Here is a 72,089-nt window from a genome sequence, read left to right on the forward strand (position 1 = left end):
GTTTCAGAGAGAAAATTCTCAAATCACAGAAAAGAGGCATCCCTTTCCACGTGATAGGAGCCTGGTAGAGTGAGAGGAAGCTTCCTAGAACACTGGTGTGGCCTTAGCAGTAAAAACAGACAAAGCAGCAAGCTCCATAGTGACACCCAGTAGAAGGGGAGAGAAAGTGGTTAGAGAAAGTAGAGAAGAAAACAGCTGAAGATGTACACTGAGGGAGGCTTTTGGTAAGGAGAGGGTTCCAACAGAGGGAGAGGAGCAAGTGTCTTAGTAAGTAGAATTGCCACATGGTGGGGCCACGAAGGGCATAGCAGGGAGATGCCCACATGGTGGGTGCCACAAAGGGTGTAGCAGGCTCCAAGAGCCAGAGAGGGGACATTTGCTGAGTAGGCAAGCAGAGATAGGTGGTTAGATAAGGTGGAGAGAAGAAGTGGTTGAAGAGGTGGATTCTAAAATTAAATTTGGTGGGTGGCAAAAGCCAGCAGAAACAAATGATCCATACATTCCTTAGAAAAGTCAAATCATCATGGTTCAGACACATTTATGCCACTTCCATAGTTTTTGCACCAGATGAATCTTAAGAAGAAATAAAAAAGAAAGAATAGGACCAGATTGAACTATGCCATGTTGTTTCCTTTTTATTTATTGTTTTTTACCTAGTGCTGGTCTTTGAGTCCCTTCAAAGACTATTCATAAACTGTGGCTCATCCATAAACTAGCTGCAGGAAACGTTAGTGTGCATGATAATGATGAGCATTCAGATACCCACTCTAACTTTCCTTTAAAAATGACAAATTCACCATACCATCAGTGTCACAAAAAAGTAGCAAAATGAGGGACTTCTTCCAGGGTCTCTGAGAAGAAATATAGAGTATCCACTACCTTTGTCTTCACTGTGAGCCCTGATAAGCCTGGCTTTTTAAGAGACAATGTTAAGATAACTCATATATTTGCACAAATAACTGCTAATCAAGGAGCTGTATTACACACCCTGTAAATTTGATCCTTGGCCTTAAATACCCAAAGTAATGGGTTTAAAGCAATTAAAGCTGTCATTTGTATAATATTATCAGTTAGAAACTGACTTTGCAGGTGTGTTAAGTCTTCTCATTTTGAGAAATGATTCAGTTAAATAATTGAGTTAATTACTCCATTTCCTTCAAAAGAGAAAACTAAGGCTCAGAAGTAATATATTTATTGTTCAAGACTATATATTCATTAAATGGTCAGACTAGGATACAAATATATGTTCTTGAACGCCTCAGAACCTTCTAGCAGTTTTTATGAAGCACATTTGCTCATAGAACTGTATAGAAAGAATAGCATTGCAGAGTCACAAATAATTCCACAAGACAACTCAAGCACAATTCTGTTCCAAGATAGTAAGACACAGGTAGGGGTATGGCCTTTCTGTGGGTGCTAGCCTGCTGCTGTCTCAGCCACAGAACATGGGGAGTCAGAGCACAGTTGCCTTAGCAACAGAATGTGAGGAAGTCTGCCTGGACAACTTCCAACCAGGCCCTGCAATCTATTGACAAGACAAAGAGGATGTGAGTGGGTGTACACATCTCAAAGCTAGTCTCCCCTGAGAGAGCTTATTGTTAAAGGAAGAAGGGAAGCATGGAACAACAATGTTCCTAGTCCCCTTGAATACCTATATCCCATAAGCACAGTCAGACGGAGTCATCATCACTGCATTTGGAAAAAGACTAAGTTAACCCAGCATCTATAAGTGGTCCTTTGGTTCAATGAGGCCCTTAGATCTCATTCAAATATGTGATACCTTCATTCAAAAGCCACTGAAAATTGCAGAACAAATTAAATGTTATGTCCTGGAATGTGAGGGTGGAGTAGACTGGAAACCACATGACTGAATGACTGACCTTCCCAGTATACTTGGAAAGTCAAAATGGCCACCATCAATCCCCATTCCAGATGTGCATCCTGTACAAAGGTCATAGGAAGAGAACTTGTAAAATGTTTCACACTAATATAGAAGAAATATTAATGCTGTTTTCTTCAGACTTGATTAGCAAATCTTCATGAAATGGTAAAAATTTTATTTGAAAATGAAATGATTTCCAAAATAAATTTTCACCAGGTATGAGAGAGAAACAGATTCTTTATCACAGAAAAGCAAAATCTTGATGAGAAAGGGATATCTTATCAAAATGAATGAGTCTTTTCAGGGAGGCATGAAGGGGCAGAGAAGAAACATTCTTACTCTTTTCTCTAGAGGCTTTCTTTTTTCCATAGTACTAAACCTATAATTTTTTTTTAAGTCTGGTTTTTATTTTCATCTTCTCCTGAGCTGGTCCTGTTTCCATTTTTCCAACTTGTAATTGTAAGCGAATGTAACAAATGGAACTCTCTTCAGGAGGGACAGCCTTTAGCAGCAGACCTCTTTGCTGCCTGTGAGGCCCTAACCTTAACCTGACTTGTAGGAATTGCTCTATAGCAAGCAGCTAAAACTGTTGAGCACTACTGAACACCTGCTCATTGTTATAGGTATTAATTCAAAGTTATTAAACACTCATCATAGGTTTTTTGACTTTTTTTTTTAAACAAGAGCAGCTTGACTGCACTGATAAATCTTACCTGCCTGTAATGAAGATGACCCATTTTGTTCCATTTAAGAACAACATCAAAGCTGAAATGCTTGCCATGAGAGAAAGTTCCCTAGTGCCCCTCACTTCTTCTCCCATCATTTGTTTCCCTATTTAAAAAAAATCACCATCTCATCGAGTTTTCTCACTTTGACAAAGGAAGGGAGAAGTGTTGGCTTTAGGTCCTGACTCTGACATCTAACAGCCTTGGCCTTGGGCAGATTACTTGCCATTTCACTTCTCTTTTCCTTTTATTTAAAAATAAATGCAAATAATGGTGCCTGTCTCATAGGGTTTTGTTGAATACTGAATGAGTTAGTACATAAAGTCTTTGTAACAGGGCTTGAAATAAACACAAAAATTTAATTAGATCTATTACATAGTGTGAATGTGTGTTTTCATCCCCTCTGAGTGTCTAACTATTGAGACAGGAGAGTAGGGAAGAGACTGGGATCTAGAGGGCCTTGTGTAAAGCCTTGAACAATTACCATGTGGAAAAGAACAAGTTGGCAAAGAGGACTAAAGTCTGGACTAAAACACACATACACACACACACACACACACACACACACACACACACATACACACACACACACCACCATCACCACCACCACCAACAACTAAAACTGGTAGTGGACGAGCACAGGGCCATTCCAGACTGTCCCAGAATAACCTGTCTCACTCTAATACTAAAATTCATCCCTTTAGGTAGCAGTTACGGGGACTAATGAATCACATGACAAATGTATGTAGATGTATATGCAAATGAATAAAAAAGCCACTGTTACTTTAATGAGTCAAAAGCCCCAACTCCTTTACACAGTAGGACTGCTGAGCTGTTGTGTTTTTTTTCTTTGTTGTGATGTTTCCCTCTCCCACACTTACAAATGTACTCTTTGTTAATTTTTTGTAGGTGATTCCAGTGTGTGTGTGTGTGTGTGTGTGTGTGTGTGTGTGTGTGTGTGTGTACATCTATGGAAAACTGTGCCTGTGCCCATGTGTACCCATATGTGTGGAGGCCCAAAGTTGACATCAGATGTCCTCCCTAATTGCTGTCCTCTTTATTGAGGTGAAATTTCCCTGACTGAGGAGCTCACAGGTTCTACCTCTCTTATTTCCAAAATTCTGGGGTCAAAGGTATCTTTCAGGCTTACCTGCTTTTACCTGGGTTCCAAGAATCCAAGCTGCAGTCCTCATGCTTGGACGGTAAGTACTTACTTTGTCCATGGAGCCATCTCCCTAGAGAGAAATGTACTTTCAACTTGTGTTCCTACTAGCACAAATTGGATTCAATAAGGTTTTATTTAAAAAGAAGAGACAAAGTTGGGTGGGGTGGGAGATTAAGGATTAGGGAGGCAGGGTGGATTTGCAAGGCATTTAGAACAGTAGGGGATGAATATAATTAAAACACATTATATGAAACTCTCAACAAATTAATAAAAATATTCATTTTTGAAAAGACTGTGCCTGCTTCTGCAGCACTCCATGTCTTTGCTATATTCCTGGCATTGGAACACAAAAACCTGGAATTCCTCTAAAGGTTTCTTTCCCTAATGTCTGACAGAAAGGAGTTGACAATCCAGATGGAAGACATTCACAGAACTTCAAGCATTAGAATCACGTAAGATTTATTGCAGACTTATCAAGGCCCATGGCCTCTGCTCCAACTCACATGTTTGTTTTTTGCTTGTCCATTACATTCCCGATGCAATTGTTTTAGACATCTGTGGCGTTGTCTGATCCTTCAGTGCTGGACAAATAAGGACAAGCTGAGCACATGCGCAGTACTCCCACAGTGCCAACAAAGAGGAGATAAACCCTAAAAATCTGCACTGTGATATAGTTTACTTTCATTATATTATAATTGTTTAACATACCAAGATAAATTATATTTTACTTTGAGGGCTTTTCCCAAAATTCAGCGTGAGGTATGAAAGGAGTGCACTTTTTCAGCACTTACTTCCTTGAAAGTCTGTAATCCTTCTACCCTCAGCAGGTGATTGTCCACCTAGATGTAGAGAGAAACAAGGGGTAGTGATGTTTTTCACAGATTTATCTCTGGGAACTCTCATCTCCAAAGGGAATCTGTGTTCATACACCTGCTTCCGTTCTCCTGCCAGGTTCAGAATACCAGCTGCCTTTTCCCTTTCCTGGCTTTTGTCTAATGCTATCTTTGAGATTATTTCTCTTCCCTCTTATTCGTCCTTATCAACCACTTCCTGCCTTATAAAATCAGCTTTTTCCTGTCTCTAACAGCATGTCATATGTGACCTGATGTGCCCCCGTGTTTCCAAGCTGTTTTGCTGGCTTATTTAGCTCACCTTCCTTTTCTCATCAGGCACCAAAACCTGGCTGTTGACTTCAACATTCTACAAAGCTATCATTTCTTCATGTCAGCAATAATCACTTGGGCCATTTCCCTAGAGCTATGTAGACTCTCACTAACCCACATATGGCAGGTAGTATGCTCCATACTTGCTTTATGCCTTGAAATTCTATTGCCCTTTTGTAGCTAGAGTTTTCCTGCCTTGCCCACAGTCAGGACAAATCTCTGTCACCCGCCAGTCCCACAGCCGCTCAGACCTAACCAAGCAAACACAGAGACTTATATTGCTTACAAACTGAATGGCCGTGGCAGGCCTCCTGTTAACTGTTCCTATATCTTAAAGTAACACATTTCTACAAATCTATACCTTGCCACGCGGCTCGTGGCTTACCAGCATCTTCACATGCTGCTTGTCCTGGCAGTGGCTGGCAGCGTCTCCTTCTGCCTTCCTGTTCTTTTATTTCTCCTCTGTTAGTCCCGCCTATACTTCCTGCCTAGCCACGACCAATCAGATTTTATTTATTGACCAATCAGAGCAACTTGACATACAGACCATCCCCCAGTACAGCCAAGTGCAGACCATCTCAGACACCTGCACTCAGGCCCATGGTCCTAATCATCCTCTATGCAAACCTGCTGGGTAACGCCACAAGGAACCCAAGAAGGGCTCCCACAGGACATACATTAACATCCCACAGCACTTCCCCTTTTCTTTTTTTTTAAAAAGGAAGGTTTTAACTTTTACACATCTCCAAAGCCAGCTTGGTATATTTGGGAATTTGGGCGTAGCTTCTCTTACTACTTCCTGCTGGAGGGGGGCACTGTATCTTATGGGGACACAAAGAATATTTAAGGATCATGGAGTAGTCCGTGAGGCTGTATCGTCTGAGCCAGTTGCTTTGAAACAATTCTGGATGTTGAATCATCTGGGCCATGGTGTCATCAGAGACCATTCAGGTGGTCTTGGCTGGTCAAACCTGATGTATCCTAATCTGGAACAAATCCATAGACTCTGACTTTCTGTAGAAACAAAAGCAGAGTCTCCTTTCCAAAGCAAAACATCCTTAGACATAAATTTCAAAATTGAAATACCTTTAAAATATACACATTGATTCAACTGAGCAGTCTTTACAATCAAATGTCTTTCTGCAGTTAAAAATCCCAAAGACAATATAATCCAGACTCTCTGTGTGATATCCATCTTTACATGGCTTATTTTTTATATTACTTTTACTTTCTCTTTAAAGACTTTACTATTTTAAAACTTTCTATTTCTTTATATAACTGTCTATGTTCCTTTTCCTCTCTCTTCCAAGCCTATGTACATTTTTACACACATTGTAAAGCATTTAAAGTCTTGTTCCATCTGAATCTGTCTTATTGTGAATCCATTGCTTTAAACTGCAGCATTTGTAAGACTGAAACAGCGCTATGGCTGCTGGCTCCGCCCACCTCAGCTTCCCAACATGGCGGTGGTACGTTTACCGCCAGCTCTGGGAGCTATCATGAGTTTATGCTTTTATCCAAGCAGCGTGTAGCCCAGAAAGCTTTTTTGTTTTGTAACTAGCAAAGGCTAAATCCACCACGCAGCTTAATGTGCCACTTGCAGAGGCCTCATTTCCGCCTTACTGCAGGTTAAGCGCACACGCCAGGAACGCACAAGTAGCTCAAACCGGCAGCTGCCGCTCATTTGAGAGACACAATTAGGAAGCTGTTTTTAGCTCCATTTTAGAATCTTTTCTCAGGTTTTAGGTAGAAACTCTTGCCCCTCTTGGGCACCATTTGTAGCTAGAGTTTTCCTGCCTTGCCCACAGTCAGGACAAATCTCTGTCACCCGCCAGTCCCACAGCCGCTCAGACCCAACCAAGCAAACACAGAGACTTATATTGCTTACAAACTGTATGGCCGTGGCAGGCCTCCTGTTAACTGTTCCTATATCTTAAAGTAACACATTTCTACAAATCTATACCTTGCCACGCGGCTCGTGGCTTACCAGCATCTTCACATGCTGCTTGTCCTGGCAGTGGCTGGCAGCATCTCCTTCTGCCTTCCTGTTCTTTTATTTCTCCTCTGTTAGTCCCGCCTATACTTCCTGCCTAGCCACGACCAATCAGGTTTTATTTATTGACCAATCAGAGCAACTTGACATACAGACCATCCCCCAGTACAGCCAAGTGCAGACCATCTCAGACACCTGCACTCAGGCCCATGGTCCTAATCATCCTCTATGCAAACCTGCTGGGTAACGCCACAAGGAACCCAAGAAGGGCTCCCACAGGACATACATTAACATCCCACAGCACCCTTTCCTTTTTACAGGAGCACCTATACATATTTTAAGGCTTTTTGTTGTTTTGCTTTTCTTGTAATTTTTTTTTAACCTTCTTTTGCTCTCTAAATTTTCTGAGTCTTTTTTCTTTTCATTTCCCCCTTGGTAGTATTATCTATTCTGCTTATGATCCCTGTTTTTGTCTCCAGCCTGATTCTGTCTCTGAGTTGCAAACCCAAACTCCTGATGTCTGACAAAACCTTCTAGGAAGCTGCAAAGAATCTACCCATCATCACTAGGAATCCACTATCATTTTTATAGTCTCCTTTTCTGCTAATAATAACATTTGTTCCCTCTTTTATTTGAATTTGTCCTCCTTCAGTTCTCTTCCTGTTGGTTAATCTACACTATCAATATTTTGTTCTGAGACTGAAAGTAAAACTAACATTAAGGATGCATTAAGGACAATTTCCTAGACTGATAAAGTCTACACTTTAAAAGTACAAATAATTAAACTGTCAAGGAATGTTGTTTGTGCATTTGTGAAATTTACTAAATCATAAATTCTCACTATGAATTCTGGCATGCACATAAGTGTGTGTAGTCTTAGTTGAGGCAGCTTAAATAAAATGTATGTCATTCATAGTTCTGGAGCCTGGGAACTCTATGACCAAGGTTCCAGCAGGGTTAGGTTCAGGTAGGGACCACATCTTCCCCTTACATCTTCGCTGGCTTTCTCTCGTTTCTTGAGAAGTCCATCATTGTGGCTGTGCACTGACGACTTAATCACTTTCTAGAGACCCTAAATTCTAATGTTATATCTCTGCAGGTTAAAGTTTCAACATACAGATTTTAGGGAAATGTCATATAGTCTATAGTATATACACATATTCATAAACACTTCTGCCCTATAAAGGCTTCAATATCTTTTACAGAGACAAATGTAATCTCTCAGTTCAGTGTATGTGTGTGTGTGACAACCACTAGCAACAAGTTCCCTGAAACTTCTTACTGAGGCATGGGCTTAGTTCTATCAAGTCAAAAATATTTAAAACTATGTCTTGATAATTTATGTTTTTACAGGTTCCAAAATCATTAAAAACAAGTTATAAGCTTTGAAACTACCATTTTTACTGATGATGTTGCTATTCCCTCTTCTTCTCACTTACTCTCTTATCTCCAAAGTTCTAGGGTCACAGGTATCTTCCAGGCTTACCTGCCTTTGCCTGAGTTCCAAGAATCTAAGCTGCAGTCCTCATGCTTGGACGGTAAGTACTTACTTTGTCACAAAAACACAATCCTGTCCCCAAACCATTTAAAGTCCTTAATTACCATCCATCCTTTAAGAAATTAAGTTCAAGCTTTTAATGAAGATATAAAAGGCTCTTCATAATCTAGAACTTGTCTGATCTTAGCATACATGCTCAAGTTGAATACTAATGCTCATGTAATAAAGAAGAAATAAAAATATATAATTACTTTTGGTTTTTGGTCTTTTGAGACAGGGTTTTTTTCTATGTAGCTTTGCGCCTTTCCTGGAACTCACTTGGTAGCCCAGGCTGGCCTTGAACTCACAGAGATCCGCCTGGCTCTGCCTCCCAAGTGCTGGGATTAAAGGCATGCACCACCACCGCCCAACTTACAATTACTTTTATAAATGGGTTAGTAACAGAACATAGAGGTATGTGTGGGAAGATGAGAAAAATATTTTATTTGGTGTTGATTTTTGAACCAAAAAAAATGTTTTACAACTCAAGAAAAAATATAAAGAGATGCTCCTTGAGACACAAACTGCCAGCTCTAATTGGACCAAGAGGTGGGTCTTTGTTTTCCTAGCTGATCACCCCAGTCTCTAGGCTTTAGCCCAGGGGCGCAATCCACATCCTCCCTTATTCCCAACTTTTAGAGTCCGAGTTGCAGTACAGCAGGCAGGATTCTTGCAAGCAGGCCTGACTACCACCATCCCCGACCAGACCCTCTAACCTAGAAGCCCAACATCACCCCCCAAATGCATCCATCCTCCAAGATCACAACTGAACCCTGAGACACAAACTCCACCATCTCCAATCAGACCAAAAGCTCCCATTGGACCAAGAGCACCAATTGGACAAAGAGTGCCAATTAGACCAAAAAAGGCACCCGCAGATACAGACATCATTTGCACCCATTGGAGGAAGAGACTTCAGTATAAAAATACATTAAACAACATAAAGAGCAATATAACACCACCAGAACCTAGTGGTTCTACATCAGCAAGACCCGAACACCCCCAATGCAGAAGAAGCAGAAAAAATAGTCCTTAAAAATGACTTTAAGAAGATGATAGATGACTTTAAAGAGGAAATGAATAGTTCCCGTAAAGAAATTGAGAAACACACACACACACACACACACACACACACACACACACACACACACACACAAATGGAAGAAATTAATATATCCCTTAAAGAAAACCAAGAAAAAGCAATCAAACAGGTGAAGGAAACACTTCAAGACTTGAAAACTGAAATACTGGCAATAAGGAAGACACAAACTGAAGGAATGCTGGAAATGAAAAAAAAAAAGAGTAAATGAACAGGAACTACAGATGCAAGCATAACCCACAGAATGTAAGAAATAGAAGAGAGAATCTCTGGCATTGAAGATATGATAGAGGAAATAGTTTCTTCAGTAAAAGAAAACATTAAAGCCAACAAAGTCATAACACAAAATGTCCAGGAAATCTGTGATACCATGAAAAGAACAAACAATAATAGGAATAGAAGAAGAAGAATACCATCTCAAAGGCACAGAGAATATATTCAACAAAATCATAGAAGAAAAGTTTCCCAACCTAAAGAAGGAAATGCCTATGAAGATATAAGAAGCTTACAGAACATCAAATAGACTGGACATCCCCCCCCAAAAAAAAGTCCCCTTGCCACATAATAATCAAACCACTAAACATACAGAATAAAGAAAAAATATTAAGAACTGCAAAGGGAAAAGGCCAAGTAGCATATAAAAGCCGACACCTCAGAATAACACCTGACTTCTCAATGGAGACTCTGAAAGCCAGAAGGTCCTAGACAGATGTTATTCAGACAATAAGAGATGTAAAAATACTCAATAAAATATTTGCAAACCACAAGAACACATAAAAAAATTATACAAGCAGACTTCATCCCAGAGATGCAAGGATAGTTCAACATATGAAAATACGTTAATGTAAACACCATATAAACAAACTGAAAGAAAAAATCCCCATGATCATCTCATTAGATGCTGAAAAGTTTTTGACAAAATACAACATCCCTTCATGATAAAGGTCTTAGAGAGACCAGGAATACAAGGAACATACCTAAACAAAATAAAGGCAATTTACAGCAAGCCAACAGCCAACTTCAAACTAAATGGAGAGAAACTCAAAACAATTCCACTAAAATCAGGAGCAAGACAAGGCTGTCCACTCTCCCTATACTTATTCAATATAGTACTTGAAGTTGTAGCTAGAGCAATAAGGCCCAAAAGCACATCATAGAAATACAAATTAGGAACGAAGAAGTTAAACTTTTGTTTTTTGCAGACTATATGATAATATACATAAGTGCCCCTAAAAATCCTACCATGGAACTCCTATAACTGATAAACACCTTCATTAATGTGGCAGGATACAAGATTAACTCAAAAAATCAGTAGCCCTCATATATACAAATGATAAGAGAAAGAAATCAGAGAAACATCATCCTCTACAATAGCCACAAATAATATAAAATACCTTTGGGTAACTCTAACTAAGCAAATGAAGGACCTGTATGACAAGAACTTTAAGTTTCTGAAGAAATAACTTGAAGAAGATGTCAGCAAATGCAAAGATCTCCCATGCTCATGGATAGGTAGGATTAACATAGTAAAAATGGCAATCTTACCAAAAGCAATCTACAGACTCAATGCAATCCCCATCAAAATCCCAACACAATTCTTTACAGACCTGGAAAAAACAATACTCAGCTCCATATGGAAAAGCAAAAAAACCCAGGATAGCTAAAGCAATCCAGTAGAACAAAGCAACCTCTGGAGGTATCACCATTCCTGACTTCAAGCTCTACTGTAGAGTTCTAGTAATAAAAACAGCTTGGTGCTGGCATAAAAACAGACACATGGATCAATGTAATCAAATTGAAGACCCTGACATTAATCCACACACATATGAACACCTGATTTTTTACAAAGAAGCCAAAACCATACAATGGAAAAAAGAAAGCATCTTCAACAAATGGTGGTGACATAACCAGATGACAACATGTAGAAGACTGCAAATAGATCCATATGTATTGACATGCACAAAACTCAAGTCCAAGTAGATCAAAGACCTCAACATAAACCCAGTTATACTGAACTTTATAGAAGAGAAATTAGGAAGTATTCTTGAAAGCACTGGCACAGAAGACCACTTCCTAAATATAACACCAGTAGCACATACACTGAGAGTAACATTTAATCAATGGGACCTCCTGAAACTGAGAAGCTTTTGTAAAGCAAAGGACATGGTCAATAAGAGAAAACAAAAGCCTACAGAATGGGAAAAGATCTTCATCAACCCCACATCTGACAGAGGCTGATATCCAGAGTATATAAAAAACTCAAGAAATTAGACATCAAAATACCCAACAGTCCCACTAAAAAATGGGCTATAGAGCTAAATAGAGAATTCTCAACAGAAGAATCTCAAATGGCTGAATCAGCATCCTTAGTCATCAGGGAAATGCAAATCAAAATTACTCTGAGATAACATTTTACACCTGTCAGAATGGCTAAGATCAAAATCATTGATGATAGCTTCTGTTGGAAAGGATGTGGAGCAAGGGGAACACTCCTCCACTGTTGGTGGAAGTGTAACTTTTACAGCCACTTTGGAAATCACTATGGTGGTTTCTCAGAAAATTGGGAATCAATGTACCTCAAGACCCAGCTATACCACTCTTGGGCATATACCCAAGAAATGCTCAATTATACCACAAGGACACATGCTCATCTATGTTTATAGCAGCATTATTCATAATAACCAGAATCTGGAAACAACCTAGATGCCTATCAACTGAAGAATGGATAAATAAAATATATTTTAGTTATATACTCCAAACAATGGAGTACTATTCATCAGTAAAAACCAATGACACCATAAAATTTACAGGCAAATGCATGGAACTAGAAAATATTCTGAGTGACGTAAGTCAGAAAGACAAATGTGATATGAACTCACTCATAATTGGATACTAGATGTAAAGCAAATGATAACCAAACTACAACCTACAGCTCCAGAGAAGCTAGTTAACCAGGAAAATCCTAAGAGGTGTGTATTGATCACTTTGGGAAGGAAAAGTAGATGAGATCCCCATGAGTATACTTGGGGTGAGGGAGAGCATTGGAGGTTAGGGGATGGGACATGAGAACATAAGGAAATAGGATGGTCAAGATGGAACAGGGATGGAGTGAGAGAGGAGGGGAAGAGATACTATGATAGAGAGAGACGTCATGGAGATAGGGAGAAAAAGGGTGCTAGGGAATTTCCCAGAAATCCACAATTATGACCCCACCTTAGATTACTAGCAATAGTGGAGAGGGTGCCTCAACTGGCCTACTCCAGTAATCAGATTGGTGAATACCCTAACTGTCATCAAAGAGCCTTCATCCAGTAACTGATGGAATCAGATGCAGAGATGCACAGCCAAGTATCAGACTGAGCTCCAGGAGTCCAGTTGAAGACAGAGAAGAGGGATTCTATGATTGAGGAGCATCAAGCTCATGGTGGGGAAATCTACAGAGACAACCAAACCAAACTAGTAGGGACTCATGAACTGTGGACCAATACAATAGCTTTGGAGCCTCAATGGGGCTGGACTAGACCCTCTGCATAGGTAAGACAGTTTTGTGGCTTGACCTGCTTGAGTAGCCCCCTGGCAATGAGATTAGGATCCTTTCCTAGTACATGAGCAGGCTTTTTTGAACTCAGTGCCTATGGTGGGAAACCTTATACAGCCTTGGTGCAGGGGGAGGGGCTTGGACCTGCCTCATCTGAATATATCAGGCTCTGCTGACTCCCCATGAGAGGTGGGAATGGGGGATGGGATGTGGGAGAAGGCTGAGGCATGAGAAGAGGGAGGAGAGTGGGATCTGTCAGTATGTAAAAGGCATAGAAAATTTCTTAATAATAAAAATAGAAAAAATATATATCCAACCAGCTACCATAAGGATAGAAATTAACTGAACCACCCTTTGCCCTCTCTGTACACTCATTAACACTCATGGTTTTTGTATGTGATTTCCTTCTCTGTAAGAAAAAAAATATTATAATACAAGTAATTTTTGGATACAGCACATAGATTTTACCCATTTGGATTAATTTTTAAGCAAGGAATTCTTGAACTATACTTCCTAGAGTTGCCATGGCTGGCAGTGGCATTCAGGCTGACATTTGAGACTCCTTGAATCTATGTAGGAAAACAACCCTCTGTGTAAATGTGATACTATTACTGAGAAGCAAAGTTTTCACTATAGGAGATTGATTTGACAACAGAATGAAGAAAGTGTTAAATAATGTGTGTTAGGTTTGAATTACATAAGAATGAATTCCTAAGTTGTTTCTTTTGAAGTTCAAATGTATTAAAATATATTTGTTTTTTGGGTACAAATCTCAGAGTTTCAAAGTATTCATACAAATTTTAACTACTACAATGAAGAAGCAATTCATTCACCTGCAAAATGCTGCCATCTGCTAATTAGTTCCTCCACAGTCCTCAACCCTCACTAATCACAGAAGACCCATCACTATTTTTTACAATATTAATTCTTTGCTCACTGAAATGCCTAGAATCTTCAATAACTCTCAACAATAAAAATACTTAGAGCCCAGAGCCCAGATTCTGTTCTATTATTTCCTACCAGAAAGAAAAGAAAGAATAAAGAAAAGAAGGAAAGAAGGAAGGGAGAAAGGAGGGAAGGAAGGAAGGAAGGAAGGAAGGAAGGAAGGAAGGAAGGAAGGAAGGAAGGAAGGGAAGGAACGAAGGAATGAAGGAACGAAGGAACGAATGAAGGAAGGGAGAAAGAAACCTATTGGGAAAGTGGCTGGTCTGGGTCAGAGTAAGGATGAGCTAAAACTTGACATTGTTATGTCAAAAATGCAAGGAAATTCCTAAAAGTTAATGAAGTTCTATCAAATATGAAGTAAGGTATGTGATAACACATTTTCTTTGAAAGATTTATTTTATATTTTTTTAAATTATGTGTATGTCTGGGAATGAGTTTGTGATGTAAGTGTAGATGATCAAGGATAAAGAAAGAGTATTGGATTTTCTGGGGCTGGAGTAAGCTATTCAGTATGGGTGCTGGCAGTGTACTTGGGTCCTCTGTAAGATCAATATACATTCTTAACTGCTGAGCCATCTCTTCTGTCTCAGAGCATCTTTTTGGATACAACAAAAATTGTTAAATGTAAAATAATTCGTGAATCCAAATGAACACAAATACATGTATACAGCACTTGGTAGAAATTATTGGAGAGTTGATTAATAATACAATTTGAAAATATTTATCAGGCAGATATTGAAGAGAAAAAATATCTAACCCTCATCATCCTCATCAGTAAGCCACTAATCAACATCACTAATAAGGAATCATTCTGACATCTTGTGTCCTTTAGACTGTAGTAAGTACTAGACATTACATGACATAAATACTTTCCCTGGGGATAGTGAAAAGGCTCTTAATTAGAGGTGGGTCTCATGTGCTTCTTATGCCTTCTGTACTAGAATGTTGACTGCATTCATCTTGTTTGGGTAACCACAGTTGCTATGAGTTCATGAGTGCAGAAGTTCTGTCATGTCCAAAAGATACTTTTTTGCTCCTGTCTTCCCCGATTTCTGGCTCTTTCTACCCTTCTTCCTCAATGGTCCCTGAGTATTGCAGGTGTGATTTTGCTTTCATGTTAGTGGCTGAGTACACCACTATTACTTATTCCCTGCACTTTGATCAGTTATAAGTTTTTGTTTTAACCACTGTAAATGGATGTTTCTTGTCCCTACTGCCTACTCCTAAATAACCAACACAGAGGCTTATATTAATTATAAATGTTCTGCCCAATAGTTGAGGCCTGTTACTAGCTAACTCTTATACTTAAATTAACATATATTTCCATTTATGGTTTGCCACATGGCTCATGGTTTGTTACCACATTTTTTACACATCCTGCTTGCTTGGCAGCTGGCTGGATTCCTCCTGACTCCACCCTCCTTCTTCCCATCATTTTCAGTTTGGCTCTCCCACCTAACTACCTGTCCAGCTACCAACCTGCCAGCTTTTTATTAACCAACGAGAATAATACATATTTATAGTATAGAAAAGAATTGTCCCATAGTATTTGGCCCCTTTTGTCCAATTAAAAAGGAATGTTTTAACAAAGTAAAACTATGAACAATAAACAGTTATGGAGTAAGAATTACAAAAACACTATCTAATCCATTTGCATTTGGTAAAATTAGAGAAAATGTTGTTTGAATTACTAAAGATCTTATAATAAAAAAACCCAGAGCCTGACATTGGGGTGAAAGCTGAAAGACCAAAGAAGCAGAGCAAGCCACAGCCACTACCTCTTACCTCACCAACTCCCCAGCCTGAAAGAGCTCCAGCTGAAAGGGCTTCTAGCTGAAAGAGACACTTCTGCCAAAAAATCTTTAGTTCCTGTCTCCTCATGCCTTATATACCTTTCTCTGCCTTGCCATAATCCTGGGATTAAAGAAATGTGTACTTCCCAAACAAAGGCATGAGATCTCAAGTGCTAAGATTAAAGTTGTATGCCACCACTGTCTGATTTCTGTTTAATCTAGCAGCTTGTTCTGTCCTCTAATCCTCAGGCAAAGTTTATTAGGGTACATAATATATCATCAAATTTCCCCTTTTTTTGTCTAAAATTATAAAAGAAGGTTATAACTAATATAAGAAAAACTATATACAATAAGTATACATAATATATACAGTCAAGAATTTCATTAACAATGTCCAGTCCATAAACATTTGACAAATTCAGAGAAAACACTCCATTATTTATCCTATTTTGGTGAATCCAGAATTGTACCTAATTCACTTTCTATCCTAACTTGTATTACCAACCAAATACTATCTTTTGATGTCTTTCAAAATTATCCACTTTGTACCTCTTTAGTTAGTTTCTTTTCTAAATTTGTTAACAAGGAAAACTATAATTATCTAGTCTTCAACTTCCTCAGAGACCCGAGAAGAAAATAATATTAACTAAATAAGCAGAAAGTGCAAACAAGTGGCTTCCAAAAAATTTGAGAATTGACAGAAACAGCTGGCTGTCTGGACAGTCACCCAAGGTTCCTCTACAAAATTGGGGCATCCATCTTCAGCCTACAGGCCTAGCATATCTGACAGATTTCTCTGTGAAGCAGGATTTTCTGAAGGGCTGCCCTACTATGTCTTGGCAAAGTTTGGCAGTCCTTTCTTTTGTGTCCTACTTGTCCATTTGGACAGCATACTGTCAGCAGTCAAAGCAAGGGCACTTTCTTGCCCAGTGGCTAACTTGCCACAAAGAAAGTAGACTCCTTATACAGTTTCTTTGATGCCTATCATCTTATCTGAAGTAGATTGGTGTTGCCAGGAGCAGACATGTCTCATTGTCAAAAAAAAAAAAAAAAAAAAAAAAGAATCTGTATTATTATGTTATTAAAATATCTTAAATGGCATATGCTGTAGATCTCTGAAGTGTTTGAAGATGACTTGTCTATCTAAAATAGAAGTTTGGGGCTGGAGAGATGGCTCAGAGGTTAAAAGCAGTAGCTGCTTTCCCAGAGGTCCTGAGTTCAATTCCCAGCAACCGCATGGTGGCTCCCAACCATCAGTAAGGAGATCTGGTGCCCTCTTCTGGCCTGCAGGCATATATGTAGGCAGAATACTGTATACATAATAAATAAGTAAATCTTAAAAAAGAAAAGAAGAATAAAATAGAAGTTTGACCTTGAAAACATACCTAACATGACTACAAGTTTGATTTTAATAGCTACTAACTTTCATTTTTTTATATCTTAATTAGTTGATAATAATAACTTTTAAGGAATAGCAATTTGCATTACATTGTTAATTGAACTGTATAGGTACAATACCTTGAACAAGATTAGAAGTATATGTACAGTATATTCTAACAAAATTAATCTCAACTTTGTATCAATATACAAAATTCCAATCCAATGTAAAATATTTAAAACTAGTAGGTGCATTTTAAAAGTAAATTCAAAAATCTACTTTTTATCTTATTATATCCATATTCACATTTTTTATTTTCAGAGTAGATTCAATAGTCTACACTTTTATCCTATTATTTCTATATCTCTATTTTTGAGTAGATTAAATAATCTACCTTTTATCTTATTGTATCTATATCCTCTTTTACTTTTTTTCAAAGTACATTCAATAATCTACCCTTTTATGTTATGATTTCTATTTTTTGAAATAGATTCAATAATCTACTTTTCTTTTTTTTTTTTTTTTTTTTTTTTTTGGTTTTTCGAGACAGGGTTTCTCTGTGTAGCTTTGCGCCTTTCCTGGAGCTCACTTGGTAGCCCAGGCTGGCCTCGAACTCACAGCGATCCTCCTGGCTCTGCCTCCCGAGTGCTGGGATTAAAGGCGTGCGCCACCACCGCCCGGCCTAATAATCTACTTTTCTAATCTAATAATTTCTATAAAATACATTTTTATATAATACATTTCTACACCACATCCCCCTTTCTTCTTTTAGGAAGAGATTGACTATGACCAATAACAATTTTTAACCAACCCCTAATCAAAGACAGATATCCATAATCCATTTTTTGGGAAAGTGGACATAGTTTTCAAGGCAACTTCCTACTGATTAGGGGTGCTGATAGTCTTACAGGGACACAAAGAAAATTTAGGATTATGGTTAAGTCCTGATAGGAGTTGTCTGTGAGGCTGTATCATCTCAGCTAGCCATCTTAATTGAAAGACCCCCAGGGGAGATCTTCCTTCAGGAGAGACCCCAAACCGAAGGAACACGCCAAAACCACAGATCAGATGCAAACAGCAAGAGGGTTTATTTTGATACACAGGTACCTGGGGCGAAGTCTCTCGGAGGACTTGCGCGCCTTCCTAGGGCAAGGGGGACTTTTTATAGGATCCCAGGGGCAGAGGCGCGGTTACAGAAGTGAGAAGCATAGTTACAGGGCTCCTATTGGTTGTTTCAAAGAAGGCCAGGTGAACTTGGGGTCGTATTCTTAATTCTCAGAAGTTTGATATGTGGCTGACATGACCTTGCCCAGAGTATAGTGGGTGTTTTCCCAGCCCAGCTGCTTATTCCTCAAGGCCAGGGGGCCAGCCATAAAATATCCTGATTTGACTCAACTGTTTTTCTCCCAAGGCTGCCGACCACAGTTATCTCTCTCCCAAGGCCGGATGGCCAGCCACAGTTATCTCTTTCTCTCAAGGCCAGATGGCTGGCCATAGTTATGTCTCTCTCAAGGCTGGATGACTGGCCACAGCTGTGAACTCCTGTTTTTCTGATTCCTTCAGAATGGTGTTTCTTAGGTTAAGTTATTGGGATGCGGGGAGGGGGGGGGCATTTCATCGGCCCAACGCCCCATATCCTCATAATGGAGTGGGGGTCTTTCATAATATAGTCCTGAGCAATTTGTAGTCCAAAGCAGATCTTTAGATGGTGTTTGTCATCTTAATGGCATTATTGTAGTCCATGTGGAGTAGTCATTGTGGGATTGCATCATCTCTTCAAAGACTTCAAAGGTTGCTATTAGGTGTGGTCATGGTTCACTGCAGAAAATATTTTTTTTTGTGGGACCTTTTTTTTTTGACTATGTATCCTTTTTCTTCAGATGTCTCATTTGTCCAGTGATCTTCAGATTCCTTTGCCTTCAGTTTCCTGAAAGACAAAAACAAAACCCATCCCCAACCCTAATTTGGGGGAGTTTCCATATCTAATCTTTATCAATTTTGATTCATAATTTCTCCCTAAATTTTTGTTTTATTTTCTAAAGCAGTTCTAACATCCAGAGCAGTATGGTTTCTTACAATAGGCATTAGGTTCTTTAATTGCTCTGAGAAGAAGTTTCTTCCACAGTGACAGGAAAGGATTGAATGGAATTTGACCTGGGGGTCTGTGAGAGGCCCCTCATGGAGTTTCCCAATGGCAAAAGTGAAGACTTACTTTGTCTGTCCCTTGTTGATCTACATTTGTTAGTACAATGTCTGCCTTTGCCACATCTTCTGCAAGGGAGGGGGCATTCTATTGGGATTATTCCTTGAGAAAACATTATTTATTAGATCTAGTTCTTGCTTAAGTCTCCATAGCACCAGAACCTCTTCTCACAAATACCAGAACCTCTTCTCAGATATCAGGTGAATGAGCTGCAGTTAGGCAATTAGGCAGTTAGACAAAAGTAGATAGATAACCCTCAGAGCAACGTTTCCTGCTGGCTGAACAGCCCATAATTAAGTCCCTTCCTGCTTGCAACCCCCATTAGTAAGTCCCTTTCTGCTCTCAACCCCCCTGCCTACCTATACATGCCTTGAGAAAAAAATAAAAATTTGGAGCTTGATCAGATGTCCTGTCTTGCTCTCATTCTTTGTGTTTCTTGTCCCTCTCATTCGCTGGCCCTCCCTTTAGGTCCCTGTTGAAGACCCTGCTGGCCAGGGCAATTCTCATATTTAATGACTCAACAGCCACTTAATATTTGCATATCTAATAAACACTCAACACTCAGAAAGCATTCAGTATGCATGTTCCACTCCAGACTGACATGACCCAGCTCAGTATTCTATATGGTAATATAATGTGTCCCCCAATGTACTGTGCACCCTAATAAAGCTTATTTGAGGATCAGAGGAAAAAGTCAGCCACTATGGTAAACATAGAAGTCAAGCAACGGTAGCACATGCCTTTTATCCTAGCATTTGGGAGGCAGAGACTCATCAGGATCTCTGTGAGTTCAAGGCCACACTGGGAACAGAGCCAGGCATGGTGGCACATGCCTTGAATTCCAACACTAGTTAACCATAAATGTCTGGAGGTCTGTACAGACAGACAGAAAGTGACAGAGCTGGGCAGGAAGGGGAAGAGATGTAGCTGGGTGGAGAGAGGAAGTAAGATTGCAGAGACAGAAAGGCATATAGGCATGGGTATACATGAAGTAGGTCTTATTGGAGACTGAGGTATCAGTGATATAAGGTTGGCTGTGTGATATGGGACAGAGAAAATCCAATATTTTTACTTAAAGTAGGTTGATTATGAATGCAATATTTTTCTAAAGAAGAAAAGGGGATATAGCTATAATAGGATGAAAAGGTAGATTATTGATCCTACTTTTAAAGAGCAACACATTCATAGCATACAGAAAGACATTCCCAGCAGCTATGGCTTGTCCTATTCCTCTGATCTCTCAGTTTTAACCCCAATATCTGGCTCTGGGTTTTTATTAATAAGACCATTTATTAATTCATCTTACAACTGGCAGCCCACTGTTTGTGGCAAGAATTTACTAAACAGCCACTTGTGGTCTTACAGGCCCCTGGCTCAGGCTGGAGTGCACATGGTTGGATCTCCTCCACATGTGGGCCAGAGTCTCTTTGGCTTTTTCTCTCCTGGTGGGTAGTGGGCTCTCTCTCTTTTAAGCTCAGATTGCTACCATGCTAGGTAGGTACTTTGACACTCCCTCAGACTTCTATTGCTCTATGTAGTCAGCAGACTTGGTGAGTCAATTAAGATATCTTAAATGGATGAGTTAGTTAAAATAGAATACTTTCCTACATTAAAAAATGGGAAACATTTTTAAAATGGAGGGAATTTGGTCTCTGTTTGATAACACATTAGGCAGTTAGAAAATGGAAGAATTAAATGAGAGGATAATTAATGTTGATGGGATTTACACACAATTATGAATATTATTTGTTTGGTCATTCTTATTTTAGCATTAAAAGGTTGGTCAATTTGAGTTCCAAAATAAAAGTATCTTTCAAAGATACCAACATCTCTACCTTTAAAATGGTTAACATTCAAGCCTGTATGAGTTCCTCAATGTCCTTTAACAACAGAGAAACTGGGGACCTTGGAAGAGCTGGTACAAGAGCAGTTAAATGCTGAGAACATTGAAGAATCAACCAGCCCTTGGAATTCTTCTGTATTTGTTATTAGAAAGAAATCTGGTAAGTGCAGAATGGTAACAGACCTAAGAGCAATTAACAAGGTCGTTCAGCCAATGGGCTCTCTACAATCTAGAATTCCTTTGCCTACTCTGTTACCTAAAAGATGGCCTCTTATAGTTATCAATTTAAAAGACTGTTTGTTTTCAAAACCCTTACAAGAAAAAGGCAGAGAAAGATTTGCCTTCACAGTGCCTACTTATAATAATTTTCAGCTGGTTAAGAGATATCAATGGAGGTTCTCCCACAGGGAATGTTAAATAGCCCAACCCTGTGCCGATATTTTGTATAGCAACTGTTGGAAGTAATTCATAAACAGTTTCCTGAATCTATAATTTATCATTACATGGATGATATTTTACTGGCTGATTGAAATGATAGAAAGAATGTTAGAAGAAGTAAAGAAAATTTGGCCTTTCTGGGGATTACAAATTGCTCTTGAAATTATACAAAAAGGAGATTCTATTAATTATTTAGGATATAAAATAACTCTACAAAAAATTACACCCCAAAAGTAGAAATTAGGAGAGAACAATTACGGACTCTTAATGACATTCAAAGATTATTTGGAGACATTTCCCATCAATGGATTATTGTTGGGGTAAAAAAAATGATAAACTGAGTAATTTGTTCAAAAACTTAGAGGGTGACAAGGACTTAAATAGTCCAAGAGAATTGTCAGCTGAAGCTGAGAGAGAATTGGCCGTTGTGGAAAAGAAAATACAGGATGCACATGTGGATCATGTGGATCCAAAGCTTGATTGCATTTTGGTTATTTTACCCTCTAAGCATTCTCCTACAGGAATTTTAGTGCAGAGCGAAGATACTGTATTTGAATGAATATTACTACCAAATAAACAGAGTAATAATTTTAAAATTGTCAAGTTCTGGGAGAGGTAGCTGTATCACTTGTTGTCTAGTCTGCATAATTTGAAAGTGCAGGGCTTATCTCAAGTCCTTGCTGGAGTAGTCTTTGAGGTTGGATTATCTCAGCTAGCCATCGCCAAATTGTCCAGAGCAGTTTGTTGTCCAATGACAATCTTTGGGTGGTGAGTGTCAACTTAGTGGTATTATCATTCTCCTTGTCATTGTGGGGCCCTATCACTTTTCAGAGACTTCAAATTTGCTGTTAGGCATGGTCATGATTCCCTGCAGAAAACAGATAGACTCAAAAACAAAAACATGTACAGGCAGCTAGATGATTTCTAGAATTAATTAGTACTCTATATGACCATTAATATCATGACAAAATTCTAATATATATATCTTATAAATTTTGTATAAAATTCATACCTTAACAAACGTCTTAAAGAGTCAAAATAGGACCGGCGGCGGCGGCGGCGGCGGCAGCTAACAGAGACATTCAGGCCCAGTGGCAGCCCACAGAAGTAGACAGGCCACGCAGCAGAGACAGGGGGACGCAGGTCGGCAACCTGCAGAGGTGGATGGGCCCGGTGGTAGCAGCCGACAGGGACATGCAGGCACAGCGGCAACCAGCAGAGACATACAGGACCCGTGGCAGCCTGCAGAGGTGGATGGGCCTGGCAGCAGTGACAAGCGGAGGTAGGTGGGCCTGCTGCGGCAACCGGCAGAGACATATAGGCCCGTTGGCGGCCCGCAGAGGCAGACAGACCCAGCGGCAGTTGACAGGGACATACAGGCCCGGCGGCGGCAGAGACAAGTGGACGCGGGTGGGCCTGTGGCGGCGGGCCACAGGGGTGGACAGGCCCGGGGACAGAGAGGGGTGGACACAGCTTGGAATGGGGACACCCCTAGCCCCAACACCTGGGGAAGAGGCTATCTCCGTGGGTCCGAACCAGGGCGAGTCTGGGCACTCTGTCTGGGGACAACCCAGGGCCCAACTGCTGATCCTGTGAAACCCAACAACTTGGAGGTGTTGGTGAGACTACCCTGCTCAGCTGAAACCCATCTGGGAGAGGATTCAGATGCCTACAGTTTGAAGTCTGAAGAAACAAGATCAGCTGAGGAGTTGACAAATGAACAAAACGTGACCTGGGAACACAGAAGAAGACGCTACCCAATCACCAAACCAGATCACCAGAATCATAAGTATATAATTCACCGACTGAAATCAGCTGTCCCTGAAGAAACAGCCCAATAGCACCAATTTAACTAAGAACCCCTACTAAACCAAGACTAAAAATTAGAACAAGAGAGGCACTCTCAGACACAGACACCACCTGCACCACACAGAGGAAAAGATGAGTAGACGCCAGTGCAAAAATACAGGCAACAACATAAAGACCTATATGGCAACATCAGAACCTAGTGATTCTACACCTGCAAGACCTAAACATACCATGACAGAAGAAACAGGAGAGATCAACCCTAAAAATGACTTTAAGAAGATGATAGAGGCCCTTAAAGAAGAAATAAAACATTCCCTCAATGAGGAAATAAAAACTTTCCTTAAAAAGGAAATGAAAAACTACCTTAAAGAGGAAATAAAAACTTCCCTTAAAGAGGAAATGAAAAACTCTCTTAAAGAGGAAATAAAAACTTCCCTTAAAGAGGAAATGAAAAACTCCATTAGAGAGGAAATTAAAAACTCCCTTAAAGAAATGGAAGAAAAGCCGGGCGGTGGTGGCGCACGCCTTTAATCCCAGCACTAGGGAGGCAGAGCCAGGCGGATCTCTGTGAGTTCGAGGCCAGCCTGGGCTACCAAGTGAGTTCCAGGAAAGGCACAAAGCTGTACAGAGAAACCCTGTCTCGAAAAACCAAAAAAAAAAAAAAAAAAAAAAAAAAAAAAGAAATGGAAGAGAAAACGAACAAAAAATGGGAAGAAATCAAATCAAGCCAAGAAAAAGCAATTAAACAGATGAAAGAAACATTTCAAGATCTGAAAAATGAATTTGAGACAATAAAGAAAACACATGCTGAGGGAATGCTGGAAATAGAAATCCTGACTAAACGAACAGGAACTACAGAAACGAGCATAACCAACCGATTGCAAGAAATGGAACAGAGAATCTCTAACACTGAAGACATGATAGAGAAAATAGATTCGTCAGTCAAAGAAAACACTAAAGACAAAAAAGTCATAACACAAAACGTCTAGAAAATTTGGGACACCATGAAAAGACCAAACCTAAGAATAATAGGGACAGAAGAAGGAGAAGAATACCAACTCAAAGGCACAGAAAATATATTCAACAAAATCATAGAAGAAAATTTTCCTAACCTAAAGAAAGAAATACCTATGAAGATACAAGAAGCTTACAGAACACCGAATAGGCTGGATCCAAAAAAAAAGTCCCCTTGCCACATAATAATCAAAACACTAAACACACAGAACAAAGAAAAAATATTAAGAGCCGCAAAGGAAAAAGACCAAGTAACATATAAAGGTAAACCCATCAGAATAACACCAGACTACTCAATAGAGACTATGAAAGCTAGAAGATCATGGACAAATCTCATGCAGACACTAAGAGACCACGGATGCCAACCCAGACTATTATACCCAGCAAAACTCTTAATCACCATAGGTGGAGTAAACAAAATATTCCAGGATAAAACCAGATTTAATCAATACCTGTCTACAAACCCAGCCCTACAGAAAGCACTAGAAGGGAAAATTCAACCCAAAGAAGCTAAACACATCCATGAAAAATCAAGCAATAGATAATCCCACACCAACATACACCACAGAAGAAACAAGCTGGTGTAGCTATCCTAATATCTAGAGAAAAAGGATGTTTCAAAAGAGAAGAAGTCTTGTGGCAATGCCTCAGTGGTCCAGGTAACTACCAGAACTCGGAAAAGTTGGTTGAACTTGGGATTGACTGGGAGGCCAAAGATTTAAAAAACAGAAGATTCTCTCAAGACACAAGTTGTGTGATAATAGTGTGTTTTGTGTGTGTGAATGAGAATTTGTAAATGTTGAATTCTAGGTTTCAACAATCATTGTCAGTGCAGATTAAGCTGCAAGTATTTATGCTTTAAAACTTAAATTATAAAGCTAGTTACGTCTTTCTAACAACTAGTTTTAATGTTTATGAGCATATTTTACCTACATTACCTTTTCAGGATGTTGAGAAAGATGCATCACAAGAAAAGGCTGGAGGCTGGGGGCTAGATGGTTTTGAGGAAGAGGTCTTGATGGACTCTTTCATAGAGCAAAGGGAAGCAATGCCTTCTGGGAAATGAGCTAAGTTTTAATCTAGTCTTTAGGATTAGAAGTCAAAAACAAAAATATTAAGGAAAGGAAAACCTAATTGATCTTTGAAGTATTGTTATATGGAATTGAGTGGGACTTTTGAGGCCTTTCTTCCAGAAAACAAGGACTTGGTTGTCAGGACTATATTAGGCCTAAACCTTGGTGCCATGTAGTTGTACTTAAATCATTTCAATGGAAAGTGTCTTAGTGATTGGAACTTCTAGTGCAGTTTGGAGTTCTTCCATTTGAAAAATGTGATATTTGCATGGGATTGTTTGAATCTTGTTTTCTAGTCCCTCCCCATCACCACCCTCATAGTCTGAAGGTAGATTTTTCTCTTGATAAAGGAACAAAAAAGGTGAACATCTTGTTTGTAAATAGGTATCTAGTAACTAGTGGTAAACTTGAAATGGTAGAATTCTTTAAAGCCTAATTCTAGGTAGCCTTAGGAAAATGTATCTTAATTATTTTTGAACCTGTATTCACCTTGTTTTTTTCAAATATCTTAAGTTATATTTTCTTTTTCAGAGCTGCTTCTTATTTGGGGCTACTTTTTTTTTTAATTGAGGCATAATTCATAAAAGGGTATATTGTTTTGATGAGACTTTTTACAACTGTGGCTGTATGTCTTTCTTTAGTCTTCCAAGAAGGGCCATTTTACTTTTTTAGAGTTACTTTTTAAAGTCATGAGGTCAACAACTTGGACTACTATGCATGTAAGTGCTAATGCAAATTAAAGCCCAAGTTGACCTCCAGCAGCAGTTCATTCTATGTTGACAGTGAGAGAACACTTTGCCTCTTAGGATACTGTTACTCGTGGACTGAAATGCTGAAGAAACCCCTCCCCCTATTTTGTTTTTTTGCAAAAATCAAGGTATATTCTAGGGTTTCCTGTTTGACCTCAACAGATAAACTGAGATGATAGTCTTAGTTCAGAAATGATCTGAATGTAGATTTACAGTCTACGTGTACAGCTGGCTAAGTGAGATCGCTTTCACAGTTCTGCATGTATCCCATCGGCTCCCCATTAGTTACTGAACTCTTAAAACTGGTATTGTAACATTATTACAATGTTTTGCGCCAATTTTATAAACTTTACAGTACAATATGTGTTCCTTTTCTGAGGCAAACCAAAGGTATGTTTCTCAAGGTTCTGCTGCTATCAGCAGCGTTGATGGAGGATTTTTTATACATTTGTAATAGATAGAAATAAACCAGAAAAAAAAGTGGTGGAGGAAAAGGTGAACACTGCAAGAATACTCAAAAGGGCTGAGCGTTGCAAAAGCCAAGATTGGCTTTGCATGGTAAATGGAATAGAACAGCCCTGAACTATAGCTTACTTTTCCTGGTTTGGTATGACAGAATGATTGAATGCTTTTGTACAAAAATCAGAGCCTTAAAAACAAGGATTTGGTGAGATTGTAAAATGGTGTGCCACTTTGGCAAAACAGTTTGGTGGTTGGTCAAAATGCAAAACATTGTTACTCTGTTACTCAACAATTCTACCCTTAGGAAGATAACCTCAAACTATTGAAAATGTGCACCTATGAAACATGTACATGAAGGTTTACAGCAGTGTGTTGCTAATAGTAAAAAAGTTAAAACAACTCAAATAGCTATCAAATACTGGAGAGAAATAAAATGTGGCTTATTCATACAATAGAATATTATTAAGACATAAAAATGAATGAGAAACTGACAGATTAAATGACTTTGGTGAACCTTCATAATTTCATTTGTAGATCTTTCCATTTCTAATTTATAAATACATTTGGGGTTATAAATTATAAATGTACTGCCTCCTGTCAACATTGTATATTTCTATTTGATGATTTCTGTGTCAAACATTATATGGAAATGTTTCCAAGTATTTTCTGTATTAACTGTGAATGAATAGAACAAAATAAATTGCCTATGATGGAAAAAAAAGAGTCAAAATAGAACCAAAGAATTATGAGATTAGTGTCAATAGAATAGTCCCTTAATTTTGGTTTTTCTCCTGTCCTATATCAGGTAGCTCTTCTGACATGATACAGAGATTTTGCATTTTCTTTTAACAAGCATACTTTGGTTTGGAGAAAGAGAGAGCCATGCTCCAACTCCAAAGCCAGCTTTAATTTTTAATTGAACTGGGACTACATAAAGACCATTTGTGTTAAGTGTCTGTAGAGAACAGCAGAAAGAAACACTTAGGAAGAATTATAAAATGTGATATAACAATAGGCCATTTTACTCTTTATCTTGGGACATTTTTTTCTGGATGATTTGTCCTTTTTCTTCAGATGTCTCATTTGTCCATTGTTCTTCAGATTCCTTAGCCTTCATTCCCCTGAAAGACAAAAACAAAAACCCACCGCCAACCCTAACTTTGGAGATATTCCCTTTTGGCAAGTTATATCTGATTAAATAAAAAATATCTGTTAGTGGTATAAGTTAGTTTAAATTGAATGGTCATGCTGGTTGACAAACTATCACCTCTTCTAATTAAGAGGTCTCTCTTGTTCAAATCAAATCTTTATCAATTTTGATGGTATCCATAGCGTATCTTCTCCTGTAGAAACAAAAGCAAAATCTCATCCCCAATAGAATACATAACCTGGTTTCCACTCTGAGGTCAGTATTTCTTTAAAGTATACAGGCTGATTTAAACTCTGTAGTTTTTTCTGCTATCCAATGTCTCTCCATAGCATTGGGAAAAATTAAAGTTAATAGAACAGTATGTAATCTATTTCTAGGGTTATGTTACCCTTTTCTGTTTATTTAGCATATCCTTTAGAGTTCAATTTGATCTTTCTATGACTGCTTAGACTGTAAGATTATGCGCTATACCTGTAATATGTTTTGTATTGTAATAAGCAAGAAATTGTTTCATTTTACTGGAGACATATGCTGAAGCATTGTCCATTTTAATTTGTGCAGGTAGACCCATGATAGCCATAACTTCTAGCAAATGTGTGATTACAGAAACAGCCTTTTCAGAATTCATAGCAGTTGCCCACTGAAATCTTGAATAGGTATCAATGGTATGGTATACATATTTCAATTATCTAAAATCTGCAAAGTGAAACACCTGCATCTGCCAGATTTCATTCCTCTGAGTATCCTTTGGGTTACATCCTGCTGGTAATGGAGTCTGATTATAAAAAGAACACGTAGGACATTCCCTTGACTTATTGCCGGGTTATGGAAAAATTATTTTTTAAACCCTTACCATTGACATGATTTTTTTTATGAAATTCTGAGGCCTCCAGCACATTTACTATCAATACTTTATCAGTCTCATCATTACCTTGGGCTAGAGGGCCTGGAAGATCCCTTATGAGATCAGATGTGATCAGATATCTAAGGAATGCTTCTTATTCCTGATTATATCTTATAACTGAATACATAACAAAGTTAATTCTGACTCATAAGGGATAAATTCTGCAGTCTCAATATGTAAGATCACTCTTTCAGCATACTGAGAGTCAGTAACTATGTTGAGAGGTTCCGAAAAAATCCATTAATACCAACAGATTGACATATAATTCTGATTTTTGAACCAAATTATAAGGACTTTGAACCACTTACTTAAATTTTCTGACTTATAACCTGCCTTTTCTTGTTTGTTTGCATCTGTATAAAATGTAGGGGCTCCAGATATTGGTGTTTCCTACACAATGCAAGTCAAGATCCAATCATCTCTATCTGTAAGTTTCTTTAAACAAGCAAAGATCTCGCAGTAATTTTTTGAGAGATATTAACAACAAATATCCCAAAACCATAGAATTCAACTTATAAAGAGAGCTAACTGGATCCTGTCATATTGGGTCAAACTCTAGGACCCTGCCCCATCACCAAGTTACTCAAATTCTGACTTTCCTACTTTCTTTTAAGAGGAAAAAAGAACCAACACTTGGAAGAAGCTAGGCAATTAGGCAACCTTCACTCACACCCTGAGCTCCAAGCATACGGCCCTATTCACCATAGGCTCTTCGACCACATACCATGATTTTGTTCTTTTTGTCCTTAACTTCTTTAGTTCCCTTTCCACTTCTCCTGAACTTTCTGTACCTCATGATGTGCTTTTCAAGTGCTATTATCTCTGGGTAGTATTCTCTACTTTCCAAAGATCCCTGTAAGAGCCTTGCCTGCTCTCCTGAAACTGCTTTAAATGTAGTATTTGGCAGTAACAGTATTTTATCCAGTAACTTGACTCTTGGGCTAATATGCAAGAAAATAAAAGTCTCCCTCCTCATATGCTTCATAACCTAGCTTGAAAATGTCTATGGACTTACTTATTTAAATAAGCAGAAAAAATAGTGAATAAGTACTGATGAACTTGTCTACCCCTCATCCTACTTGACTCATGACCATTTCCCAAGACTCAAAAAATTTCACCTATGTGGTTTCCCATCACCTCCAGGAGTCCCTGCTGCACCAGCGCAAGCTCTCTATGTAGGAAGCATCGTTATTTCTAAGCACCAATAATTAGCCCGATAACACCTTTCTGATTTGGAAGAGAAAATAAAGTTATTAAAATTCTGCTTCTCAAACACTAACAGGGCCCAGTCAAAGTTGAAGAAATAGAGTATATTTAAAATTTGGAAACCAGTCTCTCTTACTCGTTGTGAAACGATTTGATTTCTAATGAGCTACACAAGGCAACAGTTATGCAGTGAAGGTGGGCCTTGAAATTTAGGGAAGAGTTGTAATCTGGGCTTCTTTGTCTGAACTTTAAGAGTGTAAAAATTGAAAACTTGAATGCCTACTGGAACAGTGGGCTGGCTGTTCCTGATTAGAAGCAAAAGTCATGGGCTTACTGATTGAGATGCGAAGTAAATAATAATTTCTTTTCTGTGTTGTCACCTGGGATTATAATTGGCTGTTTTAATTCATGATAACTTTAACTGTTAAATCCCTCTCTTTTTTTTCTTTTTCTTTTTGTTTTACTACTGTGAGCCATAGGAGCTTTCTAACTCACTGGTGTACGATTGAATTCTACGATGAATTACTGCCAGGTATTCTGATACACTTCTTCAGAAAGAGGCTGTATTTAAGTATCATATTAGCTATCTCCTTACATAATTTGAGATTTTCTGACAAGTAGCATGTCTCCCTGGATTTCCATTATGTGATTATGTTTCTCTGAGGCTCCTTATCTTTGAAGACTCCCAGATGATTTTCCATCTCCATTTGTCCAGCTGTATCCTCCAATCTTGATGTTTTTATATAAATACCTCTGCTCTTTCCAGATTCTCACTTGATATTTTCTTGTCCTACCCATTTGACCTTCACCAAGTCACTTTTTCACTTTGTCTGAGCCCATGGCTGCTTTGTTCCTCTCTTGAAGTGTTTGAAGCCACTGGACTCCCTGGAGCTGGAGTTATAGGTGGTATGAGTCACTTCTGCACTTAGTATTGTGCACTCTCACTAGCTAAGTCACCTCTCCACACCTACCTAGATGATCATATTTGGTGTCAGAGTTTAGGAAGTAGCTAACATTAAATGAAGTCATACAGTGAAGTGTATGACCTGTTATGAAGGAACCACACCAGACCCTTAGGCTTCCAGTCTGCAGAGCATGAAAAATGAGTTTCCACTGCTTGAGCCATGTAAAGTGGAGTGCTATGTTATAGCACTGTGAATATAGAAAAAGGGAATGATAGGTTTTGTAGAGTAATATCAGTGTTGGGACCAGAGAAAGCCTCTATAAAGGAATGATGCTTGACATGGGCTTGGAGACACAGTAGGTTCTCCAGGACAGAAAAAAAAATGTGTGTGGGGAGGAAGGTTTTTCTAGAAAGAGTTAACAAGAGATAATACACACATAAACAAACACAAAGAGACAAACAAACATAGTACTAAAACATGGTACATTCAAGGAGAAAGCAATTTGGTGAGGTTGGAAAGTGAGATGATGGAAATGAGATAACTAATGAGGCAAAAATGGCAATGAGGCACATTATGAAAGGGCCTCAGAGTGGTTCTGCCAGCAAAGATTAAGCAGAGGAGAAAGAGCTGAATCATAAATGAAAATAAACTATTGAACTAGCTCTGATGAGACATGAGAGGAGTATTTTATCAGAAGGAAGGACAAGGGAAAATCGGGATACTTGGAAGTGGAAAAAATCGTTCTACACACTGTAGGGGATACTTCTGATACTCAAAAAGGAAGAGTTTAGCAAAATAAGTATTTACCAACTTGTCTGTGATTTTAAAAAGACACCCTAGTAGATAGAGACAAGAAAAGAGAGAAATATGAAAGAAAAAAATTTCCCTTCAAGGAACATATTTTTTACAATAAGAGAAATGGCATGTATAAACCTCACATTCTATAATAAATGGATAAATAATTCATAAAAGAAATTCAAAAGGAGTGAATGATATTTGACCAGTAAATGACATAATGACATGAATTTGAACAGTGTTGAAGTCTCATCTGTCTCATTATCTGCCAAGATACACATTGTAGATTCTTCATAAATGTTGATTAATAATGAATAAATGATAAAGTCTGATAACCGTTCTGAATCTTGATTTAATTTCTGAAAAATGTAATATCTTTATGACAACTATCCAGGTTTTCCAGAAACCAAGGGACATTCTGCAAGCACCTAACAAGTCCACTTGACCTGTGTGCTGAGAATGTCATTTCCCCAGGATACCAGAAATCTGTAGCTCAGAAAAGATGGTGTGCTTCTCCGGGTAATTTGATTATTTCTTATCTTACTAAGTTCTGGATGAAAACAAAAAAGACAGCAAATACAATAGCAGGTAATAGGGAAGCTATAAATAATTCTATGATCAATGGCATGATAACTTGATTTGAAACACTAACAAGCACTTTAAAAATGCTCAGAGTATACATTAAATTTATTGTGCAGATATTAAATGTATTATAATAAGAAAATTGGCAATCCATATAAAACACATTCTATTTTCTACAGGACCAGTAATTCTGATGCCACTATATATGAATGGCAGGAATGAGCAATAAGCTTCTTTGTGAACACTTCCACTCAAAACTGAACTCTTACCACAAGTGATTCCCTCTAAATAATATGATAAAATATGGATAGCAATATGTGAATGTTTACTTACTTGGAGAAATGAACCAAACAGAAGTATAATCTGTCATTTTGTTGATAATCATCCTGAAAACACAACGCCAACCACACCAGCATTACAGTTTCTGTTGGAACATAGTGGAAATTTGCAGCTATATCCTATTTTATGTGGGAATAAATAGCACAACTTGATGATCCAAAAATTATATGCCAGTTTTCCATATATTTTATGGAAATGAGGTACAAATAACAGCCATGAACAGTGGTGTCTATAGCAGTTTCGAATGCTCCTTTACGTGAAACCAGCCTGGATTCTCAGCATCAGTTGGCCATAAATATGCTAGTCACATTCAAGGCAACTCCTTCCTTCTCTAGCAGCTACCTCTGTTATTTCCCTATTAAAAACAATCCTCAGAAACTGATGCATACTCAAGTGTTAATAACTCAACAAACCTTCCATATTTTTTATATGACACATTTTATACAGACCATTAAGCTTAAAAGGATCTAATAGTACCAATAGAATCATGAGTGTGTCAGTCAGAATTTTGTTGCTGGGACATACACCTAACAGAAACAAATTAAAGGGGGGCAGGTAGCATTATTTAGCTCATTATTTTAGAGGAGTCAGTCTGTGGTGAGATGGCTCCATTGATGTGGCCTGGGGTGATGTTGTGGAACAGTGGAAATCAACTCATGTAAGCAGAGAAAGACAGGCACAGAGACCAATGGGAGGGGAAAGATAAATAGGCTGGGCCATGCTCCCGTGACTGATTGTTGGCAACCAGAACCTGCTTTCTAATATTTCCATCAACTTCTTCTTCTTCTTCTTTTTTTTTTTTTTTTTTGGTTTTTTGAGACAGGGTTTCTCTTGTGTAGCTTTGCGCCTTTCCTGGAACTCACTTGGTAGCCCAGGCTAGCTTCAAACTCACAGAGATCTTCCTGCCTCTGCCTCCCGAGTGCTGGGATTAAAGGCGTGCACCACGACCACCCGGCCATTCCATCAACTTCTTTAGATTATGATACATCCATAGGATTTGTCTAAGTACGAAGTCAGAGCTTTAATTATGTAATCATTCCCACAAAACATAACACTGAATGCCACTTATCAGGAACCCAATCTTCAAAATATTATTTTTTCATGAGACACTTTATATCTAAGTCAAAACTTGGCTGAATTTTAAAGAATTTATTTAAACCATCATTATACTATGGTGAACATTCCTTAGGAAATTATGCGATTATGTGTGGTTCATGTCTTCAGTGCACATGAAAGACTAGGAAACAGAAAGATTATAAATGAGAGGTTAACTGGAATTAGGCATTGGACTAATTATCTAAGATGTGCTATCCTTCCTTCTTTTCTATTCTATGCACATACTCAGAGGAACATGTATTTCTGTTTCATAACTAGAGAAGGAAGTGCTGTAATGCTGGTGTGACTCTGGAGAGATCAGAACTTGCTCAGTGTTTTCTTCTAAATATTGTCTCAGAAGAACATCAAAGTATATCATCTTTGCCCTATGTTATAAACAAAGACATCAGGAATTATTATGCAATTGCTTCAACAAAGTTCACATGGAATATATGATGTAGATGAGATTCAAAACTATTGTTTAGCCACATCAAATTGAACTCTCTTCCATACTCTAAGTAAGATAGAAAGTTTGCAGTTATGTGTTGGATATTTTCAAGGTGTCATCCATGTCTGTCTGATGACACATATGAGTACAGATTGTCTCGGACCATCTTATGCTTGCAACTTTAGCCCTTGATATCTAAAGTGACTATAAAGATTCACTCTACTGAGACCATTTCTAAGTAAATACAAGGATCCATTGCTTATGTTGTTTCCCAATTTGTTTTACGTAGCACTATCATAAGAATTGTAAGACAACTCCTGCTGCAGTGGTCTCTGTACCCTGACAAGTAATTTACCAGATTGCACTTTTCACTTATTTAATATTTCTGCTAATCTTTTCAGATGGATGCCATACATGCCTGCTTCCAATTTATGTCTAATCTACTCTTTATGAGTTCTGGTCCTTCTGTCTTTCTTCAGTTGCTGCTATGGTTACAATATCACTGCACATATACTTACAAGGTCATTTTGACAAGAAGGAATCATATTCATTATGTGAATGGCCAGATAAGCCACCCACACATTATTGCTCTTTTTGTGTCATGAAAAATAGAAGTCTTGAAAATCTTGCTTTGTTCTAATGAGATGTTGTTGAACTTACAATTTCTCTATGTATATGGCTTCTAGATGACTGAATTGGCAACAACCTGAAAAAAATCCAAAGATCTGGATTGCAGTAAAAATCTCTATAAATAGTGCTTATATAGTGTTCTGAAAACAAAACCAGTGACATATTAATTCATTCATACAGTTACTCATTTTTAAAGCAAAAATATTCATCTTTATAGTATTATGATTGTTCCTAAGTATATATCACAGACTATGAACCTGCTCTTATGTATAGGGAACATAGTGTTGAAAAGGATACAAGCAAATAATAAAATATAAAACTACAATTTAGAAATACACTCTAGTAGGGCAAACACAAATACCATGAGAACCCTCAGGAGTCACACTTTCTACAATCCTGAGAAGTCAGAGAAAAAGAAAATTATGTCACCAGATCCCAGGATGTCATTAGAGGAAGTTTAGGTTGGAGGTAATAGCAGGAGGACTCACACAGCTTGACAGGGAACACTGAGGAAGTCTGACTTTGTCCAAGAGGAAAGGGACACTATAATAGGATTTAATCTGCATCTTGATGAAATCACTTCATTCCATTAAGAAGACTGATTTGAATAAAATGTTTTGTAATGGTAAAGTGAAGAGGTAAGCAATCAGGGTAACTGAGGTAAAAATGGGGTATGATTCCTACGAATGGGCTAATCTGTGTTCAGGCAGGAGAAAGGCCTCCCATCCTTGTCTCCCATACTCTGGGACAGGGAGGAGGCCACTCATATTAGGCTTGAAAAGACCATCCCCAAGAATATAGGAGGATTGGCATAGAATGAGGAGAAACAATGATCTTAACTGGCTATATATGAAATACTACCACACAATTGGTAGGAGAAATGCCTCATCATAATGTACTAGCAAGTCTCTACATCACTCTAAATACATTCCTAAGACAAAAACATTCTGTTCTTAACTTATTGATCAGCCCTCAGTGTAAGGTCAAGAGGGAACAATGAAGTACACAGTGCCACATTCCCAACTTTCTGTTAAATATATTTTCTCTAGATTCCCCACGAGGGCCATTAGCTCCATATGGTGACACACTATTTCTGAAACCTACTCCTTGTCTCTGAATTCAGTGACTTGACCCAAAAAAATTGAGATAATTTCTGTATTTTTTTCATATTTAACACAATTTCAATAAACCATCTAGGAAAAATTTGTAGGTGGCAACAAGCTGATTCTATTACCAACAAGGCTGATGATTTCTAGACCAAAATAATGCTGAAAAACAGATTGAAAAAAGTTGCAGTGCCAAAGCTCAAGACTCACTAAAAAGTTAGGTTAAACAAAACAGTGTGGTAGTCATAGAAGATCATACATATCAATAAGTGAATCAAAATAAGGAGTGCAAAAATAAAGTCAAACAGTTAATAGATTTTGATAAAGCATTGAAGTTCATAAATTGACTAGGATGGACAAATGTAAGCAAACCAATAAATAAAATTTGACACATACTTTATAATTTCTGCAAATGTCAAGGTAAATGTAGGGACACATACCTATAACCTAGTACTTCAGTGATTAGGTAGGAAGATCAGCAGTTTAAGGTCATTTTCAGCTGCATGGTAAGCTTAAAGCCCATCTGGGTTAAAAAAAGGAGGGGGTAGAAAATTTATTCAAACTGAACCATGGGTCTAAATATAAAACTGAAACTATACAACTTATTGAAAAGTAAAAGATGCCGGGCGGTGGTGGCGCACGCCTTTAATCCCAGCACTCGGGAGGCAGAGCCAGGCGGATCTCTGTGAGTTCGAGGCCAGCCTGGGCTACCAAGTGAGCTCCAGGAAAGGCGCAAAGCTATGCAGAGAAACCCTGTCTCGAAAAATCAAAAAAAAAAAAAAAAAAAAAAAAAAAAAGAAAAGTAAAAGAGAAAATCCTGTGTGGCCTTAGGGTCAGCTATGAATTTTCAACATAGCACCAAAAGTATGGTCAACAAAAGTAAAATGTTCATTAACTAGGATGATTAACAAATAAAAACATTCATCAACTGTCCTATAGAAATTCTTAACTTTTCTTCTGCAAAAGACAATGTTAAGAAAGTGAAAGGTCAAATCACAGACTGGGGAGAATATTTACAATTCGTGTATATGATAAAGTTGTGTATCTAGACTATATAAAGAACATGCATAACTTAAAAATCAACAAAAACTCAAACTAAAAAAGGGGGCAAAGGGCAGAAACAGAGACTCTATCGTATAAGATTTGGTAATAGAAAGTAAAGATAGAAGAGAATGATCAGCACCAATTTCCCTTAGAAAAATGGAAATTAAAACCAAAATGACATACCTTTAGTAGATCTGTACCTACTAAATATTTTCTAAGTATGTCTTTAAACACTAACAATATCAAACTCTGGCAAGAGTATGAAACACCAAAAGACTCCTTCACACCAAGTAGAAAGGATCAATGAGTAGAGGAAGGGTCCTAAGGGAAGTCCTAGTTTCATTTCTGTTACTGTGATAAAACACCCTGGAAAAAGGCAACTTAGGGGACTAAGGGTTTATTTCAGCTCATAGGTCCAGGTTACAGCTCATCACTGCAGAGTTGTCACACAAGTCAGGAGCTTGAGACAGTTGATCCCACCATCTACACAGGCAAGAGCACATTAACGCAAACATGCACATTTGCTTCCCCTTCCTTGCATGTACGAATTACACAAACTCCCATCTTCCTTATCATTTCCTGATGGGTTTCAAGGGGAAAAAAGTCGCCTATATATTTGCTACTTTTGTAGAAACAGCAGATTCTGTGAAATTTTAAATTAATTTTAAAGTCAAACTTGAGAATGAAGAGACCTAGATAGATACCTAGCGTTCAGAAAAATAGAGCAGTAAATAAAAGGGAGTTGTGCAGAGTAAATGCTGGTATTTGGCTTTTTCAAAGAACTGGGGACAAGGGATGTGAAATTCAGACATTGGAGTAAAAATAGAAGAGAAATTTCACTGGGTGACTGAAATACCAACTAAAAGCTTTGAAACCAGTAAAGTTGTGAACAGTTGGCAATACTTTATGTGAGATTATAAAAGTATGGTCATTCTGAAGTCATTTTGACAGAGATGAAACATTAAAACAGAACTAAAAGGTCTAGGAGGAATCATAGTGAACTCTCTTATGTCAACTCCCTGTACTGAGAACTTAATTCTATTTCATGTAAGTAGATGTCTCATCATCTACATAGCAAGAGCACATTGTGGACAGGGTGACTGAATTTTGTGGGAGAAGCATAGTGATGAGCCTGGGTTGTGTAGAGCTGTCCTTACTAAATAAGTTGAAATCACATTTTTGTGAATGATTAACAGATTATTTTTAGTAATGTTTTCAATTGTAAAATATTTATGGCATACACTGCTGCAAAATAGAACCACAGCTTGTACTTTTTAATTTATACATCATATACTTTTTGAGGTTCTCTCTTGTTTTTGTAAGAGTTGTTTGCTTTATATAAGAAAATCTAAGGAGACTACAGGACCTTCCAGACAGTGCTGATCTCATATGATAACCATGCCCAGTACTGTTCAGGCCTCTGTGTCCTCATCCGAATGGCTCTCAGCTGAACTGCTGCTCAAAAGCCTGAATGCTTAACCAGCCAAATACTTCTAGTTCCTAGTCCTCATTCCTTATATACCTTTCTGCTTTCTGCCATCACTTCCTGGGATTAAAGGCATGTGTAACCATGCCTGGCTGTTTCCAGTGTGGCTTTGAACTCACAGAGATCTGGATGGATCTCTGCCTCCAGAAGGCTAGGATTAAAGGTGTGTGTGCCACCATTTTCTGGCCTCTATGTCTATCTAGTGTCTGTTCTGTTCTCTGACATCAGATAAGGTTATTAGGGTGCACAATATATTGGGGAACACAATATCACCCTACACATATGTGCAGGTATCCACACAGGCCAGAAGTAGGGATCAGATTCCTTGGAGAGGTAGTTATAGGCTCCCTCTCCCAGTGTGAACTGCCCAGGGTGGGGGTTGGGAACCAAACCTGGGGTCTCTATAAGAGAAGATCATGCTCTTAGGTGCTGAGCTATCTCTCCAGCCCCTCAGTGAGCTTCCTTCACTCGTGTTTTTCAGAGCCAAGCCTAGGGAATGGTGCTACTCACAGTAAGCAATTAAATCAGCAATTCAAACAGTCTCCCACAAATATGGCTGTAGGCCTTACCTAGATAATTTCTCAATTGAGATGCTTCTCTCAGGCAATTCTAGGTTATGGCAAGTTGACTTTGAAATCTAATAATACACTTTACTAGGATATTGAAGAAAACAGAAATTTGTTCTACATACAAGTTATGAATATATAACTTGATCATAGAAAGATATTGATGAGTTAGCACAGATTACCGTGCCTATTGTAGAAAAATAGAAAATGGAGCACAGTCAAGTAGGACTTCTTTGGAGCCTGACTGCACAATCAGAAGCATCAGAATTGTAAACCCTATGTTCTCTAGTCTAGTAGCTAATTTGATGCATCAGCCTGACTGGGTCAGTCCTAGGATTCCCAGATGTTTGGTTAAATTCTAGTTGTATCTGGGAAGAAAATCTTATGAGATTAATGTATCAATTGGTAGATTGAATAAAGACGACTATGTACCCCATTGTGAGTGGGTCCCATTCAGCCATTTGAAGGCCTGCATAGAATAAAAGGTTGAATAAGAAAGAATTATTTATTTGTTGATCATGGTAGTGCTGTTTTTGAGAATATGATCTTGCTATGCATCCTTGTTGATCCTGAATTCACTATTCAGCCCAGTCTGGCTTCAAACTCATAACAGTCCTCCTGCCTGGTCTCCTGGGTGCTAAAATAAAAGCTCTGAACTAACCAGGGGCAGAACAAAAGCATTTTTTTTTCTGCCTGATATCTTCAAGTTAGAACATCTGTTTTTTTCTTTCTTTCTTTATTTCTTTTTTTTTTTTTGTTGTTGTTGTTGTTGGAATCAGATAGACATTTTTACTGTTTGAACTCTTTGGCTTCTTTGTGAAACAGATCTTATATTTCTCAGTCTTTAGGACTTCATACTCCAATTCCTTATAGGAAAATTACATACATATATATTATAGACAGGCAGACAAATTCATGACAGAAAGAGATAGATAATAGACAGGTATGTAGTGGATAGATAGATAGATAGATAGATAGATAGATAGATAGATAGATAGATAGATGATAGATAGATAGATAGATAGATAGATAGATAGATAGATAGAATGATAGATAGATAGATAGATAGATAGATAGATAGATAGATAGATAGATAGATAAAAAGAGATAGAGAAATAGGTAGAAGAAAATCACATATGCTATTGATTTTGATTCCCTGAAAAGCTAGACTTCTCAGTTCCTCCTTTTCTAGAACAGTTTTAGTCTCCACTATGCCTATGGCATTCTGCCTCATCATGGACAAATAAAAGGGCAGTGAGTGATGATGGACAGAAACCCCTGCAACTCAGCTATCCACAAAAACACAACTCTTACCTCAAAAGGTGAGAGAGTTTATTCTGGAGCTAAGTGTCATTATGGTTGGGGGATTTAGTTCTACTGCATGGGGGGCCAGCCTCCAGCAGCACAGGGCTCAAGGGAATCCACTGAGTCAGCGTGATGCTCTGACTTTTTTATCTGAGGGATTAAGGGAAAAGACACTCACACGCTCACTTGATGGTTTTCTTTATTTTTCTTCTGTATTCTGATTCTGTATTCTATTTTCTCATTTTTTAATCTCTATCTAGAAATGTCTCTTCTGTCTGTCTTGATGTTTTCCTTCTCATTCTCTTTATTTTTTTCCCTTACTGCTTATATATCCCAGTAAAATCTTTCAGGCAATATAAAAATTACAATATGGTTACATTCTATTTTTCAAGTAAATGATCACAATGAATACAAGTGAAAAACCAGCATGTTTTCCATATCCCTTAACATGATTAAATATTTTACACTTTATAAGTGAAAAGCAAATTATCCCAAGTAGCCATGTACCTTCCTGCCCAAGCAACTTGTTATAGATTAACGGTGTAGGCAAGCAAGGTATTCTTTTACTGGTAGGCTGCGTTTTGTGGTTACAAAGAAAGGGTCATTTTATTACTTATCTTTAAAGATAATCTTATAAGGAATCTTAAAGGAATCACAAACCTAAACTTTTATATGTGAAAAAGAATCAGTCAGCTCTACTTCAAATCTTTAGGGTGCATACTCACCCTTCAATATATATATTTTTATAATCAGGAGATTGAAGGCAGAATTAATCATCACCTTTGGTCATCAACCAATCCTAGAAAGAAAGGTATGTCAGCTAATAATAAGTGGGCTGCTATGCTCTTGTTCCCTGACCTTGATGAGTTCCTCATTCAACTATGTGCCTTTCTAAAACTTTATATTATCTTCTTGGGTTTTCTCACCTCAAAGTTATTTAACAAAAACATCTTAATCTAACTTTAAGTTATTTTCAAAGCTTTGATTCAGCTATGATGCACTCTGAAACCTGTGAACACATCTCTCAACATTAAGATTTAAAGAATTCAAGCTAGCCTGGCTCTTGAGACAATTGTTTTCCTTAATCAGTAATCTAAACTGTAATCTATGCAGCCCCTTAGGTGAAATGAATAGGCAGGCCCTAGCTGTATGACACTCCCTTGTATTTATTTTCAATCATTAAAACTCTATTTAAACTAACATTATTATTATCAATTAGACAGTACAGCTTAGGAAGAAATCATCTTCATAACAATCCACACATAAAAACGCCCAGTAGAATAGGTTATATCCATGAGATAAATACATATTACAGGCAGGGGACATCTCCCCACACCCATTGGTGCCATACCAGATACCTGAGGAAGATGGCAGCAGCAAATATGTGAAGGCATAGGAGAAGCAAAAGACACTCTGTGGCCTGTGGGGGATATTTCTGATGTAAGTCATTGATGCTAATGATGATTTTGGATTGGTGAAAACTAGAGTATCTGTTCATACATTCCAAAGGATGTGCTTATACTCACAAGGATGTTAAGCAAATACAAATATAGACGATGACTGGTAGTTTAGGGAGGCAAAAGATAGTCTGAGATGATTTATAATTAGTTTCTGGACTCACAGCATTTCAACTCCTCCATAATCAATGAAATTCTAACCAGTAAATCAGGCTCCATCAGTGCAACTTTGTTCCAGGACCTCATACCTACATTTAAAGGATTTTTCTTAATTACTTTGTCACAATAAAGGCAAGTTTGTTAAAACTAAAATACAGAAAGTTTGGTATTACTTTCTTGGTTTTACATATGAAGACACTGTTTCAGAAAGGTTAAATGTTTGGTTAAGTAACCCAAGAGCCACACTACATTTACTGACTTGGGGATCTGTTACTATAACCAGCACATCGTTCTACATACACAGAGATAGATTTGCAAACTTCAATTAGAGGCCCAGCCAGCCAGCTGTTGCTCCTCTATACCACCCCATCTGCAGCCTCTCACACTCCTGAAGTCTTAAAAGCTTATGTCATTTCACATTATGCCAGCATCAGTGGCTTTTAGCAGTGAACAGAACATCTTTCCAGATGGCATCCAAGCTTTTGTCTGAAAAGTGCAAACTGACCAAAGGGGAAGGCTGCATTACACCTAATGTATATTCCTGTAAGAAGAACAATGGTGTCTCAGGCTTTGAGAAAATTGGTTTAGTCATTGGCAGAGACCAGGAAGGCGATGCTGGAATTAGGAAGCATGCCAGATATGTTCTCATAAGCGACCACACTAAGAATATCATACTGAATTCAGCTTTGTGCTTTTACAGTTTTACTTGTCGGTTGTTTTTACAGTAGAAGGTAAAAGATACTTTACACCAGACTCTCCTGTGGTTCCTGGGATTTAAACCCAGATCTGAATTTCTTCACTGAGAGTTTGTGAGAAACGAGGAAGCTTTCAGTGATAATCTCCTGTAAAAATCATCCTTTGAATTCCCATTCATAGCTGCTTAAATCTGTTCATTCCCATGCCCTCATATGCTCAGGCAAATTCTTAAGTCATATATTTAAAATAAATGCTTTATTCCTCACCCCCCAAAGAGAGAGATAGGGACAGAGAAACAGAGGGAGAGACAGAGAAAAGGTGGGATGAAAGGAAGGAAGACAGAAAGTAGTTTCTCCATTAATCCTCATTGATATTAGGAAGTAAACTCAGCAGGCAACTACTTCTGCTTGCTGCTCTGCTGAGCCTTCTCACTCTGTCCTGGGACTCCCACTGTGGCTGTCAAGCCAAGTCTATAGAGAGCTTTCTTTTCACTGCATCTCCTGTGGCTTTTGTGTGATGCTGGGAGTCCTTTCTTGTTTGAGTGAAAGATCTTACATCTCCATGTATTCCATGATTTCTTTCCCATGTTGCAGATCTGTACTCTTCTTGTCTCACACTTCAGAGTCCCACAGGTTTCTCAGAGATCTTTGATTTTCATTTTTGCTGTTTCCCTATCTTCTTCCTTGACATTCTTCTGCAGACTCTAAGGAGGTTGCTCTGCCCTTCACACTGCCCCCTATGGAGCATTACAACCTGTTCTTCCCACCATGTACATCTTATATGCACTCTCATTTCTCTTCCTCCTTCACAACCTGAAATCTCCCCCCACTCTATTTCATAATTGTTTTCTGATTCCTCTTTTTACACAGCAAATATTTATTGAGCAATGAGCCTGCCAGGCACTGCAAGGAGAAGATAGACTTATAAATCTCCAAACTGAGCAATTCTAATCTGGATTCTCTGAATAAATTCCCATATATTTCTTTCTCCTTCCCTCCTTTCCTCCCTTCTGCCCTCTCTCCTCTTTTCTCTCCTTTCTCATCATCCTCAGATGTTCAGACCTCTGATGTACTCTGCTAATATCTTTCATTCTGCACTTGCACACAGTAGATACAAACTAAATAGACTGGACTTTCTAAAGATGTGTTTCTTCTCCTGTTGAACACCAATGATTAGTCTTTTTGTAAAACCACAAGTAAAATAAGTTTAAAATACAAGTCTCAAATAATGGACAGGTTCCAGAGTTCCCCACTTATGTCAATGCCTTGGAAAATCCTGAAATCTCTTTCTCATTGGATTGATATAAATATTGTCTTTGCTCAGAACTCCCTCTGCACCTTTCCACAGGCCCCTGCCTGTGGCTCCATTCTGTTTGAAGATATTCTAATTTTTGCCTTAGGGAGAAACATAAACTGTAGCTAGAGTTTTCCTGCCTGGCCCATAGTCAGGACAAATCTTTCTCACCTGCCAGTCCCACAGCTGCTCAGACCCAACCAACTAAACACAGAGACTTATATTTCTTACAAACTGTATGGCCATGGCAGGCTTCTTGCTAACTGTTCTTATATCTTAAATTAACCCATTTCTATAAATCTACACCTTGCCACGTGGCTCGTGGCTTACTGGCATCTTCACACTCGGCTTGTCATGGTGGCGGCTGGCAGTGTCTCTTTCTGCCTTCCTCTGTTCTTTCTTTTCTCCTCTCTGTTAGTCCCACCAATACTTCCTGCCTAGCCACTGGCCAATCAGTATTTTATTTATTGACCAATCAGAGCAACACATTTGCCATACAGAACATCCCACAGCACTAAACATAAATATAAACCATTTAACTATAGAAATTATCCTTTTAAAAATGTACTTCAGACAGTCTTACTACTATGCAACCCAAGCTGGCCTTGGTTTCATGATCTTTTTATATTCTCATCCGCACAAGTTCTGCATTTATGCTCACATGCCACCACACCTGGCTGTTTCTTTCCTCGTTCATCTTTCATCTCTCCAGGCTAAGCTTTGTCAGAACTCTGTAGGCAGTTCTTTCCTTCTTACCTGAGAAATAAGATGCCACGGGAATGATACGGAACATTTTTGGAGTGCCATGGACCTTAATACTCAGCATGCATTTTTTTCACTTCAGCCACTGGTAATCATCAGTAGGTGCCATTACCACCATCTCCATTTTACTGATAGGGAAACTGAGGCACAGATAGCATATGTAAATTGAAGAACTACTTTTTTGAGTTCTAAGTGTTCTAGGACTCTACTCAACTCTTTACAAGCCCATTATCCAGCTTCTTACGTTGGCACTAGCACCATCCATTATCTCTGGTAGGATAGAGGCAAGAGAAGTGTTTGTTTCCAACATTCAGGTGATACACTCTTAAGATGAAATATCTGTCAATCACCCCCAGAATGCAGGAGCACCAGTCATTAGAGTCATAGTAGTCTTTAAATTCTCATCAAAAGTTTTCTAACATAAAACATAAGCAATGAGATTAAATTAAATTAAAATTAAAACTAAAGTTCCTTTCACAGTTATGGCAAAATGGCACAGATATTTACACAGATACAAATTGTGAAAGACTGTTTTCTATTATCTACCTTACCTTTGACTCTCCCTGGATAGCAAATTCAAAATAACAAAAAAGAAGATGGTAGAAGAGAAGGAGAGGAAAGGGGAAGGGAAAGGAGGGGAGACGAGGGAATGGGAACAGAAAGGAAGGAAAACAGGGAAAGCAGAGGTGGGGGAAAGGAGGAGATGGAAAAGGACCACAAATAAAATGCCAGGTTTTACACAAATGTGTGTTCTCTGCATGTGTGTTTCCATGTGTGAGGGAGTGCATGGGCAGAGGTCCAGAGTTGATATCCTTAGGCAGAGGTCCAGAGTTGACATCCTTCATCATATGTATTGAGGCAGGTCTCTAAATTGAAGCCATAGCTAGTCTAGCTAGGCAGCTCATGACAGGGATCATCTACATCCACCATCCACAGGTTGGGATTACAACTGCTATATTTACCTGGCATTTGCATGGGGCCTGAGTCCTCACACTTACACAGCACTTACACTGCTGAACCTTAAAATGTCATTTAGAATGGAAAAATACTGTTTAATGATACTCACTGTGTTCCTAGATTCATTTCTCCAGCACTTTTCTCAGAGGCCTGCTAACCTTGCCCAGTTGGTTCATGTGCCCTGCTTAGGAGAGCAGGCAAGATGTGTGCAGTATATGTTTTGATTTGCAGGCCTTATGAGTTTTACTTATGCAAATATGACTCTTTCGTGTTCACTACAGCATCTCACAGAGCCTGGAACCCAAGCACCTGCCTCCTGGAGATGTTAAGACTGGAAGAGGGACAGATAGTAAACAGCTTTCACTAGAACCCAAAGAGCCAAAGCACCCCCATTTCAAGCAAGCCCCTCACCCCAGCTTGAAACAGGCCTGGTTTAAAAATTCTCAGAGCTGCTGACATAGATCAAAGGACAAAGTCAGGATGTTTGAAGAGCCATCTGGTAGCAACTGATTAACCACAGAATGCCCCAATGCCAGAAATGGTCAAAAGTAAAAAGTCAAGATGTTTGAAGGACTATCTGGTAGCAATTGACTAACCACAGAATGCCCCAATGCCAGAGGTAGTCTATAAAGTTTAACAAACAACTGGTTAAAACTACAAAGTAAGATAACACAGAAATTTTGAAAAGCCTCTAAAATTTGAGCCAATCAGAATTGTCACCATACTCGTGCCCCTAACTGATGTAACCTTGTGGGTTTGCCTTTAAAAAATGAGCTTGCAGAGCAGCAGGCACCTCCTCTAGCCTCCACTGTGTCAGGGTGCTCAACCTAGGTCCCTGCCGTGGCTTGAAATGAAATAAACCTTTAAACAATTAAATCCTCAACTCCTTACCTTCACCTCGGGTTATTTACACAAGACCCGAATTTAAGAGATTTACTGCTCACATTCCTGGGATGATGTTTTAGCCACTTGCTAGTTACTGAGTTAAGGGGGTTAGTTCCTGATGACCCAAGGAGATTGCCTGCAAGGCCAGGCAGGTGATTGGTGTCAAGCTTCTTTCTTGTGCAAATTAAGTTTTAATTCCTCCTCAGCCAGGGGCTATTCCTAGATTCCCTAATGATTTTAGCCTTTAGTTGACCCTACCAGAGAACTCCCCTTTAGTCACTCCCCTTTTGGGTTGTAAGTGGAAACTGACAATTACTGCTTTATGAATGGATCCTTATCACCTCTTGCTGCAACCCTGAAAACTTCAAGACTCACATTCTCGCATTGCTTTGCCAAAGAATTACTGCTTGGATAGATATATATACACATACACATGTGTACACACACACACACACACACACACACACACACACACACACACACACACACACACACACACACACACTGGTTCCCTCAGAGCACTTAGGAAATTGACTGAGAAGAACAAAGATGAGGATGGAGATGGAAAGAACTAGGTAAAATGAAGAGAGAACAGCAGAAGGGACTGAGCTAAGTATGAGAACAGAAAAGAAGCTGTATAGATAGAATGGATTTAGAAGAATAAAGTGAATGGACTAAAGAATTCAGTATGCATAGATCCATTGAATATCCCTCAGATTAGAATCTTCAGCTGGTTGTTAGACTTTTCCATGGAGCCTGGGAGAAAACAATAAAGGCTGGACCTTTTATTGTTTTCAGTACTTGTCATATCACCAGATCCTAGCAAAGTAGCAGTACCCTTTCCGTCCCCTCCCGTCTCTCCTACCTAATAAATCTCTTTCTTAAATTGCCTTTGATCTTCACTCTACACACATTTTAAATCTCCCTCTATGGATAAGGAGGGTTTCCAGAGTCAATTCAGAGATTTCTTTGAAGATCTACATTTGGTCCAGGCCTTTCAATGTGGAATTCTGCAGCTATTATATTAGAAGATGCCTGTGAAAATGTACACAGTGAGAAGTAAAGATTGTGCCCTCTCCTGTGGGAGAAAACAGCCAAACACTGGAGATGAGATTCTCTGGATTTTATTCCAGGCACCAAGCACTGAGACTCACCAACAGGAATTCTGAACCTTCTAGACCCCCAGTGGCTGCCTGGGATGGAAAAAGAAACACCTGCCAACCTTACAACACAGCAACATCATCACAGCCTCTCTTCACACCAGTGGCTCACAGCAGCCATGTTCTTCACAATCAGTACAGCTAACTACAACACTGCTTTGCTGCAGAGCCCTGTGGAAAAGATGCCGGCAGCACACTCTTCAGCCTTCTGTCCTCCAGGAGCTGATGTGTCTATTTTCTAGGAGAAATGTGAGTATATGCTAGACACCTGCAAATGCAAGAAAATTCTGAAAACCTGCATGAGAAAAGGACATCTCAGAAGTTGAACACTGCTGGCTGAGAAAACAAGAAAGGGACAATACTTCACATTTACATTTTAAAACTGTATCAAAACACAAAACCTTTTGAAATATATTTGCTGTGTTGATCTCAATATCCTTTAAAGAAAAAAAAGTGATTTTGAAGATGAGAAAATAAATCTTATTATTCAAAATTAGCATGCACTCACATAAAAGAAGAAAACATTATCTATTTGACAGGACCACCAAACTTTGTTGAGTAAATTCAAAAATATGCTAGAATGTTAGAAATTAAGGAATTCTATTGCAAAATTTCTTCTAAGACATGTTTTGATAGACATTTTTATTGTAAAAATTGTCTGAAAATAGCTGTGATTGACATAGAAATGACAACCGCTGATAAACCTCATTAACTTTTAAAATTTGAAGCTTATTTTTTACCTTCTAAATTTTGTTCATTTAACCTTCCAGTCATTGTACATTTTCTGTTTTTGTTTTGTTTTGTTTTTTTCCTTTTTCACTTGTTTATTTATTTATCAAGACAAAGTCTCACTATGGAGGCCTGGCTGACTGCAACTAACTATATCATCATACTGGCCCCAAACACAGAAATCCACCTGCCTCTGCCCCCACCACTCAAGCCTGGAATTAAAGGTGTGTGCCACCACAACTTTACAATTATTACATTTTTTGGTCATTTTTAAAATTTTATATAAGAGATTTTCTAGTCATTTTACATCTCAGCCATTGATTCCCCTGTCTTCCTTCCTTCCACCCCCCAGCCTCCCCCCTCCCCCAATTCACCCCAATTCCCATCTCCTCCAAGACAAGGTCTCCTCTCGGGGGTCAGCCCAGCCTGGTATATTCAGTTGAAGCAGGTCCAATTCCCTCCTCCCTGCACCAAGACTGAGCAAGGTGTCTCAGCATAGTCCCTAGGTTCCAAAAAAGCTGGCTCATGCACCAAGGATAGGTCCCGGTCCCACTGCCTGGGGACCTCAAGCTAAACAACTGTCTCACTTATCCAGAGGGTCTAGTCCAGTTCCATGGGGGTTAGTTTGGCTATTTGTCCCTGTGCTTTTTCCAATCATATCTCAATATCTCTTGCTCATAGAATCCCTAGTTTCTCTCATCGATTGGACTCCTAGAGCTCCACCTGGGGCTTGGCTGTGGATCTCTGCATCTGCTTCCATCAGTCACTGGATGAGAGTTCTATCATGACAGTTAGGGTATTCAGCCATCTGATCATCAGAGTAGGTCAGCTCAGGCACTCTCTCAACCATTGCCAGTAGTCTATAGTGGAGTCATCCTTGTGGATTTCTGGGAACCTCTCTAGCACTCTGCTTATTCCTGTTCCCATGGAATCTTCATTTATTTTGGAATTTCTTTCCTTGTTATCCCACTCTGTTCCTGATCCAGCTGGGATATCCTGCTCCCCTAAGCTCTCTTCTCTCTACCCTTGCCATCCATTACTCCCTCTCACCCCAAGTTTGCTCATGTAGATCTCATCCATTTCTCGGTCGTTGGGTGATCCCAGTGTCTTTCCTAGGGTCCTCTACTAGGTAGCCTCCCTGGAGTTGTCAGTTGCAGTCCGGTTATCCTTTGCTTTACATCTAGTATCCACTTATGAGTGAGTATATACCATGTTTGTCTTTCTGAATCTGGGTTACTTCACTCAGGATGATATTTTCTAGTTCCATCCATTTGCCTGCAAACCTCATGATGTCATTGTTTTTCTCGGCTGAGTAGTACTCCATTGTGTATATGTACCACATTTTATTTATCCATTCTTCAGTTGAAGGGCATCTGGGTTGTTTCCAGGTTTTGGCTATTACAAATAATGCTGCTATGAACATAGTTGAGCATGAGTCCTTGTGATATGATTGAGCGTTCCTTCGGTATATGCCCAAAAGTGGTATTGCCAGATGTTGAAGGAGACTGATTCACAATTTTCTAAGAAGGCACCATATTGATTTTCAAAGTGGCTATACAAGTTTACACTCCCGCCAACAGTGTAGGAGTATTCCCCTTGCTCCACAAGCTAGCCAATATAAGTTGTCTTCAATGTTTTTGATCTTAGCCATTCTGACAGGTATCTGATGGTATCTTAGAGTAAATTTTACTTGTATTTCCCTGATGACTAAGGATGTTGAGAGCAATTCCTTAAATGTCTTTAAGACATTTCAGCTTTTTCTGTTGAGAATTCTCTTTAGCTCTATAGCCTATTTTTTAATTGGACTGTTGGGTATATTGATGTCTAATTTCTTCAGTTTTTTATATATTCTGGAAATCAGCCCTCTATCTGATGTGGGGTTGGTAAAGATCTTTCCCATTCTGTAGGTTATCATGTTATCTTATTGACCGAGTTCTTTGCCCTACAAAAGCTTCTCAGTTTCAAGAGGTCCCATTGATTAATTGTTGCTCTCAGTGTCTGTGCTACTGGTGTTATTTTAGGAAGTGATCTCCAGTGCCAGTGTGTTCAAGACTACTTCTCTACTTTCTCTTCTATCAGGTTCAGAGTAACTGGATTTATGTTGGGGTCTTTGATCCACTTGGACTTAAGTTTTGTACACAGTGACAGATATGAATCTATTTGCAATCTTTTACATGTTGACATCCAGTTATGCCAGCACCATTTGTTGAAGATGCTTTCTTTTTTCCATTGTACACTTTTGGCTTCTTTGACGAAAATCGTATGTTCATAGGTGTGCAGATTAATGTCAGGATCTTCAGTTTGGTTCCGTTGGTCCACATGTTGGTTTTCATGCCAGTACCAAGTTGTTTTTTATTACTGTAGCTCTATAGTAGAGCTTGAAGTCAGGGATTGTGATGCCTCCAGGGGTTGTTTTATTGTACAAGATTCTATTGGTTATCCTGGGTTTTTTGTTTTTCCATATGAAGTTGAACATTTTTCTTTCCAGGTCTGTGAAGAATTGTGTTGGGATTTTGATGGGGATTGCATTGAATCTGCAGACTGCTTTTGGTAAGATTGCCATTTTTACTATGTTAATCCTACCTATCCATGAGCATGGGAGATCTTTCCATTTTCTGATATCTTCTTTAATTTCTTTCTTCAGAAACTTAAAGATCTTGTCATACAGGTCCTTAACTTGCTTAGTTAGAGTTACCCCAAGGTATTTTATATCATTAGTGGTTATTGTAAAGGGTGATGTTTCTCTGATTTCTTTCTCAGCCTGTTTGTCATTTGTATAAAGGAGGGCTATATGGTGATATTTTATTTGTGCTGAAATGTGATTTTATTTGTATGTTAATAAAGTTGCCTGGAGATCAGAAGTCACAGTGAGCCATAAGCAGGAGTCAGGAGGTGGTAGCACATGTCCTTAATCAGATCACATGGCAGGCAGAGTCTTTCTGTGGTCAAGGACACATCCAAAGCAAGGTGACCTGAATGTTTAATCCCAGTACCAACCATAGAGACCTGGAAGTATGTATAGACAGGCAATGATGAGGAAATTCATGTGGTTGGGTTTAGAGCCCATGAGAAGGCAGAACAGAAAGGCAATAAAAAGACAAGACACAGGAAGAAGGTTCCTCTCTCAGGGGAAGAATGGCAGCGAGTGGTAAGATAAGGTGGTCTTAGCTCTTGGCGACTGCTCTGATCTCTGGACTTTTGTTTTGTTTTGTTTTGTTTTTTCGAGACAGGGTTTCTCTGTGTAGCTTTGCGCCTTTTCTGGAACTCACTTGGTAGCCCAGGCTGGCCTCGAACTCACAAAGATCCGCCTGCCTCTGCCTCCCGAGTGCTGGGATTAAAGGCGTGCACCACCATCGCCCAGCTTTGGACTTTTAATTCTATATTTGGCTCTATGTTTCTTATTTAATAAGACCATTTAGAATTACATCTACAGGGCTACTGATTTTTTTCTTTTAGATAATCTTGTATCCTGCCAAATTACTGAAGGTGTTTATAAGCTGTATGAGTTCCTCGGTCGAATTTTTGGGGTTGCTTATGTATACTATCATGTCATCAGCAAATAGTGAAAGCTTGACTTCTTCCTTTCCAATTTGCATCCCCCTGATCTCCTTACATTGTCTTATTGCTCTGGCGAGAACTTCAAGTACTATATTGAATAAGTATGGGGAGAGCAGACAGCCTTGCCTTGTTCCTGATTTTAGTGGAATCTCTTTGAGTTTCTCTCCATTTACTTTGATGTTGGCTATTGGCTTGCTGTAAATTGCCTTTATTATGTTTAGGCATGTTTCCTGTATTCCTGATCTCTCCAAGACCTTTATCATGAAGGGGTGTTGGATTTTCTCAAAGGCCTTTTCAGCATCTAGTGAGATGATCATGTACTTTTTTTTCTTTCAGTTTGTTTATGTGGTGTATTACATTGATAGACTTTCATATGTTGAACCAACCTTGCATCTCTGGGATGAAGCCTACTTGATCATGGTGGATAATTGTTTTGATGTGTTCTTGGAGTCTGTTTGCCAATATTTTATTGAGTATTTTTGCATCAATGTTCATGAGGGAGATTGGTCTGTAATTCTCTTTCTTTGTTGCATCTTTGACTTGGGATTCAGGGTAATTATAGCCTCATAGAAGGAGTTTTGCAACATTCCTTCTCTTTCTATTGTGTGGAACAATTTAAAGAGTGTTGGTATTATCTCTTCTTTGAAGATCTGGTAGAATTCTGTGTTGAAATCATCTGGTCCTGGGCTTTTTTTGGTTGGGAGAATTTTATTGACTGTTTCTATTTCCTTAGGGGTTATTGGTCTATTTAAATAGTTTTCTCATCTTGATTTAGCATAGGTATGTGGTACCTATCCAGAAAATTATCCATTTCTCTTAGATTTTCCAGATTTGTGGAGTGAAGGTTTTTGAAGTACGACCTGATAATTCTCTGGATTTCCTTGTTGTCAGTTGTTATGTCTCTCTTTTTGTTTCTGATTTTGTTAATTTGGATGTTCCCTCTCTGCCTTTTGTTAGTTTGGATAAGGGCTTATCTATCTTGTTGATTTTCTCAAAGAACCAACTCTTTGTTTTTCATTGATTCTTTGTATTGTTCTCTTTGTTTCTATTTTATTGATTTCAGCTCTCAATTTGATTATTTCCTGGCATCTATTCCTCCTGGATGACTTTGCTTCTTCTTGTTCTAGAGCTTTCAGGTGTGCTGTTAGGTCACTAGTGTGAGATTTCTCCAACTTCTTTATGTGGGCATTTAGTGCTATGAATTTTCCTCTTAGCACTGCTTTCATAGCCTCCCATAAATTTTGCTATGTGGTATATGCATTTTCATTGATCTGTAGGAAGTCTTTAATTTCTTTCTTTATTTCTTCCTTGACCCATTGGTGATTCAGTTGAGCATTATTCAGTTTCCATGAGATTGTAGGCTTTCTGTAATTTTTGTAGTTGTTGAAATCTAACCTTAAACCATGGTGGTCTGATGGAATACAGGAAGTTATTCCATTTTTTTGTATCTGTTGATATTTGCTTTGTGGCTAAGTACGTGGTCAATTTTAGAGAAGGTTCCATGGGGTGCTGAGAAGAAGGTATATTCTTTTTTTTTAAGTTTATTTGAGTTATAACATCAGCTAAGTCCCTTATTTTTCTGTTAAGTTTTGATTTGGCAGATCTGCCCAGTGGTGAGAGTGGGGTGTGAAGTCTCCTAGCATTAATGTGTGGGGTTTTATGTGTGATTTAAGCTTTAGTAATGTTTCTTTTACATATATGGGTGCCCTTGTGTTTAGGGCATAAATGTTCAGAATTGAAACTTCGTCTTGGTGGATCTTTCCTGTAATGAGTATGTAATATCCTTCTTGATCTCTTTTGATTGATTTTAGTTTGAAGTTTATTTTGCTGGATATTAGGATGGCTACACTGGCTTGTTTCTTAAGATCATTTGATTGGAAAGACTTTTCCCAGCCTTTTATTCTGAGGTAGTGTCTATCTTTGAAATTGAGTTGTGTTTCTTGTATGCAACAGAAATGTGGGAGCCCATTTTCGGGTTCCTTGTGGCTTTACCCAGCAATTCCACATAGAGGATGATTAGGACCACAGGCTTGAGTGCAGGTGTTTGAGATGGTCTGCACTTGGCTGTGCTGAGGGGGGGGGGCGGTTCTTATGTTCCATCCCCTTGGCGTCCCTGGGGCAGAGATAGTCGGGGCCATTGGAAAAGTTTCCAGGCCCTCTCCAGGCTATCCCTTATTTTCTATCTGTTTATCTCTTGCAAGATTCTCCACAATAAATCCTTCTATCTAATATTTCCTGCTGCTCACACTCAAGAAAACTCTGGGCAGCTGTGGGGTTGGTGGGTAAATGCCCCACACAGAAAGATGGGTCTTGCTTTCATATATTCTGTTAGCCTGTGTCTTTTTATAGGTGAATTATGTCCATTGGAATTAAGGTACATTAATGACCAGTGATTGTTAGTTCTGTTATCTTTTGATGGTAGTGTTGTGTACTTCTCTTCTTTGGGGTTTACTGCTGTGGGATTATCTATTGCCTTTGTTTTTGTGGGTGAATCTGACTTCCTTAGGTTGGAATTTTCCTTCTAGTGCTTTCTGTAGGGCTGGATTTGTGGATAGGTAGTGTTTAAATCTCGTTTTGTCTTGGAATGTCTTGTTCACTCCTTCTATCATGACTGAAAGTTTTGCTGGTTATATTAGTCTAGGCTGGCATCCATAGTCTCTTAGTGTCTGTATTATATCTGTCCTTCTGGCTTTCAAATTGAGAAATCAGGTGTTATTCTGATGGGTTTCTCTTAATAAGTCACTTGGCCTTTTTCCTTTCTGCGCTTAATATTCTTTCTTTATTCTGTAGGTTTAGTTGTTTAATTATTATGTGGCAAGGAGACTTTTTTGGGGCATCTAGTCTGTTTGGTGTTCTATAGGCTTCTTGTATCTTCATAGGTATTTCCTTATTTATGTTGGGAAAGTTTTCTTCTATGATCTTGTTGAATATATTTTCTGTACCTTTGAGTTCGTATTCTTCCCCTTCTTCTATCCCTATTATTCTTAGGTTTGGTCTTTTTATGGTGTCCCATATTTCTTGGACAATTTGTGTTATGACTTTTTTGGCTTTGGTATTTTCTTTGACTGACAAATATATTTCCTCTATTGTATCCTCTACTCCAGAGATTCTCTCTTCCATCTCTTGTATTCTGTTGGTTATGCTTGCATCTGTGTTTCCTGTTCATTTACTCAGATTTTCTATTTCCAGCATTTCCTCTGTTTGTGTCTTCTTCATTGTTTCTAATTCCCCTTTCAAGTCATGAACTGTTTCCTTCACCTGTTTAATTGCTTTTTCATGATTTTCTTTAAGGGATTTATATATTTCTTCCAATTTTTTGTTTGTCTTTTTCTCAATTTCTTTATTGATTTCTTCCACTTTTTTGTTTGTCTTTTCCTCAATTTCATTTTTCATTTTTTCTTGAAAGGCCTCTAGCATCTTCATGATGCTATTCTTTGTGTGTGTGTGTGTGTGTGTGTGTGTGTGTGTGTGTGTATGTATTATATATTTTTAAGTATTGTAAGCATTATAGTTCACAGTCAATAGAGGAAAATGGCAATGGTAAGGGGTAAGGAAAGGGTTAGTCTCCGCCATCAAATGATGACAATGAATTCAGTTTCCTGAGTCCTGTGATTAGGCTCAGAAGGAAGAAATACCATGGTCTATGAACTTAACAATTGAAAGATTATGACATAAATATAGACTTTTAAGAGAATGTTAATGGACAATTTTTGGAGAAATAAAAAAACATTGCATGTTGTTAACTACTTTTTGTAAGCAATCTTGAAAATTGAAAATATTTATAAATAAGAAATCAAATTCTGTGAAAATGCACCCTCTTCCTCTCTCCCCCCATCCCCATTGTGTGCACATACATTGAACTTGAGTTCCTTTTAAGCTTTGAATACTCAGTGGTATTGCAGCTCAGAGTTCTAAATGCTACCACAGTTCTTCCAAAAATAACATGGTCAGCATGTCACAGCACTATGGTCCTGGTACCAATTTCTCTATTAGTTTGCTTCCTTTTGCTGTGATAAACACCATGACCAAAAGCAACTTGAAGAAAGAAGAGTTTATTTCATCTTATAGTTGTAGTTCTTCATGAAGGGAAGTCAGGGCAGGAACTCCAGGCAGGTACCTAGAGGAAGGAACTAAAGCAGAGATCTTGGAGGAATACTACTTATTGGCTTGCTCTCTGTTTCTTGCTCAGTATGCTTTTTTTTTAATTAATTAATTAATTAATTAATTTTTAAATTTTTTAAAATTACACTCGATATTAATCACATTTGTGGTATTCATAGATTACATTCGCAGTATCCATTCAAATATATATATATATATATATATATATATATATATATATATATATATATAAAATATATATATAATTTTAAATGTCGAATGTCATTTCTTGAAGGGAGTAGGAGGTCTTAATTACAGGCTTACAGCACAATGGGAGGAACCCGGAGGGCAGAAGTTCACTACTGATGTTTTACAATCTTGCATCTAAGCTGTTAATGCCCATTATTCATGATACACAGGCAAGGAACTTCCCTTAAGCATTCAGGAGGGTGGAACCTGGCAGGGAATTAGCATTGGGAGGATACATGATGCTATTCTTAAGGTCTATTTCTTCTGCTTCTCCTACCTTGTGATGTTCAGGTCTTGCTGTTGGAGGAGGGCTAGGTTCTGCTGGTGCCATATTGCTCTTTATGTTGTTGTATGTGCTTCTGCCTTGATGGCTGCCCATCTCCTCCTCTAATAGGTATAAGAGGTGCCTGTGTCTGGGCTAGTTGCTCTTGGTCCACTCTGTGCTTGTTGTGTCTGTGTCTCAGGGGGCCCTCTGGGTCCAATCTAACTCTTGGTCTAATTGGAGCAGGCAGATTCTGTGTCTCAGGGAGCTGTGATTGATTCTGTGACTCATGGAGCCGCTCTTGATCGTATCAGGGCTCTTGGTCCAGTCAGAGCTGATAGATTCTGTGTTTCAGGGAGCCTATCTTGGTCCATTGAGAGGTGGCAGATTCTACTTCTCAGAAAGCCACTCTTGTTTTAATGAGGGCTGGCAGATTACCTGTCTTCAGAGTTTACTCTTGGTCCAATGACAGCTCTTTGTCCAATGAGAGCTGGCAGTTTGGTTTCTGAGCCTCAGGAAGTGGCTGGGGTCTCAGGCAGATGGGTATGGGGGCAGGGCGTGTAGATTTCAGGGTCCACTGGGGGGTCTTGGTGAGGGGGGTCTTCCTGTAGGAGCCCTGCCTGCTGGCAGGCAACTGGGGCGGAGTTGAGCAGGTGTTCCTGGGGAATCACTATGTCCCAGGGATCCTTTGTACATTTTCTAAGTAAACAGTTTATACATGGAGAAACTGATTTTGAAATTAAGGTGAGGTTTACAAATATTTAACATACAATTTTATGACAAAATTCAACCTGAATTATGTTCAGTATAAGAATACATGTACTGAGATACTTTCCTCTCACTGTTGGGAGGGGCCATCACAGATGACTGGATGAAACCAGCAAGGATCCAATACACACTAAAACAAAGGCAATTTATAGAAGAAAGAGTTTGTTTTGGCTTAGGATTTCAGAGGGTTAGAATCCATAATGGTGGAGGGAGCAAGCATGACAGCAGGAACAGGAAGCTGAGAGCTTACATCTTGAATTGCAAGCACAAAGCAAAGAGAACAAACAGGAAGTGGCAAGAGTTTTCCAAGTCTCAAAGGCTGCCCACCTACAGTGGCATGCTTCTTCCAACAACGTCTCATCTCTTAAACTTCCTCCAACCAGTGCCACAAACTTGGGATATTCTTCAATTGCCATTTATCATAGGGAACAATTCTCATTCAAAAGCACAATACTGACCATCTTAAGTGCCACTTCATGTTGCCCCAATTATATAGGTTATTTTGTCATTTTTCTATGCTACATGTATATTGTTCTGCCTTCCTGGAAAGCACATTGTAGCATGAATCTTAGAGAGTCTTATTAATAAAATCAAACCTGAGGCCAGTTATTGGGGTAAATACTGGAAGATCAGAGAGACAGAACAAGCCATAGCTAACCTCACCTGGCCAACTTCTCAGCTGATCTTGTTTCCTCAGACTGGAAGCCTCTGAGTCCTCATATCCAAATGGCTCTCAGCTGAACTGTGCTGCTCAAAACCTAAAAGCTTAACCAGCCAAATGCTTCTAGTTTCTGGTCTTCACGCCTTATATATCTTTCCTTTCTACCATCACTCCCTGGGAAGGCTCACTTTCTGGGATTAAAGGTGTGAGTCACCATGCTTGCCTGTATCCTTGAACAGATAGATTTCTGCCTCTGGAATGCTAGGATTAAAGGCGTGTGCTGCCACTGCCTATCCTAAGTATCTAGTGGCTTTTCTGTTCTCTGACCCCAGATAAGTTTATTAGGGTACACAATATTTTGGGGAGCACAATACCACCACAGCACATTCTACATCTAAACCTACCTGTTAAATTATTGGTATTTGTACATCAACTCTCAAGTAAAATGTAACATCTTTTGTAAATTCTTCCCTAATTTTCCTTAGGCATATTTTGGTACCATATTTTTTCTAGCATTTTACCTAACACATGTTGCCATGATATCAACTCTTAAAATATATGATGATAAATTAATTATAGGCAATGTTAGAAAGAAATACAGACTGCTTTACTCATAGACATTAACACAGAAGTTCTAATGATTTTTCAGGATGTTGTCCAGGGTTAAGCTCAGTTCATTCTGTTATAGTTTTCAAAGTCAAAGCCTGGGCTCTCATAACCCCAGTAATTTTGCATGAGACAAAGTTATGCTAAGAAAGGATATATATTGTTTATCTGAAAGTCACATATTTGATGCAGTCTCCTTTTTATTTTGTTCTGGTCACTAACACAGTGTCTAGCCACATTGGTAGCAAAGAAATAGTAATTTTTTTTCTACCTTTGTGGAGTCCACAATAATTTAAAATCATTAACCACCTAGCCCTCTTCTTATGTTGCATGATCCTTGACCCATATTCTCTGCAGTTATGAGAAAAACAGTTGGTTAAAAATTAAGACAGGATCCCAGCTGTGTCGAGAGCTGTGTTAAGATAACTGTAGGCTTGTGTTAGCAAACCCCTTGTTGTGCTTATGGAAATACCTTGTTATCACAAATTGTACTACTAGTTGTAAAATGTTACCACAAATTCCCAGAATGTACTGTCACCCAAGACAACCTCAAATTGTAAAAATTATTTTCTGCATCACTCCTGTCCCCTTCCCCATTGTGCCTTTTGCTTTAAAAAGGGGCTACTCCCTCTGTTTGTGGTCATGGTGTCAGAACTTGACCTGCTGATGGCCCGAACTAGTTAGAAGTTCTGGTACCCTGTGTGATGGAATAAAGTTTCCTCTGCTCATTAACTTTGGTGGCCTCATCTTCAATATCCGTGTGACCCCCAGACCCAACATCTTTCTCCATTTTTGGATGGAACAACTTCCACTAACAGGGGATTAACAAGAGAGAGAGAAAAAAAAAACATCATTAGCATATATACTTTATGCAGGTGACTGAGAGAAATAAGTAAATCTCAAGCCTTGGCTGCTGAAGTTGGAATATGTTCCTCCAAAAGCATATGCAGGAAACTTAACTCCCAATGCAACAATGTCAAGAAGTGGTGCTGATGAGAGATGTTAAAACTTGAGTCTTTGGTCTGGCAGAGGTGGCGCATGCCTTTAATCCCAGCACTCAGGATGCAGAGCCAGGCAGGTCTCTGTGAGTTCGAGGCCAGCCTGGTCTACAGAGTGAGATCCAGGACAGGCACCAAAACTACACAGAGAAACCCTGTCTCGAAAAACCAAAAAAAAAAAAAAAAAAAAAAAAAAAAAAAAAAAAAATTTGAGTTCTCAATCCCCACAGACATCCAAATGAGCCCCTACCACCACCCCCCATCCCTGATACACACATACACACACACACACACACACTCTCAAGTGAATGGGTTAATGCTAGTTATGTAAGTGCTTAAGGCTACAGGTTTATTCTCTTGTTTTCATGCATTGTCTTGCCATGTGATTTTTTCCCCCACAATGTTAGTATGCAGCAAGCAGAGCCTCACCAGAGACAGGACCCCTGATAATAAATCCAGCCTCCAGAACTGTAAAAAACAAATTTCTCTTCCTTACAAATTATCCAGTCCCAGGTACTCTATTATAACAATACCAAAAAAGAAAAAAAAAAAAGATGGTGGCCTAAAATTCAAGTTTTAAATACTCCCAGCCCCTGAAACAAAGAAACAGAAATGTCAGACTCAATGGTTCAGGGGCTTGTAAATCAATTTTAAAGGTTTCCAACTAAACACAGGCTATCAAGTCAGGAGTTTGTAAAGGCAAGGGGAATGGAAGTTTAAGGGGAGTCATGGCTTCATAAAGAATTCCAAGCTAGTATGGGTTATCAAACCTAGCTTTAAAGCAAAACAAAAAGCCAAAAGTGAGAAAAGGAGGAGAGTACTTGACATTTACTTTTGAATCCTTAGAGAGATGTTGCAAGGCTTTATGTAGTGTGGAGAAATAATTAGGTTTGCATTTAAGAAAGATTATGCAGTATACCTTATGGAAAATGGATTTGATTTATAAAGATCTCTAGAAACAAAATGTGTTTGAAGTAAGTTGCAGGTGAATTCTCCATGAGTGGCAGAAGAACACTGTGTTTATTTCAACTTCCTATGACAGTTCTGAAAATTAGTCAAAGAGCATAATTTCATAGTTGATATTAGCCATTGTACCTCTTCAGCAACAATGGAGACCTGATGCTCTGCTACACATTCTAAAAAGAGACTAGGAAGTGACAAAGTGTAAGTAGGGCCAATGTAAACAACTAAGAAGGGAATAATCAATAAGGTCATTTTAGCAAAAACAGTCATCCAGTTCCCAGCACAAAGTCCTATTAATTTCTAGGAAGTAGAAAGGATTTTAAAAGAATTCCACAGAGGTACATTATCTAGGTTTAAAGGGAACCCTGAGATTTAGGAAAACATAATGATAAAAATAAACAAAATCATCAGGGGCCATGATGATGGAGGAGGGAGGGAGGAAGGGATAACACGAATGTTCATATTTTTCATTGTTGATGCAAAATTGGTAGGAATAGCTACCCTGAAGAACCTTAACAGATGCTAAATGCTAAGTTGTGTCACACAAACATGGTGATAGAACACTTTAGGTCTCAGGTGCTAAGGTTCTTGGTGTAATCTGATCCTAAATTAGTTACAGGCAATATGAAAACAAAATACAGACTAGTATTTATCATGTATATAAATACAAGTCTTAATAATGTTTAAATATTGCACTATGGTTAACCTGAGATCATTCTGTTATAGTTTCTAGAGTCAAAGCCTGGGCTCTCACAATCCCAACAATATTGCATGGAATAAAGGTATATTAAGAAAAGATGGTTGTTGTGTATCTGAAAATACATTCAAATTGTTATCATCATTTTTGTTACCATTACTTTATTTCCTTTTGCTAAACCTAACAACCCTGTTTGAGAGAGAGACAGATTCCTTAGACTGACTTGAGCTCAAACTGGCGAGATAGATACCCTAAGATGGGCCTCTTTAAGCACAGGATACAAAGATGTTTTTTACATTGTACCCGTGAAAGGGAAAAATCAGTAGCCATCTTGAGAGATGCTCCCTCCTCCACCTCCTCTAAAGGTATTTGCTGACAAGCAGTTTTAAAAGTGACCAGAAGTTGAACTCATGGGAAGATAAGGCTGCAACAACAAATAGATAGATAGATAGATAGATAGATAGATAGATAGATAGATAGATAGATAGATAGATAGATAGATAGAAAGAAGATAGATAGATAGATAGATAGATAGATAGATAGATGATAGATGATAGATAGATAGATAGATAGATAGATAGATAGATAGATAGATAGATAGATAGATAGATAGATAGATCCTGGACTTGGCCAAAGATATGGGGAGTAATGGACTCAAGTGACCAGAAATTGAACTCATGGGAGAATAGGACTGCAATAATGAATCTGAATGTATATATCCTGGTTTCAGCAAAAGCAGGACATAGGGAGTAAAAATTTATATCTCTGTAGATACCCTGCATCCTGTTAGCCATTAGTAACCTCAGGCTTATAGTTCAGCCAATAACTTCAAAGAACTACCTCACCCCTAGCCCCCTCTTCCAATCCTGAGATATGTAACCCTCTGCACATAAACCTTTCCTATATAAACCCCTTGAAGTGAGTGCTTCGGACCTTCCCACTTTCACCTGCTGTAACATGGTGTCAGGGGATGTCCCTGCCTAGGCTGGAATAAACAAACCCTATTGTTTTTGCATGGGAAGTTGGCTCCTTGGTGGTCTTGTTGAAGGGCTCAGCATGGGGTGAAAATGATGAGGTCCCACCAGTTAGGTATCCAAGTGTCACAATCTCATCATTCTCATATCAGTAATACACATGTTTGCACTCAGAAGGGAGGATGGAATGTTGAAAATTGGGTTGATGATTCTAAAATTTCCCTAACTACTGCTAAACCTGACCTTCATTTAACAGACAAAAAGAAGGAGTGAAGAATGGCTAAAAATTTGAACAAAAATGAGTCAGGTACATTTGACAGAGTCTAACATTCTTCATATGTATTTCTAGTGCAGTCCAAAAGGAGGAGATGAGGGACAGGTAGAATAATGAGTAATTAATATCATATATGTAACTGCTATCATAAGGCTATATGTACTCAGCTTCTAATATTGGTTCCAGCTCTTCCTTTTCTGGTCCCCATGTTCCCTCTCTTACCTTCCTGAGGCTTTCAGTGCTCTCAGGTTGTCTGCAACTCTAGGCTCTGCACTCTGTAGCCACACCTACCTCACCAAGCTGTTACTGAGGTTATCTGCTTTGTACACCTGAATTGGTACTCCCTCATCTTTCAATCATCAGAGAAGTTGAAACTCAGTGCTACCTGACAGGAACTTTGCTACAGGGGATGAGACTTAATGATAATGAAGAAGCTATTATATTAAAAAACATTACCCTCCCAGCTGCCACTTAAAATAAATAACCCGAAGCCTAATGAATTCAGGTGGTCCCTATTGGTGCCATAGAACAAGGAATAGGAAATGTCCATTACACAAATTATCATTTTTATATACTCTAAAGTTTGGGGACAAATGACTAACATATTATTTCACTGGTTCTGGTTATAATAAAGATGCTGGCTGCTGATAACATTTAACAGGGTTTATCTTTCGTGATCCTCTGTAATCACTAACCTAAATGAATGAATTTACTTAATTCAAATGAATAAAACTTAAAAGGAGGTAAAGCAGACACAATGACAAGATAATTGGGAGAATTTCAGGAGAAGCATGCATGGCACCTCAGCACTAACCACACAGCCAGATGTCAAATCTATCTTCCATGAAATAGGGAGCAGGGAGAAGGATAAACCTAAAGCCATGTACCTCCAGCTTTCATGAGGAGTTTGCATGATGTGATACATTAATCACAGAGCCAGATGCCAACTCGGCCAGGAATCTTGGAAAAGGATAGGCCTAAAGCATCCTTTAATGTTGTTCCCTAACACTTTTGGTATCAGAACCACTTTGTACTTGTATGCCGAAATTTACTGAGAACCTTTGAAATTGCAGCCCACATATTAGGGTTCCTTGGTCACATTTCAGACCCACTAACTCACAGAAAAATGAGAAGTTGCCTGTGAGTATTGATTGAAGATAAAAAGCAGTGTGAAAGAAAAATTCCAAAGAAAATTGCCCCACTCAATGTCTGACTGTGACCCAAAACCCTGCTCTTTGTACAACTTCCAATCACACTCCCCTTGCTTGCTTAGTCAGTGTTGGTTTTATGAAACAGAACAATGTTATTCATTAAAAATACTATGACAGAAAAGCAATGAGGTATGACAAAACCCACTATAAGAATTCATTAGGTGAAGCAACAGAGGGAATGTGCTTTAGGCCCAGGAAGGTTGTGCATGGAGAGAGAAGGAGGAGGAGAAGGGGGAGGAGTCTGTGACGCACTTTGAATGGATTCCTCCCACACATGCACATATGGATTCACACAGCTACACCATGCATGCACATAGATTGTGTGATCATGCTGCCCGCAAATTACATCATCACACAGCACACAAATTATGTAGGACATAAGGTCCCTTCCTTCATTACTGAAAAGCACACGTGTGGTCATGTAGTAACATTCCAGACTCTTTGCTTATTAAAAAAAAAATGGTGGGTGAACAGGAATGGGGGTACTGTGTCTCCTGAAACTCCTTCCAGCTGACTCAGTGGGTGTCTGTTAACTCTTGTGGAGTAGCCAGATGTCCTGGGGTAGTGGATTGTCATCTGCTGCTTTGGGAATCATCCAACAACTTCCACTGCTTAGGGCTCTGTGGCTGCTTTGGTCTGACAAGGTGCTGTCCAGTTGGAACCAAGCTGGCTCTGGAGCTTGCTGACCTTTTCAAGTGGATTCAAGCTGGCTGTGGAGCTCAGAAGAAGTTTTTAACATATTAAGAAGCAGCCATGGGGAATTTAAAATCTTGAGCTGTTTGCCATATTATAATATCTAGTACTCTGCTATACTGGTTAGTATTAGAGACTGAGACAGAGAGAGAGAGAGAGAGAGAGAGAGAGAGAGAGAGAGAGAGAGAGAGAGAGAGAGACAGAGAGACAGAGAGACAGAGAGACAGAGAGACAGAGAGAGACAGAGAGAGACTTTGGAACATGCTTTTAATTTTTTTTACCTGAGATAAGCTTTATCTGAGACAGATTTTGAGGCACCTGTTTCCTTTTTTAGTTTACCATCCAGGAGACACAGGTGATCAATTGTTGAGGGCATTTAACAATAAAGATTGTTATATTAAAGTCTGCTTTTTACAGAGTCCAAACCTTTTTGAGTCTGAGAGTATAAATACTTCTGGACTGTTACTGTTTCTTATTGCCTGGGTATACTTTATGGTCCTTGGACTCTGGCTCTATGGTGGTCTTATAACCATTAGCTGAGTAGTTAATTAGGAGAGGTAACCAGGAAGGAAAAGCTTGTGGGATGAAACTTCAGTCTTCTGGAATTGATGACAAGGCAGTGGATCCTGAGGTCCTCTGGGACTTGAGAGAGAACAGGGCCCTGTCTGTGTCACTGTGCATGAGGAGGAGAAGAGGCACTGCTGACAGGTCTGGAGTGAGGCACATGGGGGGAGCAAACAAAACAAAAGCTTCTACCTTAGCTAGAAAATCTCCTCCCATTAGGGGCACAGAGCAGGTTAGCACCACTAAAAATGTGTGGGTGAGAGGGATAATCCTGAAAATACAAAACGTGGTAGGGTCTGGTGAGGTGGGTAAGGCTGTCCTCCTACCCTGACATAGGGAAATGATGAGAGGTGGGTCCCCAAAACTCCCTCAGGATTGAGTAAGTGGCTTGGTGTCAACAACTTCTGGTAAGCAAACTGATATATGTGACTAGAGAAAAATGAGGGAAGTTTTTAATTTAGGACTGGTAGAAAGAGATTAAATTTTCACCCACTCTAGTAACTTAGAAGTAATTTCCCTTCCTAACTTTATTTCCATTTATCATCAGGTAAGACACAACTGAACAAACAACACACTGGTTGATATAATCAAACAAAAGCTGTCTCTTCCTGTTGTTTCTCACTTCTTTCAGTTCTAAGTGAAGGATAAATCTGCAAAAGTATTTTATTAGATGGCTATAGTTTAGTATAGAAGAAAAGTGATTGTCTAGGAGTGTATTTCCCAACAGTAAGTGCATGAATAAACAAAGGGAAGGAAAGAATGAATACAAAGATAAAGGATGGATAAAGAGGCTTATTTAAGCCAAGGTATTGAAGGGGAATAAGTAGCCAGAATAGAAGAAAAACCAATATTATAAAAAAGCAAATCATGACTGATTGGGAACAAGTAAGGTCCCATCTCTGGACTGGGAAGACCAGGTCCCTAGGTCCTAGGCCCCAGGGGCACACCCTGTGGCCCTTCCCCAAGCCATTGGAGTCCCAGGGACCAGCGAGCTGCCTCTTCTTCTGCCCCCTTGCCAAGATAACAGCCCTCTGTGACACTAGTAAAAACCAGAGACATAAGCCCACCCTGAACCAACTGGGATCAGGTAAGGCCTTATCTGCGGACTGGGGGCAGACCAGGTCCCTAGCTCCTAGTCCCCAGGTCCATACCCTGTGCCCCTTCCCCAAGCCATTGGAGCCGCACAGACCAGCCAGCTGCCTCTTCCCCCAACCTCTCACCAAGAAAACAGCCCACTGTGACACCAGTGAAAACTGGAGATATAAGCCTATCCTGCACCAATTGGGAACAGAAAAAAACAGGCACTACCCTGCACTGATTGGGAGCAGATGCTCCCTGAGGCAGGGCCCACTGGTGCCCCTTGGACTAAGATCTGCACCCTGAGACACATAACTCATCAGCACTAATTGCACCAAGAGCCTGGATTAGACCAAGAGCTCCCATTAGACAAAAAGTATCAATCGGACCAAAAGAGGCTCCCTCAGACACAGGCAGCACTTGCACGGAGTGGTTGAAGAGATGGGTAGACACCAGTGCATAACTACAGTCAGCAACATAAAGACCAATATGGCACCATCAGAAGTGCTTGCCACACCAGCAAGACCTGAACATCCCAAAGCAGAAGAAGCAGAAGAAATAGACCTTAAAAATGACTTTAAGAAGATGATAGAAGCCTTTAAAGAGGAAATGAAAACTACCCTTAAAGAATTTGAAGAAAAGGCAAACAAAAAATGGGAAGAAATCAATAAATCTCTTAAAGAAAGCCAAGAAAAAGCAATTAAACAGGTGAATGAAAAAGTCCAAGATTTGAAAACTGAAATAGCGACAATAAAGAAGACACAAACCGAGAGAAGGCTGGAAATGGAAAATCTGAATAAATGAACAGGAACTACAGATGCAAGCATAACCAACAGAATGCAAGAGATGGAAGAGAGAATTTCTGGTATTGAAGATATGATAGAGGAAATAGATTCACTAGTCAATTAAAAACACTAAAGCCAAAAAAGTCATAACACAAAATGTTCAGGATATTTGGGACACCATGAAAAGACCAAACTTAAGAATAATAGGGATAGAAGAAGGAGAAGAATACCAACTCAAAGGCACAGAAAATATATTCAACAAAATCATAGAAGAAAACTTTCCCAACTTGAAGAAGGAAATGCCTATGAAGGTACAAGAAGCTTATAGAACACCAAATAGACTGGATCCAAAAAGAAACACCCCCTCGCCACATAATAATCAAACCACTAAACATACAGAATAAAGAAAAATATTAAGAGCTGCAAAGAAAAAAGGCCAAGTAACATATAAAGGTAGACTCATCAGAATAACACCTGACTCTCAATGGAGACTCTGAAAGCCAAACGGTCATGGACAGAAGTTATGCAGACACTAAGAGACCATGGATGCCAACCAGAACTATTATACTCAGGAAAACTCTCAGTCACCATAGACAGAGTAAAGAAAATATTCCATGATAAAACCAGATTTAAACAATATCTTTCCACAAATCCAGCCCTACAGAAAACACTAGAAGGAAAAATCGAACCTAAGGAAGTTAGATACACCCATGAAAACACAGGCAACAAATACCAAAGAAGGGAAACATGCAATACTACCTACAAAAAGTGACAGGAATTAACAGAGTGGGAGAACAAGGAAAGAAATACCATTATAAATGAAGGCACTATGGGAATAAGGAGAAGCAGAGTATTAGGGAGGTTCCCAGGGATCCACAAAGATGACTCCACCATAGACTACCGGTAGTGGTCGAGAGGGTGCCTGAACTGACCTACTCTAGTGATTGGATAGCTGAATACCCTAACTGTCACCATAGAACCCTCATCCAGTGACTGATGGAAGCAGATGCAGAGATCCATGGCCAGGTCCCAGGTGGAGCTCCAGGAGTCCAATCGATGAGAGAGAGGAGGGATTCTATGAGCAAGAGATATTGAGATCATGACTGGACATAATACAGAGACAACTAGCCAAACTAGTGGAAATACATGAACTGTGGACTAATAGTTGAGGAGTCCCCATGGTACTAGATAGGCCCTCTGGATAAGTGAGACAGCTGTTAAGCTTGAACTGTACAGGGGGCCCCCAGGCAGTGGGATTGGGACCTGTCCCTAGTGCATGAGCCAGCTTTTTGGAACCTATGGTGAAACACTGTGCAGCCTTGGTGCAGGAAGAAGGGGCTTGGACCTGCCTCATTTAAATGTACCAGACTCTGGTGACTCCCCATGGGAGATCTTGCCTTGGGGAGGTGGGACTGGGGGCTGGGCTGGGGGAGTAGTTTGTGGGATGGGAGGAGGGAGGACAGGAGAATCTGTGATTTGTATGTAAAATGAATAGAAAATCTCTTAATAAAAATATTTTTTAAAAGCAAATCATAAGTAAAGATAACAGAGCAGATGGATTAAGTTCTGAAATCATTGTTAAGGCTTTGATATTTTGAAAATGAGTTAGTAAAAAAAAGAAGAAATTAGAACCTGGAAACAAGTACCTAATGGTGAAATGCATGAAAACAAAAACTGTAGAGAATTATTTGGTTATAGTCACTTTTTTCTTTGTCACTAAGATGAAAAGACAGTTACATAATTTCTATCTAACATTTTATTTAAAACATACAAAGTGCTCTAATTATAACTCATACATATTTATATTTATAAAGATAAATATTTACTTATAGTAACATATATATTAGTTACTTTGCTAGCTGCTATAACAAAATACCTGTCAAAAGCTTCATAACGGAGGAAGGATTTATTTTGGCTCAAAGTTTGAGAATACACTCCATTATGGCACAAGTGTAAGATGTCTGCTTACATTGTATCCTCATTCAGGAAGCAGCAAGAGACAAAGGTTGGTGCTCAATCCACTTGCTCCTTTTTATTTTCATGCCCGTGAAATGATGCTGCCCATATTTAGGGTGGATCTTCCTACTTTAATTCATCTAGCTCTAAATACTCACTCACAAGCACTACTGGGTGATTCTTGATCTTATTAGCTTAACAATAAGAATTACCTGTCACAAGTTCACCCTTGCCAACTTGACATATCAAACACATGATTTCTAATATATAACTTTCTACTCTCATCCCCATAGGGCACAGCCATCTCACAATGCAGATTGCATTCAGTTCAACTTAAAGAGCCCCAGAATCTTTGTAGTTCCACCATTGTTTTAAAGTCCAAAGTCTAATTCACTTTTAAGATACAAATCAATCTTTTCACTGTGGGCTCCTATAAAATAAAAAACAGGATTTAGAGTTCCAAATTGTTGTAGCACAGACTAAATATTCCTATTTCAACAGGAAAGAAATATCAGAACAAAGCAACATAAAATTCAGCAGGGAAAACCACACATTCTGATGTTCCATGTCTGTAGCTGAGGCTTGTAATGATGGAATCAACTGGGGTTTAAAGATCTTAAATGGCCTCATTTCTCCAGTTCTACTTCCTACAGTACACATACCTTCTCCTAGGCAGGTTCCATGCCATTCTTATAGTATTTTCTTCTCATTGTTCTGGTATCTCCAGCATCCTTGTATTGCCATTGCAATACAAGTTCTACATTCAAAGCTTCACAGAATGGCTTCTCAAGGCCTTGTTGGAGGAACTCTGACCCTGACACACATTGTCCAGATAAAGTGGCTCTCTAGAACCTTAATGAAAGCCTCGATAACACTCTCAATGTTGGACTTTTTGTACCTACAAAACTATCTTGGCACAGCCAGGCCTCCCCCTGGACCACAACAACATCAGGCTTTGTGTTTATCCTGGGAACATGCTTTCCTAGATGGTTTTTTTAATCCAGGGAACATCTTCATTGTCATTCTCATTTTAAGCTCTTCCACTTTCTTTTAAGATTTTGTTTGGTATTTTTAATTATGTGCCTCTGTCTATTGGTATGTGTGCATGAGTGCAGATATCTAATGAGGTCAGAAAAAGGTGTTGGATCCCCTGGAGCTGGAGTTACTGGCAGTTGTGAGCCACCCAATGTGGGAGATGGGAATCAAGCTTAGGTCCTGAGAGATTTAAAATCCACTAAAATAATATTTTAATTATAGTCATATACAATAAAATATATGGGGTCATAAGTTTTATAAGGATAAAAGATGTTATTTTATTAGTTACATGTGAATTCAGTAAGAAATGGGAAAAACAATATTGGAAGTTCTATTTCCATTAGAATCCCTTAAGTCAACAGTAGCAAATACAAGTAATTTAGTATGAAATGTACATTTCTCTTGAGGTTTTTTGTTAGTTACTTTTCCCCTGTAATTTTGAGAGTCAATATTCTGATTATTTCAATGTTTACTTTCTTGAATCGCATTATATGAATACCAAACAATATTTTTTATGATGTTTATTCTGTCAAATAAGAGAAATAAATTTTGTAAGTTTTCCTTGGAATGAGTGATTTCCAGAGGAAAAAACATAAGCAAATAAGTAATGTTATACAGACTGAACAGGTTGCACTTTTATGTTTATGAATATATATTCATATGTTTACATAAAATATTAAATGTTTTATGTACACACACTTACATATGTTACAACTAATAAGGAGGCCCATGAATTTGAAAAAGAGCAAGGAGGGATATATGATACAATTATAATATCAATAAAAGAAATAATTTTTTAAAACCTGAAAGAGCTCCTCATTTTTGTGGTGCCTCCTAGACAGTGAGTAGGCTCTGTCAACATGAAGTTAAATATCTTCTCAGCCACTGGCTACCAGAAATTCATGTTAATGGGCAATAAATGTAAGCTTCACACTTTTTTTGCGAAGCTCATGACCACAGAAATAGCTACTGATGCTTTGGGTGAAGAATAGAAGTTTTATGTGATAAAAATCAGTGGTGGAAATGACAAAGTTTTCCCATGAAGTAAGGTATATTTATTGACCCAGGAGAGTCATGCTTTAGTATGGGTCATTCTTGTCATAGACCAAAGAGAACTGCAGAGAAGATGTGCAAGTCTGTAGATGCCAATCTCAGTGCTCTTAACTTGGTTACTGGATAGATAGGTAGATGATAGAAAGATAGATAGATGGATGGATAGATAGATAGATAGATAGATAGATAGATAGATAGATGGATAGATAGATGATAGATAGATAGATAGATAGATAGATAGATAGATAGATAGATAGATAGATAGATAGATAAAGAGTGAGAGAAGGATATTCCTAGAGTGACAGATACTACTGTGCCTCAGTAGTTGGGGCCCAAAAGAGCTAGCAAAATCAGAAAACTTTTTAATCTCTCTAAAGTAGATGGTGTCCACAATATGTTATTAGGAAGCCCTTAAACAAAGAAAGTAAGAAGTTCAGGACCAAAGCACCCAAGATTCAGTATCTTGTCGTTGCATGTGTCCTACAACACACTAACTTATGGCTCTGAAGAAGCACAAAGAAAAATAAGAAAGATGCTTCAGAATGTGGTGAGCTTTTGACCAAGAGAATGAAAGAAGCCAAAGAAATGTGCCAGGAACACATTACCAAGCTTTGCACGCTGTCTTCACTGATACCTTCTACTTCTGAATCTGAGTACAGTCAAAACATAAGAGTATCAATAAGTAATCAGACATGGAAAAAACCTGAAAGGAAAGAATATTATGTAACTAAATGTTTACAACTAAAGTCATGTTTTTTATAAAATATATTTTTGTATTATTTAAGAAACAAAAGAAACCTTTTGTGAACATCTTCAGAAGATTATAATATTGAAGAGTTACTTAAGATATGAAAACCACAAATCATTAAAAACAAGTTCAAAATGGACAATTTCAGCTATAAGAAATTTGAAAATTTATGGAAAATAAAGAGCATAAAAACAAGTCTATTAAGGAAGCCATATGTTTGAAGAAATCATTTACAATGTCAATGACTAGGAAAGAATCCATGTGTAAGATTTAGGAGGAACTCTTATGAACACAAACAACCCAAAAGAAACATAAGAAACAAATACACAAACTAGGGAGAAAATATGAGCATATGAGGAAAAATTCAACTTTTATTCCCTACAGATAT

At 38.7% G+C, this 72,089-nt stretch overlaps 1 long non-coding RNA gene across 1 annotated transcript; it reads right to left on the bottom strand.

Annotated features, from left to right (window-relative positions):
* Positions 1-25,819: 25,819 nt before the first annotated feature.
* On the bottom strand, positions 25,820-46,052 carry LOC121831056 (uncharacterized). Its single transcript, XR_006074453.2, has 5 exons — positions 45,804-46,052; positions 44,732-44,877; positions 34,752-34,939; positions 32,685-32,775; positions 25,820-27,930 (listed from the first exon to the last, which is right to left on the bottom strand). It is a non-coding gene; the product is annotated as an uncharacterized LOC121831056 (long non-coding RNA).
* Positions 46,053-72,089: the final 26,037 nt, after the last annotated feature.

This window comes from Peromyscus maniculatus, chromosome 7 (genome assembly GCF_049852395.1).
Source record: "Peromyscus maniculatus bairdii isolate BWxNUB_F1_BW_parent chromosome 7, HU_Pman_BW_mat_3.1, whole genome shotgun sequence".
In the NCBI taxonomy this organism is placed as follows: Eukaryota; Metazoa; Chordata; class Mammalia; order Rodentia; family Cricetidae; genus Peromyscus; species Peromyscus maniculatus.